The following is a 72089-nucleotide window of genomic DNA, read 5'->3' as shown; positions in this document are numbered from 1 at the left end:
CTACTTAAGTAGTACTTTCAATTATTTTTTACATCACTTCCTCTTAGCAAACCTTCCGCATAGCCATGTCAGAAACTATACCCGACTTCACTGCTCTACACCCATCATCACTCCTCACACTGATTGAGTAGTTTAAGTGTAATGTTGAGCTCTCTCTCTTTCTGGTGTTTTACCTGTGAATACCTGTTAACAAGAGTTCTGTCCGTGGTGCTGAATGCACAGTGTACTTTTTCCCTCAGTGCAGTTTCATTGTGTGTTTAACGATGAAAATACCTACCAAAAGGAGAACATGGATGTGGTTTATTTCTGTGCATGTTAAAAAAAAATGAAATAAGTAGCATATCAGGATGTGATTTACAGTAGATATATCTGTCAACACAGTGATACACATGATGTATAAACCTGTAATATGAGTCTGGCCCGCGATGGCAAAAATATATTCTAATGTGCCCCTCCACGGAAAATAATTGCCCAGGCCTGAGATAGACAGACAGATATATACAGGACCAGTCAATGTTTTGGACACACTTACTTCATTCAAGGGTTTTTCTTTATTTGTACTATTTTCTACATTGTAGAATAACTTTGAAATAACACGTATGGAATCATGTAGTAACCAAAAAAGTGTTAAACAAATCAAAATATATTTTTATACTTGAGATTCTTCAAAGTAGCCACCCTTTGTCTTGACAACAGCTTTGCACACTCTTGGCATTCTATCAACCAGCTTCATGAGGTAGTCACCTGGAATGCATTTCAATTAACAGGTGTGCATTGTTAAAAGATAAATAGTGGAATTTCTTTCCTTTTTAATGTGTTTGAGCCAATCAGTTGTGTTGTGATAAGGTAGGGGTGGTATACAGAAGATAACCCTACTTGGGAAAAGACCAAGTCCATATTAATGGCAAGAACAGCTCAAATAAGCAAAGAGAAACAACAGTCCATCATTACTTTTTAGACATGATCATTCAATGCAGAAAATTCTAATATGCTGAAAATGGCTCTCATGAGGAGCGCCACAGGAAAGGAAGACCCAGAGTTACCTCTGATGCAGAGGATAAGTTCATTAGAGGTAACTGCACCTCATTATTGCAGCCCAAATAAATGCTTCACAGAGTTCAATGAACAGACACATCTCAACATCAGCTGTTCAGCAGAGACTGCGTGAAATCAGTCCTTCATGGTCAAATTGCTGCAAAGAAACCACAACTAAAAGGACACCAATAAGAAGAAGAGACTTGCTTGGGCCAAGAAACACGAGCAACGGACATTGATCTGATGAGTCCAAATTTGAGATTTTTGGTTCCAACCGCCATGCCTTTGTGAGACACAAAGTAGGTGAACAGATGATCTCCGCAGGTGTGGTTCCCACCGTGAAGCACGGAGGAGGTGGTGTGAGGGTGTGCTGATGTTTGCTGGTTTGCTGGTGACATTGTCAGTGATTTATTTAGAATTCAAGGCACACATAACCATCATGGCTACCACAGCATTCTGCAGTGACACGCCATCCCATCTGGTTTGCGCTTAGTGGGACTATCATTTGTTTTTCAACAGGACAATTACCCAAAACACATCTCCAGACTATGTAAGGGTTATTTGACCAATAAGGAGAGTGATGGAGTGCTGCATCAGATGACCTGACCTCCACAATCACCCGACCTCAACCCAATTGAGATGGTTTGGGATGAGTTGGACCGCAGAGTGAAGGAAAAGCAGCCAACAAGTGCTCAGCATATATGGGAACTCTTTCAAGATGGTTGGAAAAGCATTCCAGGTGAACCTGGTTGAGAGAATGCCAAGAGTGTTCAAAGCTGTCATCAAGGCAAATGGCGGCTACTTTGAATCTAAAATATATTGAATTGTTTAATACTTATTTTGTTACTACATGGTTCCATGTGTTATTTCATAGTTGAAGTGTTCACCAATATTCTAGAATGTAGAAAATAGTCAAAATAAAGAAAAACCCTTAGAGTAGGTGTATCCAAACTTTTGACTGTTATGTATATACACACATATATATATATACATGTATATACATGTATATACCTGTATTTGGCTCCATCCATCTTCCCATCAATTTTAACCATCTTCCCTGTCCCTGCTGAAGAAAAGCAGGCCCAAACCATGATGCTGCCACCACCATGTTTGACAGTGGGGATGGTGTGTTCAGGGTGATGAGCTGTGTTGCTTTTACGCCAAACATAACGTTTTGCATTGTTGCCAAAAAGTTCAATTTTGGTTTCATCTGACCAGAGCACCTTCTTCCACATGTTTGGTGTGTCTCCCAGGTGGCTTGTGGCAAACTTTAAACAACACTTTTTATGGATATCTTTAAGAAATGGATTTCTTCTTGCCACTCTTCCATAAAGGCCAGATTTGTGCAATATACGACTGATTGTTGTCCTATGGACAGAGTCTCCCACCTCAGCTGTAGATCTCTGCAGTTCATCCAGAGTGATCATGGGCCTCTTGGCTGCATCTCTGATCAGTCTTCTCCTTGTATGAGCTGAAAGTTTCGAGGGTCGGCCAGGTCTTGGTAGATTTGCAGTGGTCTGATACTCCTTCCATTTCAATATTATCGCTTGCACAGTGCTCCTTGGGATGTTTAAAGCTTGGGAAATCTTTTTGTATCCAAATCCGGCTTTAAACTTCTTCACAACAGTATCTCAGACCTGCCTGGTGTGTTCCTTGTTCTTCATGATGCTCTCTGCGCTTTTGACGGACCTCTGAGACTATCACAGTGCAGGTGCATTTATACGGAGACTTGATTACACACAGGTGGATTGTATTTATCATCATTAGTCATTTAGGTCAACATTGGATCATTCAGAGATCCTCACTGAACTTCTGGAGAGAGTTTGCTGCACTGAAAGTAAAGGGGCTGAATAATTTTGCACGCCCAATTTTTCAGTTTTTGATTTGTTAAAAAAGTTTAAAATATCCAATAAATGTCCTTCCACTTCATGATTGTGTCCCACTTGTTGTTGATTCTTCACAAAAAAATAGTTTTATATCTTTATGTTTGAAGCCTGAAATGTGGCAAAAGGTCGCAAAGTTCAAGGGGGCCGAAAACTTTCGCAAGGCACTGTATATATATATATATATATACATACACACACCATAATTTGCAAATACATTTTTTTTCTAATTTTGTCTGTCATAGTTAAGGTGTACCTATGATGAAAATTACAGGCCTCTCTCATCTTTAAGTGAGAGAACTTGCACAATTGGTGGCTGACTAAATACTTTTTTGCCCCACTGTGTGTGTATATATATATTACACACACACACACACACACACACACACACACACACACATTAGAAAGAGACCTAAATGGCCTGAAACCTCTCAGAGGACAAGCCACCAACTATCTCAGGACTGAGCTTGTTTATCTCGTAGCCGTGGCTGCCATGGAAGTGAGTTGGCTTTGATGTAATATTGTGATATTTCATTCTATTATCCTGTTTGACTGTGCAAGGTCATCTATCCTGGCTTATGTCTCTCTATATCCGTCAGGAACATTTTTGCTTTATTGGCTCGCCAGCCAACACGCTGGAATATCAATGGATGTTTGATGGCATTATGCAGCATTTGTATGCTAGGCCCTTTACTTGGGGAAAACTCGGGTAGGGCACAGAGGGAATATGTAAGTCAGATGTCAATGGATGGGGGGGGGGGGGGATTTCTCAAAATGCTGGTGTTAAGCTGGAGTGGCATGTCAAATTTCCACATTGAGGCTTTTTAGGATTTCGGCAATATTGCTGCAAAGACAACTAACTGTGTGTCTGCAAGTGTATCTGAGGTGTGTTAGTTTTGCACACTTCCAAACCAGCCACTGTTTGCAAACCAACCACTATTTGCAAACTATCCACTGTTTGCAAACCAACCACTGTTTGCAAACCATCCACTGTTTGCAAACCAACCACTGTTTGCAAACCAACCACTGTTTGCAAACCAACCACTGTTTGCAAACCAACCACTGTTTGCAAACCAACCACTGTTTGCAAACCAACCACTGTTTGCAAACCAACCACTGTTTGCAAACCATCCACTGTTTGCAAACCAACCACTGTTTGCAAACCAACCACTGTTTGCAAACCAACCACTGTTTGCAAACCAACCACTGTTTGCAAACCAACCACTGTTTGCAAACCAACCACTGTTTGCAAACCAACCACTGTTTGCAAACCAACCACTGTTTGCAAACCAACCACTGTTTGCAAACCAACCACTGTTTGCAAACCATCCACTGTTTGCAAACCAACCACTGTTTGCAAACCAACCACTGTTTGCAAACCAACCACTGTTTGCAAACCAACCACTGTTTGCAAACCAACCACTGTTTGCAAACCATCCACTGTTTGCAAACCATCCACTGTTTGCAAACCAACCACTGTTTGCAAACCAACCACTGTTTGCAAACCAACCACTGTTTGCAAACCAACCACTGTTTGCAAACCAACCACTGTTTGCAAACCAACCACTGTTTGCAAACCATCCTAAGTAGGACTATTTCAACTCTTCTCCTTTCTTGGTTCATCAAAAAGTAGTAAATTAGCAACCATGCTATTTTGATAGATGTATTCCCATAATTGTATAATTCAAATGTCAGCCAAATTAACCAATATATTCCTTTTCTTTTTCATGTCATTCAACATTGATTTATAATCGATGACATAGCCTTCAGAGCAGGAACCTGTAAAAACTAGTAATCATGAGTATTAAGGATTTCAACAGCAATTTACTCCATTAAAAATAAGGGCAACTTCATTTAAAAAAAAATTGTAAAAGGATGCCTGGTAATAACATATCTCCTTTGCTTTGGTAAAATATTTGCAGCCTCAACTTGATGAAAATGAAATGTGCACGATGAATCATTGCTCGGGGAAATCAATTTATTTAGTCACTCAGAGGTGCTAAGTTATTTATTGCTTGTCAGCATGTGCTGTTGCTTCAATTTAATTCCAAGCAAGAACAAAAAAAGGGAAAAGAAGCCACGTAGAGGAGTAGACTGGAATAAACATAATGTTGATGTACACAAAGAACTGGGCACTCATATAGAAGTGTCTCCTTATTTGAATATACAGTGTCTTTCTTCAGACGGCGTCGGAGATATGAACACCCGATTATACCTGTATAGATTCGACATCAGCAAAGTGGACCTCGGCATACAAAATGGCTGGAAAGAGGTATTTTTTTTTACAAGAATGGATTAAGCTATTTAAACATATTATGCAATAACAAATACACACGGTAGACTAGAATCCTGCGCTGTAGACTAGAATCCTGCACTGTAGACTAGAGTCCTGTCCCCTGTGGAGAATCTTGAGTAACTTTTTTTTTCTCTCTCTTTCACTTCAGAACTTTTTTTTTGATTGATGGATCACAATGGGCAGGCCGCCATTTTGGATGTTGAGTTGAGAGATTGATGTGACATTTGACTCGTTCACATATTGAGGGGGAGAAGAGAAGAAAAGAAAAAAATCGCTGGCATCAAAGTATAAACACTTAGGAAGAAATATAGGACCCGACTGCCATTTAACCAATTTTAATTTTAATCAAATGTCTTACTTAGTTAGATAGAACATTTTGTTTGGTGATTGAGACTTTATGATGGGATCCAGGCAGAGAAATGTGAAAAGAAGGTAAGTTGCATTTTGACACTTAATATACAATATATATATATATATATACAGTGTATATATATATATATATATATATATATATATAAATAAATAAACTGGGAGTTTCGAGCCTGAATGCTGATTGGCTGACAGCCGTGGTATATCAGACCGTACACCACAGGTATGACAAAACATTCATTTTTACTGCTCTAATTATGTTGGTAACCAGTTTATACTAGCAATAAGGCACCTAGGGGGTTTGTCATATATGGTCAATATACCACGGCTAAGGGCTGTATTCAGCCCTTAGCGGTGGTATATTGGCCATATATATATATATTTATATATACACACACACACACACATACGTGTATGTATGTATGTATGTATGTGTGTACATATATACACATACACGCATACATATATATATACATATATATATATATATATATATATATTATACATATACATACACAGCCTACATGTTAAATGGATTCCCAACATGTCTAATGTCATGAGACAATACAGAACCACCGCTTTACATGAAACATGTTTACGTGAGATGTAACCACAACTCTGATGTGTGCGAATTGATCTGGACCACAGAGTCCAGTTATTTACCAGTCACAGTTGATGTATCCGTCTAGCTGTCATCCCTATGGCAGGCTATAGGGGGCAAACTATTCAAATACTTTGTTTTTATTTAAAAAAAAATAACTTTGCAACATCCTGTTACAGGGTCCAGTCCAACAGTACCTGGCATCCTCCCATCCATACCTCTTGACTAGCACCTGTCTATTTCCCTTCATGAGTAAAAAAAACAAAACAAAAATGATCTTAGTAAGAAAGCCCCCCTACCTTCATGACATGTATGACAGTAGTAAGAAAGCCCCCCTACCCTCATGACATGTATGACTGTAGTAAGAAAGCCCCCCTACCCTCATGACATGTATGACTGTAGTAAGAAAGCCCCCCCTACCCTCATGACATGTATGACTGTAGTAAGAAAGCCCCCCCTACCCTCATGACATGTATGACTGTAGTAAGAAAGCCCCCCCTACCCTCATGACATGTATGACTGTAGTAAGAAAGCCCCCCCTACCCTCATGACATGTATGACTGTAGTGTGTAAGCCCCCCCTACCCTCATGACATGTATGACAGTAGTAAGAAAGCCCCCCCTACGCTCATGACATGTATGACTGTAGTAAGAAAGCCCCCCCTACCCTCATGACATGTATGACTGTAGTAAGAAAGCCCTCCCCCACCCTCATGACATGTATGACTGTAGTAAGAAAGCCCTCCCCCACCCTCATGACATGTATGACTGTAGTAAGAAAGCCCCCCCTACCCTCATGACATGTATGACTGTAGTAAGAAAGCCCTCCCCTACCCTCATGACATGTATGACTGTAGTGTGTAAGCCCCCCCTACCCTCATGACATGTATGACTGTAGTAAGAAAGCCCTCCCCCACCCTCATGACATGTATGACTGTAGTAAGAAAGCCCTCCCCCACCCTCATGACATGTATGACTGTAGTAAGAAAGCCCCCCCTACCCTCATGACATGTATGACTGTAGTAAGAAAGCCCTCCCCTACCCTCATGACATGTATGACTGTAGTAAGAAAGCCCCCCCTACCCTCATGACATGTATGACTGTAGTAAGAAAGCCCCCCCTACCCTCATGACATGTATGACTGTAGTAAGAAAGCCACCCCTACCCTCATGACATGTATGACTGTAGTAAGAAAGCCCCCCTACCCTCATGACATGTATGACTGTAGTAAGAAAGCCCTCCCCTACCCTCATGACATGTATGACTGTAGTAAGAAAGCCCCCCCTACCCTCATGACATGTATGACTGTAGTAAGAAAGCCCCCCCTACCCTCATGACATGTATGACTGTAGTAAGAAAGCCCCCCCTACCCTCATGACATGTATGACTGTAGTAAGAAAGCCCCCCCCTACCCTCATGACATGTATGACTGTAGTAAGAAAGCCCCCCTACCCTCATGACATGTATGACTGTAGTAAGAAAGCCCTCCCCTACCCTCACAACATGTATGACTGTAGTAAGAAAGCCCCCCTACCCTCATGACATGTATGACTGTAGTAAGAAAGCCCCCCTACCCTCATGACATGTATGACTGTAGTAAGAAAGCCCCCCTACCCTCATGACATGTATGACTGTAGTAAGAAAGCCCCCCCTACCCTCATGACATGTATGACTGTAGTAAGAAAGCCCCCCCTACCCTCATGACATGTATGACTGTAGTGTGTAAGCCCCCCCTACCCTCATGACATGTATGACTGTAGTAAGAAAGCCCCCCCTACCCTCATGACATGTATGACTGTAGTAAGAAAGCCCCCCTACCCTCATGACATGTATGACTGTAGTGTGTAAGCCCCCCCTACCCTCATGACATGTATGACTGTAGTAAGAAAGCCCCCCTACCCTCATGACATGTATGACTGTAGTAAGAAAGCCCCCCTACCCTCATGACATGTATGACTGTAGTAAGAAAGCCCCACCCTACCCTCATGACATGTATGACTATAGTAAGAAAGCCCCCCCCTACCCTCATGACATGTATGACTGTAGTAAGAAAGCCCCCCCTACCCTCATGACATGTATGACTGTAGTAAGAAAGCCCTGCCCTACCCTCATGACATGTATGACTGTAGTAAGAAAGCCCCCCCTACCCTCATGACATGTATGACTGTAGTAAGAAAGCCCCCCCTACCCTCATGACATGTATGACTGTAGTAAGAAAGCGCCCCCTACCCTCATGACATGTATGACTGTAGTAAGAAAGCCCTCCCCTACCCTCATGACATGTATGACTGTAGTAAGAAAGCCCTCCCCTACCCTCATGACATGTATGACTGTAGTAAGAAAGCCCCCCCTACCCTCATGACATGTATGACTGTAGTAAGAAAGCCCCCCCCTACCCTTCTGTGCATCCCAAATGGCACCGTATTTTCAAAAGTAGTGCACTATATTAGACAATACCAGGGTGCCATTTCAGACGCTGCTGTGATGTACACTCCACCTTGGCTGGAGTCAATAGCAAAACGATCACAGCTATCCACTATTTCTAGGTCTACACGGTGATAGTCAGAGCAGTTTATGAGCTCATCCCAGATAATAATTCACATCCTAACGCAGTTAAAAATGACACCGGTTTTAAAATAAAACAGTAATCAATCATAGACACTATGAACACTTCAGTCTTTATAATTTTTTAAAGCGGACATTTCCCCCTTGAAATCAGAAATTAATTACGAGGGATACCCGTTGATAAACGTTGGTGTGGAGAATAGCTTTCTGCTTTTAGAAATTAAAAAAAGATTTTAAATGCAAATACCCAAGAGGCACTTCAACACTTATTCTGCATTTCATTTGTTCCTGTGGGGAGGGGGGGGGGGGGGTGGGGGCTGTTTGGTTCTGAATCTGCATATAATTGCGCCCCCTAACCTTACAGTTTACCAGAACAAAGCGGCTTCAGACTAAATCACAGCAAAACGCAAAAACACGTAAGGTGAGAGCATGCTATGTACTCTAATTCCCCGTTGAAGAGGGAAAAAGCAGTAGAAATTAATTCAAAAGCTGTTTTAATTGATCAAATCGGTGCCTACTTTACTTGATTTATATCATTAATAAAACCATGGCCAATTATCTGATTTAAAGTCCATTGTGGGTGGGGTTTTTTCTTCATCTTTGCATATGGGTGTGCAGGCCAAGTTCAACAACAGTGCAGACTTTTACTCATGGTTAACACATATGCAGGGTGACTTATAGGTGCTCCTAGGGTTACTGTGAATACAAAAATCAACAGATAAACCCCTGTCTTCACACGGATTGCCGTTATTAAAAGGTTTTGACTTACTCCTCCTGTACATGGAGGTAGGACCTGAAGATAGATAGCCCAGTGTATCGTGCTTTATAGAGCTGGACACTGGACAGCAGCATCTACCTACAAGTCCAATACACGACATGACCAATGGTATCATCCCAACATCTCATTTCAAAATCGTGGGTATTAGTATGAAGTTTGTCCCCCCTTTGTTGCTATAACTTCTGGGAAGGGTTTCCCCTAGATGTTGGAGCATTGCTGCGGGTATTGTCATGCTGAAACATGAAAGGTCCTTCCCCAAACTTTTGCCGCAAATTTGGAAGCACAGAATCGTCTTGAATGTCACTGGATGCTGTAGAATTAAGATTTCCGTTCACTGGAACTAAGGGGCGTAGCCCCGAACCATGAAACATTATTCTTCCTCCACCAAACTTTACAGTTGCCATTATGCACTGGGGTAGGTAGCCTTCTCCTGGGATCCACTAAAACCAGATTCGTGTGTCGGACTGTCAGATGGTGAAGCGTGATTCCTTACTCCAGAGAACGCATTTCCACTGCTCCAAAGTCCAATGGCGGCGAGCTTTACACCACTCCAGCTGACACTTGGCATTGCGCATGGTGATCTTAGGCTTGTGTGCTGCTGCTCGGCCACGGAATCCCACTTCATGAAGCTGCCGACGAACAGTTCTTGTGCGGATGTTGCTTCCAGAGGCAGTTTGGAACTCGGTAGGGAGTGTTGCAACCGAGGAAAGACAATTTTTACACGCTTCAGTGTAACGGATGTTAAACGGCTAGCTTAGTTAGCGGTGGTGCGTGCTAAATAGCGTTTCAATCTGTGACGTCACTTGCTCTGAGACCTTGAAGTAGTGGTTCCCCTTGCTCTGCAAGGGCCGTGGCTTTTGTGGAGCGATGGGTAACGATGCTTCGTGGGTGACTGTTGTTGATGTGTGCAGAAGGTCCCTGGTTTTCGCCCGGGTATGGGCGAGGGGACGGTCTAAAGTTATACTGTTACATCAGCACTCGGCGGTCCTGTTCTGTGAGCTTTTGTGGCCTACCACTTCGCGGCTGAGACGTTGTTGTTCCTAGACGTTTCCACTTCACAATAACAGCACTTACAATTGACCGGGGCAGCTCAAGCAAGGCAAGAATTTTGACGAACTGACTTGACGTTGCCAAGTTGAAAGTCCCTGAGCTCTTCAGTAAGGCCACTCTACTGCCAATGTTCATCTATGGAGATTACATGGCTGTGTGCTCGATTTGTATACACCTGTCAGCAACTGATGTGGCTGAAATAGCTGAATCCACTCATTTGAAGGGATGTCCACATACACAAAAGTATCCATCTTCTAGTCCACTACACTAATGTTGAGAGTTGGCGTCATAAGAAGAATGGCCAATCGTTAATATGTAGTCCTATAAGCCCCGTTTTCCCTGTAGTATCTGCTGGTTCCAATTCGCCCCCCTACCCCCCCCCCTTAGTCCTAATCCTTCCATGCTTGCCAATTTGAAGGGGTCTGGATAGGTATAAGCAGCGTAGGGGCTGAGCTTTCACCTTGCAGATCTGAAAACAACAAGAGGGTTAAGGTATCAAACGCAGCTTAAAAAAGGCGACGTAATGGCATCAATTTCACCATGAGTCACTTGGCCTATGCACAATTGCTTCTCCACAGGCGGTTGTTTCAGTGGCACAATATTCAAATCGTCTCTTTTCCCTTTCTTACCGTACCTGAATCAGACTGGATAGGTACAAGTAGTGTGGTGGATACTATATAGATCGGATAGTGCATCAGTCTCGGCCATGCTACTTTAATGGATAGTTGACAGAAATCGGTGGTCACGTGAATAGGGTAATTTAACAGACTGACACAGCATTAACTTTCTTTCTCCACTAGTCTTTCCTCGATTCATTTCTTCTCGACTTCCTCCTCATAATTCATTTGAGGAGAAGATCTGGTGGTACCACCTCGTCCTTCTCCTCCAAAAACGTTTTCAAGGAATCAAGTAGAGAGGACACAAGGAATTAAGGAGAGACTGCAAAATCAAAATCAACGTTTCTGTTCACACATTGCATACTAATAGTTCTCTGTGAACTAGTGTAATTGTGCCACCTACAGCTCTGGTCATGAATTGCTTATTGAACTGGGAACGTTATGTTTTGAACCATTTCATTTAACTTAACCAGGCAAGTCAGTTAAGAACAAATTCTTATCTACAATGACGGCTTACACCGGCCAAACCCAGAAGATGCTGGGTCATTTGCACCGCCCAATGAGACTCCCAATCACGGCCGGTTGTGATACAGCCTGGAACCGAACCAGGGTCTGTAGTGACGCCTCAAGCACTGATATGCAGTGCCTTAGACCGCTGTGCCACTCGTGAGCCCTAATACGATCCCTATTGTATTAAAACAGCCTCGTTTCCCTCTTTATCAATTACCTTTGATGTGCTCAATTCACTTATATTGACATAGTTGGCAACTTAAAACGTGATCGCTGAATATATACAAGTTTGTATTCATGATAAATAAATGGTATTTTAAAGTAAATGCTGCTGGCTTGGCTCTATAATCTGTCTGGACAATGTGCCAGTGTTGAGACCGTCTAATACTGAAACCTGTGATGACACCTTGACCTCCCTCTGAATAATAATTTTGTTGACAAGGTTATGTACGTGACAGAAATAGGTTTGAAACCTGGCTTTCACCAACCCAATAACATTCTCAAGGCTAAAGAAGGGTAGGAAGTAAGGAAGTTTTACACATTTGAACAGGAGTGGCTATTTCTTATTTAAGTCAAAAAATATACACACACACACACACACACACACACACCATCGCATCCTGTCCTTCACTGCACTGAGACGATAGAACTGACCATGGGGAAGCAAACATGATCATGAGAACTGACCAGGAGAAAGCCAGCCTGACAATGAGAACTGACCAGGGGAAAGCCAGCCTGACAATGAGAACTGACCAGGGGAAAGCCAGCCTGACAATGAGAACTGACCAGGAGAAAGCCAGCCTGACAATGAGAACTGACCAGGGGAAAGCCAGCCTGACAATGAGAACTGACCAGGGGAAAGCCAGCCTGACAATGAGAACTGACCAGGAGAAAGACAGCCTGACAATGAGAACTGACCAGGGGAAAGCCAGCCTGACAATGAGAACTGACCAGGGGAAAGCCAGCCTGACAATGAGAACTGACCAGGAGAAAGCCAGCCTGGCAATGAGAACTGACCAGGAGAAAGCCAGCCTGACAATGAGCCTTTTAACATATCAAGTATTGTCCAATCAGTGCAGATAACGGGTAGGAGGACAGATAACAGCAACTGAGATAGGCTGCATGGTGGCTCTAAGGAAATGACCACGTATGATAGAGTAAGTATACCATCTAGTGTTATAAAAGGGAAACACATGGAGAATTGTCAACAACAACAAAAACACAACTAAAATATTCAACTTTCATAGTAAACCTCTCCTTTGTGCAGCTGTACCCATCACAAATGTAAATGTCTTAATTCTCTATTTGGAAACCTTCTGTACCCTCTCAAAATAAACATCTTCTACCCCAGTCTCTACGGCAGTGTCATATCTGAGCACAGAATATATAATAAAATGTTAGATTTATCTTCAAGTTTGGTGCGAAAAGTGCAAATCAATCCCAGAACAGCAGCAAAGGACCGTGTGAAGATGCTGGAGGAAACAGGTACAAACGCATCTATATCAATATCCACAGTAAAAGGAGAAATATCCTCTGGTCTGATTAAACAAAAATAGACCTGTTTGGCCATAATGACCATCTTTGTGTTTGGAGGAAAAATGGGGAGGCTTGCAAGCCAAAGAACACCATCCCAACCGTGAAGCATGGGGGTGGTTGCATCATGTTGTGGGGGTGCTTTACTGCAGGAGGGACTGGTGCACTTCACAAAATAGATGGCATCATGAGTGAGGAAAATATGTGGATATATTGAAGCAACATCTCAAGACATCAGTCAGGAAGTTAAAGCTTGGTCGCAAATGGGTCTTCCAAATGGACAATGACCCCAAGCATAATTCCAAAGTTGTGGCAAAATGGCTTAAAGACAACAAAGTCAAGGTATTGGAGTGGCCAGCACAAAGCCTTGACCTCAATCCTATAGAAAATGTGTGGGCAGAATTGAAAAAGCGTGTGCAAGCAAGGAGGCCTACGAACCTGACTCAGTTAATCACCCAACTTATTGTGGGAAGCTTGTGGAAGGCTACCCAAAACATTAGACCCAAGATAAACAATTTAAAGGCAATGCTACCGAACACTAATTGAGTGTATGTAAACTTCTGACCCACTGGGAATGTGATGAAAGAAATAAAAGCTGAAATAAATCACTCTACTATTATTCTGACATTTCACATTCTTAAAATAAAGTGGTGATCCTAACTGATCTAAGACAGGGAATTTTTACTAGGACTAAATGTCAGGAATTGTGAAAAACTGAGTTTACATGTATTTGGTTAAGGTGTAAGTAAACTTTTGACTTCAACTGTATGTAGTTCTGTATTTATGTAGATCTTGAGGGAGATTTTTCACATTAAAGGCAGCAAAATGTGACAACTGTGCAAGAGGTGTGAAGAGTTTCACTAGACACTGTATTTCTGTCTCCCGAGTGGCACAGCGGTCTAAGGCAATTTGTTCTTAACTGACTTGCCTAGTTAAATAAATCAATCAAATCTTCTGTAGGAGGTGGCACTCCTGTGGGGCGGATCTAATGATTTCTCCCACTTAAAAATATGAGAGAGGCCTGTAATTTTCATCATAGGTACACTTCAACAATGACAGACAAAATGAGAAGAAAAAAATCCAGAAATCACATTGTAGGATTTTTTTATGAATTTGTTTGCAAATTATGGTGGAAAATAAGTATTTGGTCAATAACAAAAGTTTCTCAATACTTTGTCATTGCCAACAAAGGGTATATAACAGAGGTCAAACGTTTTCTGTAAGTCTTTGCAAGGTTTTCACACACTGTTGCTGGTATTTTGGCCCATTTCTCCATGCAGATCTCCTCTAGAGAAGTGATGTTTTGGGGCTGTTGCTGGGCAACACGGACTTTCAACTCCCTCCAAAGATTTTCTATGGGGTTGATATCTGGAGACTGGCTAGGCCACTCCAGGACCTTGAAATGCTTCTTACGAAGCCACTCCTTCGTTGCCCGGGCGGTGTGTTTGGGATCATTGTCATGCTGAAAGACCCAGCCACATTTCATCTTCAATGCCCTTGCTGATGGACGGAGGTTTTCACTCAAAATCTCACGATACATGGCCCCATTCATTCTTTCCTTTACACAGATCAGTCGTCCTGGTCCCTTTGCAGAAAAACAGCCCCAAACCATGATGTTTCCACCCCCATGCTTCACAGTAGGTATGGTGTTCTTTGGATGCAACTCAGCATTATTTGTCCTCCAAACACAATGAGTTGAGTTTTTACCAAAAAGTTATATTTTGGGTTCATCTGACCATATTACATTCTCCCAATCTTCTTCTGGATCATCCAAATGCTCTGTAGCAAACTTCAGACAGGCCTGGACATGTACTGGCTTAAGCAGGGGGACACATCTGGCACTGCAGGATTTGAGTCCCTGGCGGCGTAGTGTGTTACTGATGGTAGGCTTTGTTACTTTGGTCCCAGCTCTCTGCAGGTCATTCACTAGGTCCCCCCGTGTGGTTCTGGGATTTTTGCTCACCATTCTTGTGATCATTTTGACCCCACGGGGTGAGATCTTGCGTGGAGCCCCAGATCGAGGGAGATTATCAGTGGTCTTGTATGTCTTCCATTTCCTAATAATTGCTCCCACAGTTGATTTCTTCAAACCAAGCTGCTTACCTATTGCAGATTCAGTCTTCCCAGCCTGGTGCAGGTCTACAATTTTGTTTCTGGTGTCCTTTGACAGCTCTTTGGTCTTGGCCATAGTGGAGTTTGGAGTGTGACTGTTTGAGGTTGTGGACAGGTGTCTTTTATACTGATAACAAGTTCAAACAGGTGCCATTAATACAGGTAACGAGTGGAGGACAGAGGAGCCTCTTAAAGAAGAAGTTACACGTCTGTGAGAGCCAGAAATCTTGCTTGTTTGTAGGTGACCAAATACTTATTTTCCACCATAATTTGTAAAAAAAAAAAAAATTAAAAATCTACAATGTGATTTTCTGGAATTTCTCATTTTGTCTGTCATAGTTGAAATGTACCTATGATGAAAATTACAAGCCTCTCATGTTTTTAAGTGGGAGAACTTGTACAATTGGTGGCGGACTAAATACTTTTTTGCCCCACTGTACATTGAACAAAAATATATGTTTTAAACGCAACCTGTAGCATTGGTCCCATGCTTCATGAGCTGAAATTAAAGAAATTAAAAACATCACAAAAAAGTTAATTTGAGTGTTTTTATCCCATCTCCACTGTATTAGCACAATGGACTGCCCCCACCCCCCATTGACACTAAAGCAAGGTCTCCTACTCCAGACGTAATATAATACATAGAAATCCAGGACACTGAAATTAGTATGAGATGTAACGGTTGGCATGGTTACATAAAACAGATGGTTGCTTTAAGGCAAAAACAAAAGGGTTGTTGGTTTCGGTGGGTGAATAACGTGAACGTCCAACAACTCAAAGGGTTGTTAGTTCAAAACTCATCACTGACAACTTTAGTATTTTAGCTGATGAGCTATTTTTCAACTACTCACTACTTTTTACGCTACTTTGTAACTACTTAGCATTTTAGCTAACCCTAACCTAACTCCTACATGTAACCCTAACCCCAAATGTAAGACAGCTAGCTAACATTAGCCATGTAGCTACAATTCGTAACAATTTTATACGTTTCTCTACTTCGTAACATATCATACAAAATGGGTGATGGACATCCACAAATGAATACGTAACATAAGAAACGTAACACATTCTAAAGTTATTTACAGATTTACGTACAGAATAATACGGAATGCTCCAAAACTAGGTTGATGACATAGACCCCACATACTCAACTCAGGACAGATAAAACATTTAGTATTTTGCTCTATGCAATCCAATCATGAGCGCAGTTTTTTTAATTTATTATTATTATTTTTTTAACGGTGGAACAGACTGTTGTAGGTTACGTCTGAAAACTAATTTTGAGTAAACAATATTGCATTTATACACGATCCATCTTTTTTTCATAAACATTGAACACACTTCACTTTTTCTGGCCATGATGGGTTCATGTTCCCGAAATAGTCATAGCCCTAAAATTACCATGTGCATTTCTAATTTAATTGGGTGTATTAGATACGCTATTAGCGCAGGTATTTTGCTCTATGTCAGAAAGGAAAACGGTCTGTAGCTTACAGTAGAATGTAACAGGTGAACAGACAGTTGGTGTTTAGCATTGAAGTCTGTCTACTTACAGTGGAAGGCGAACAATGTTTCAGAATGTAAGCAGTGCAGCAGCATAGGTTAAAGGAAAAATCCATGCAAAACATAATCCCCTATTAAAATCTAACGGTCGGTTTACAGGTGCACAGTAATTTGCAGTCGTCGTTCATAAAAACGTTGTCCGTCAGCCTAGGCCTACAGCAAATGTCACTGCATTCTGCCATAACCAACAAAGACACTTGATCAAGTTTGCTTACTGCTCTTCACTTTAGAAGAACTGCCTCGGCCTAATGCAAAATACTTCCAAAGTATATAGCACATACGGGCGATATTCTCACACTAAATAGACTTCATCTTTTTTTTCAGGCGGAGTTTTAATGCTCGCTCACGCGTGTTTCAGGACCGAGTCTGATTTATAAACAGAAACATGGGTATGTACGGCATGAGCCAAGATGATAACGCTCAATATTTTTGTAAGTGTGCAGTCTTTTCAGAAAATGGCCCAAGCAGATATTTAGTGACACGTAAAGCAATGGTAAGAAATGACTCCCCAGGTGAAAGCTATGATCCCTTATTGATGTCAGTTGTTAAATCAGTTTAGATGAAGGGGAGGAGACAGGTTCATTTAGGATTTGTAAGCCTTGAGACATGGATTGTGTATGTGTGCCATTCAGAGGGTGACTGGGGCAGACAAAATATTTAAGTGTCTTGAACGGGGTTTGGTAGTAAGTGCCAGGCGCACCAGTTGTCGTCAAGAATTGCAACGCTGCTGGGTTTTTCCCACAATCAACAGTTTCCCGTGTGTATCAAGAATGGTCCACCACCCAAAAGACATCCAGCCAACTTGACAACTGTGGGAAACATTGGAGTCAACATGAGCCAGCATCCCTGTGGAACGCTTTCGACACCTTGTAGAGTCCATGCCCCGACGAATTGAGGCTGTTCTGAGGGCAAAAGGGGGTGCAACTCAATTTTAGGAACGTGTCCTTAATGTTTTGTACAGTCAGTGTACATTTGCACTCCTATTTTGAAAGTGTGGGTGCAGCTGCTCCATATGCTCACGGCTCGGGCCCCCGCTCACGGCTCGGGCCCCCGCTCACGGCTCGGGCCCGTAGGTTCCCGTGATAGAGAATCCACTGAACACATTCTCTCAAATAAATATGTACAAAGCATGTTAAGTAGAAGGGAAAAAAAAACTTTACTCGATTACAATCCTTAAAATTCAAAAGAACAACAAGTGACTCATTTGACTCCTTTTCTGAGAATGAAATTATTTTTAGAAACATCTTAAAAAAAACGACAAGTCTTTGAGAGCCTCAGCCTGCGTTGTTTACGTCCGTTTCTTCACATCGTTGGCTTTCATTAGGGCCTTAATGGCCCTAGCTCTCATCTCTAACTCCAGGAGCTCCAGCTGCTGGGCTGAGGGCTGGCTTGGCGCTGGAGCTAAGCCAGGGACGGGTGCACTCTGAGCGGGTAGCCTCGTAACCAACAAGGGGGCGTCTGGAGCAGCGGCTAGTGGTGGCGCCACCGTTTTTTTTTCGTCTTCCTGGTCAGGTGGCGATGCTAAAGCTAAGATCTCGCTAACGCTTTTGTCTATGTCCTTCTGGAGTTCTTTCTTCGGTTCGGGGGGTTTGTCCACTAAGGGTTTCCTGTCGGCAGGGGCAAAGGTCGCGGAGGGGCCGGGGTTAGATGTTACTCCAGCAACTACTTCCGGTGTCCTGGCGGCTTCCTCGGTTTTTTCAGACGGCTCGTCTTTGTGTCCCTCGATGTCACTGTCGTAGGTGTCGGCGTTGATGCTAAGGACGTCGCTCTCCTCCGAGCCACCACCTTCTGCAGATAAAGTGACAGGAATCAGTTTGGGTCAAAAGGATTCTGTTCAGTCACACTCATCAACCATCCCAGCAGACATGACAGAAAACGTTACCGATGTCAACTAGATTGAAGCATTCAATCTGTCATTTATGACATTCAGGTAGACAGAGGATAATTTAGTCTTGTAGGGCAACATACCACAGAAGAGAAGCTGCATATATCTAATTATAGACAAGTTGACTTACAAATAGCTTACCAAAATCCTGGAAATTCTAAGCAGAAACATATCTAAATTAGGCAACAAAAAAATATATATCCTTCACCCCCATAAAAATAAATCGTTCCACCATCTGACTGTAGCCTACAGCACATTTTATATATTTGCGGGTTTAGGGTCGGACCTCAAATTTTCATACAATAGGATGAACAAACAGCTGAACCCCGTGCAGCTCTACTGCAGACAGCAGGGCCCACAAAACTCAGTAATGTTTTTATGACGATTGACTTAAACTAATACTACACCACAAAAGTAACTTTTAAATAGTTTGTGCTTTAAAATCCACTGTTTTACACTCGTATACAGGCTGGAAATGGCAGGTTTGGACACTGATAAGCGCCTACATTGGAACACAGTGGCTGTACAGTAAGATGCTCAACAAGCCGTCAGACTTCAGGGTCTCTGCTCCACAGCTCTGTATGGGGGTTTTGATTGACAGCGGTTCTGAACTTGAGCACCATGTGACAGGAAGTCATCACCCCCCCCCCCCCCACTGCTAATTGGGCAACTTACTGAAATGTTTTGTCAGAGAGAAATGCTGTAAATTAAAGAGGATTCCATGTGTTTTTAAAAGAGGAGTCCTTGATTATAGCGAAATACTGCTTTGATTGTCATACAAGCAAGCCAAAACACCCTTGAGTCCAAACATGCACTTCACATTTACGAATTATAAAAATCATGTCACCGTGTCCACATTTATGAAAACGATGTTTGATGTACAGTTACAAGATGACGCGGCGTTATACCCTGGGTTGTTCTAAACAGAATGAGCCGGTTTGGTTTATTGTGAAGAAAATTTGCTGTGGCACATGCACCTGAATGTACTCATGACCTCTTTCTATGCTCACCAAAATTAAAATCAGTTTCCCCGAATTGTCTTGTGAAAGCCTAACACTATTAAGATTGTATTTTATAACTTTGGTCGTCACGTTGGCAATAGAACAAGATTTCAAATCATGACCACCTAAATCTAGATTGTGCTTTATAAAAATTGACATTTTTGGGGGATTGCGCAAACAGTAATTGTGTGACGTCGGGGATCCAGGGCTTTGTTTTAAATTAAACTACCAGTGTGTTTGCACTAGTTCCTCAGACACAGACAGGAGAACAACAAAAAAAGTACCTTATAGACTCAGTCATAAAAATAAAATCCAAAAAAAGTGCATTGAAATTGCTTAAGAACTGTGCACACTTTGGAGAGATGTGTGGCCACATGGAGACACCAGTTAGACCTCTCACACAAACACTTGTCATTTTGTTGTTGTTGTGTCTTATGTTGCACCCATGTACCAGGAACGGTCTTATCATGTTACTGAATGAATCCAGAGTATTTTTTTTTTTAGATTTCCTCATCAGTAAATGCAGCGAGAACAGTAATTGTAAAACGCACATACAATCAACGGCGTGCCGTCAGGATTCAGTCTTGTCAGGTGACCTGTGGTGTCCTCACCTTTTGGTTTAATCATGTTGAAATAAAATCGCCAAACTGTTTCCTTTTTAATTGCTACCATGGTTATGCGCTTGCTTTCCATATTTCTTCTGTAAGAAACATTTTCATACAGGCCAATTCCCATGTGTGTAAATGGTTCATGTTATCTCCCAAAATGAAGCATATCAGTGGTCAACAAAAAGTACTTTATACGATGAGCAACAACAACAAAAATCCTTGATGCATCCATCGTAACGCACTTTCCTTACATCTGACACGAGAGCAGAGTGTGGCCAATATGCCGTAAAAATCTAGACCGGCTATTTCCCAAAATGTGATTCACATTTTCAAACAGTCCATTAAAACCGTCACTCTTGCGCAGACATGTAGAAATGAAAACATGTCCGTTTGACAAAATCAAATCAAATGTATTTATATAGCCCTTCGTACATCAGCTGATATCTCAAAGTGCTGTACAGAAACCCAGCCTAAAACCCCCAAACAGCAAGCAATGCAGGTGTAGAAGCACGGTGGCTAGGAAAAACTCCCTAGAAAGGCCGAAACCTAGAGAGGAACCAGGCTATGAGGGGTGGCCAGTCCTCTTCTGGCTGTGCCGGGTGGAGATCATAACAGAACATGGCCAAGATGTTCAAATGTTCATAAATGACCAGCATGGTCAGACATGTATAAAGGAAACAGGTACCATTAATAAGGTGGTGCTAGAAGCGTCTTATATGGTGAGCTACCAAGTGGCTAGGACAGACAAGCCCCAAACTATTGTGGAGGACTTCATTCTCCCTGCTGCTGCGGATATGGCTGGAACAATGCTGAGGGAAAAGGCCCAAAAAACTATACAGACAATGCCTTCATCAAACAACCCTGTTTCACAAAGCATCAGAGACATGGAAAGAGATGTTCTGAAACAATTACTGCTTTGCATACAAGCCATTGAATTCTATGCAGCATCCACCGAGAGGCTTTGTTAAAGCAAGACCCCTGAACTCCTGTATTTTCTGCACCGATACGGGCAGCGACCATGTAACGCTTTTACAACATACAGAAGTGAGCTGGTTATCAAGGGGGAAAGTATTGACACTTTTTTTTTTTTTTCATTGAGAGACGAGTTTAAAGTTTTCTTTACTGACCATAGTTTTCACTTGTCTGACCGCTTGTATGATGACTGGCCTATCTGGGTGATGTTTTTCCTCACCTGAATGATCTGAATCTAGGATTACAGGGACTCTCCGCAACTATATTCAATGTGCGGGACAAAATTGAGGCTACGATTAAGAAGTTGGAGCTCTTTTCTGTCCGCATTAACAAGGACAACAGGTATTTCCATCATTGTATGATTTTTTTTATGTGCAAATTAACATGCTTACGGACAATGTCAAATGCGATATAGCGAGGCACCTGAGTGAGCTGGGTGCGCAATTACTTTCCCAAAATGGAAGACACAAACAACTGGATTCGTTATCCCTTTCATGCCCTGCCTCCAGTCCACTTAGCGATATCTGAACAAGAGAGCCTCATTGAAATTGCCACAAGCGGTACTGTAAAAATTGAATTTAATCAGAAGCCACTGCCAGATTTCTGGATTGGGCTGCGGTCAGAGTATCCTGCCTTGGAAAATTGTGCTGTTAAGACACTGATGCCCTTTGCAACCACGTACCTATGGGAGAGTAGATTCTCGGCCCTCACTAGCATGATTTAATACTGAGACTCCAATACAACCCAACATTGCAGAGTTATGTACATCCTTTCAAGCACACCCTTCTCATTAACCTGTGGTATGTTATTTACAATTTGATGAACAAATAAGGTTTTATATGTAAGATGGTTAAATAAAGAGCTAAATTTGTGCCCTGGTCCTATAAGAGCTCGGTCACTTCCCACGAGCCGGATTGTGACAAAAACTCACTCATTCTTATGTTTAATAAATATATTGTATAGTGTGTGTGTGTGTGGCAGGCTTACAATGATGGCAAAAAAACAACATTTGAGAGTGTGCTGACCCTGGTGCTAGAGGGGGTACAGCTGACCCTGGTGCTAGAGGGGGTACGCAGCTGGAGGTTGAATGTTTGAAGAGGTACGGGACTATAGAAAGTTTGGGAACAACTTGTCTAGACCAATATCAGCTACCAGTACCTTGTTTGATCTCCACTTCAACACTCTCTTTCAGGGACGACGTAGAATCCACATTATTATCCTGCCTTTACAGAAAGAATGAAAAAAAAACAACACTTTGTTGAATCACTTCCAGACTAACATTGACCAATCAGATACAATGAATAAAAAATTATATATATTTTTTTTTTTAATCAGGATACGATTATGACAAATGTTTGCATTTCTACCTGCAACTCGCACCAACATTTCAACTAGCCTACAGACCAGTAATAGCAAAGCAATAGAAATCTATAAGAGTAAAACATTCTTTGTAGAACGCAAAATTACCTTTTACAGCAAATAAGCAGTTTGGCCTATTGTGTGTACACAAAGCCATGTCTTACAATTGGTTCTCGCTACACAGGTTGAACACAACAGCAAAAACATCAGCGATAACATGACCTTTTCAGGTCACCGCAACAGATTATGATAAGGGAAGAAGCAGCATTATGCTCCAATTAAATGCAGTTCTACTCACTGGCTATCGGTGGCGCCATTTTCCCTATCCCCTTCAGATGAACCAGTCAGCTCTTCACCTTTTGAGAACATCAACCAAACACACCATCGGATTAATGAGGCGAAAATGGGTCGTGTTCAGAATGACACAACGTACAATTTTTAATTGTAGAGTTCTTGTTGGGAAAAGTTCAGGTAATAGCCTACTTCCCCATTTTGTGTCTTCTGAACACCACCCAGTTTATAACAGACCAAGAGAACCGACAAGACAGCAGGGTTAACAGTAGACCACCACCTTGTGATGCTGAATGGACCCATGGGCTTACCCTCCAGTATCTGAAGGAGGTGGCTTTGAGACAGCTGCTCCAGCTGCTCCCTGCACAATGTCTTGATTTCATCCAGACTACAGCTCTGTAAAAACAAAACAACAAGATGTAATCCAGACTACAGCTCTGTAAAAACAAAACAACAAGATGTAATCCAGACTACAGCTCTGTAAAAACAAAACAACAAGATGTAATCCAGACTACAACTCTGTAAAAACAAAACGAGAACAAATATTGAAACAAGAGAGAGGGGAGGAGGGAGAGAAGATACCATAACAGTCTCTACTTTCAACCTATCAATGTTTTACAAATTAATAAAAAAACTGGCAAATGCCCACAGCACCAAATCAAATTTAAAACAGAGAAATTACTAAAATGTGACTAATGGTACCGTCTGACTATAGTCTTCACCGATTGTCCACAATACATCAAACACACATCCAATCTTTACATTAAGTAGCATAGAACAGATGTGCTGACCAAACACACAAATGGGTTAGGAGTTAGAAATTAGGTGAGGCCTAGCCACTTTGCACAGCCAACACCCCTGACGCAGGGACCCCCCCTGGTTCCAGTCCTTTACATGCTACCCCCTGAATTTCACTACCCAATCACCTTGAGTTCATCAGGCAGCATCTTCTGCAGCTTATTCTCCCCCAGCACGTGAAAGCACTGATCGAGCATCTCATGTCTGTCTGCGACATAGGCACTGATGGGTTTAAATGGCACACTCAGGTCCAGTCCTCCCTCCTCGACGTCGCTGCCAGGCTCAATCAGCTCCAGATCTGCCTGCTCCTCCTTGGAGTCCTGTTTCAAGGAGTCATATAGCAGTAGGTTTTTTTTTCTCACCAGGAGTAACCGAGTCAATGAGGGCCAACATTGTGTCAAAAGGTAGAATGCAAGTAACCACTGAAGTGAAAAATGCAGTGTTCCTAAAAACTCTTTACACCCCGAACAGACCGACCACGTTGAAAACAAACTTTGTTTCCAGTGGATTAAAATAGTCAGATTTTGCATGAAAATTCTACGAAGAAGCAGCAAAACGAAAAGGACCATATGAATTTCAGGTAAAATAACCCATCTCTAGTTCATCTCGAGACAAACTAGCCATCTAACGTTAAATACACATGAATGTTTCATACGTGTGTTGACCTTCCCCCAAACTAATACAATTGATTCAGTTAGTTTTGATATTTAACTTGTGTGTAAGGGCTGAGCAATATAGCCTACAAATCCTATCTATATTTTTTTCAAACTTATGGGAAATTCAAGAGATATATATATAAATATATATATAAAAGTGGGAAGTTTACATACACTTAGGTTGGTGTCATTAAAACTCGTTTTTCAACCACTACACACATTTATTGTTAACATCCTATAGTTCTGGCAAGACAGTTAGGAGATCTACTTTGTGCATGACAAGTCATTTTCCAAACAATTGTTTACAGATTATTTCACTGTATCACAATTCCAGTGCTTCAGAAGTTTACATACATTAAAGTTGACTGTGCCATTAAACAGCTTGAAAATGTTCAGAAAATGATGTCATGCTTTAGAAGCTTCTGATAGGCTAATTGACATCATTTGAGTCAATTGGAGGTGTACCTGTGGATGTATTTCAAGGCCTACCTTCAAACTCAGTGCCTCTTTGCTTGACATCATGGGAAAAATCAAAAGAAATCAGCCAAGACCTCAGAAAAATAATTGTAGACCTCCACAAGTCTGGTTCATCCTTGGGAGCAATTTCCAAACGCCTGCTATCGACATAACCTGAAAGGACACTCGGCAAGGAAGAAGCCCCTGCTCCAAAACCGCCATAAAAAAAGCCAGGCTACAGTTTGCAACTGCACATGGGGACAAAGATCGTACTATTTGGAGAAATGTCCTCTGGTCTGATGAAACAAAAATAGAACTGCTTGGCCATAATGACCATCTTTATGTTTGGAGTGAAAAGGGGGAGGCTTGCAAGCCAAAGAACACCATTCCAACCGTGAAGCACGGGGGTGGCTGCATCATGTTGTGGGTGTGCTTTGCTGCAGGAGGGTCTGGTGCACTTCACAAAATAGATGGCATCATGAGGCAGGAAAATTATGCAGATATATTGAAGCAACATCTCAAGACATCAGTCAAGAAGTTAAAGCTTGGTCACAAATGGGTCTTCCAAATAGACAATGACCCCAAGCATATTTCCAAAGTTGTGGCAAAAGGGCTTAATGAGAATAAAGTCAAGGTATTGGAGTGGCCATCACAAACCCTGACCTCAATCCTATAGAAGATTTGTGGGCCGAACTGAAAAAGCGTGTGCGAGCAAGGAGGCCTACAAACCTGACTCAGTTACACCAGCTCTGTCAGCAGGAATGGGCCAAAATTCACCCAACTTATTGTGAGAAGCTTGTGGAAGGCTACCCGAAACGTGTGACCCAAGTTACACAATTTAAAAGGCAATGCTACCAAATACTAATTGAGTGTATGTAAACTTCTGACCCACTGGGAATGTGATGAAAGAAATAAAAGCTGAAATAAATCACTCTACTATTATTCGGACATTTAACATTCTTAAAATAAAGTGGTAACTGACCTAAGACAGGGAATTTTTACTCAGATTAAATGTCAGGAATTGTGAAAACTGAGTTTAATGTATTTGGCTAAGGTGCATGTAAACTTACGACTTCGACTGTACCTACTCATTCAAGGGTTTCTTTATTTTTTAGTATTTTCTACATTCTAGAAGTGAAGACATCAACACTATGAAATAACACATAACACAACCTAATCATGTAGTAACCAAAAAAATATATAAAACACAGCCAATAACACAACCTAATCATATAGTAACAGAAAAAAAAAAAGTTCAACCAGCTTCATGGGGTAGTCACTTGGAACGCATGTCAATTAACAGGTGTTCATTGAAATGTGGAATTTCTTTCCTTCTTAATGCGTTTGAGCCAATCCGTTGTGTTGTGACAAGGTAGGGGTGGTGTAATGTTTTTTTTTGTCTTTTGGTCTTTACCAAATAGGGCTATGAGAAATGACAGTCCATCATTACTTTAAAAACATGAAGGTCAGTCAATACGGAAAATGTCAAGAATTTGGAATGATTCTTCATGTGCAGTCGCAAAAACCATTAAGTGCTATGATGAAACTGGCTCTCATGAGGACCGCCACAGGAAAGGAAGACTGAGTTCTCTCTGCTGCAGAGGATCAGTTCATTAAACCTCAGAAAATTGCAGCCCAAAATAAATACTTCAGAGTTCAAGTAACAGACATCTCAACATCAACTGTTCAGAGGAGACTGCGTGAATCAGGCCTTCATGGTCAAATTCCTGCAAAGAAACCACTACTAAAGGACTCCAAGAAGAAGAAGAGACATACTTGGGCCAAGAAACACGAGCAATGATTTATTTAGAATTCAAAGCATACTTAACCATCATGGCTACCAAAGCATTCTGCAGTGATACACAATCGCATACGGTTTGCGCTTAGTGGGACTATCATTTGTTTTTCAACAGGACAATGACCCAACACACCGCCAGGCTGTGCAAGGGCTATTTGACCATAAAGGAGAGTGATGGAGTGCTGCATCAGATGACCTGGCCTCCACAATCACCTGACCTCAACCTGTTTGGGATGAGTTGGACCGCAGAGTAAAGGAAAAGTAACCAAGCGCTCAGCTGTCAGAACAGCTCACAGATCACCGCACCTGTACATAGCCCACCTGTAAATAGCCCATCCAACTACCTCATCCCCATACTTTATTTATTTATCTTGCTCCTTTGCACCACAGTAGCTAAACTTGTACATTCATTTTCTGCACATCTACCATTCCAGTGTTTAATTGCTATATTGTAATTACTTCGCCACCCTGGCCTATTTATTGCCTTACCTCCCTTATCTTACCTCATTTGCACACACTGTATATATACTTTTTATACTGTATGTTTGTTTATTCCATGTGTAACTCTGTTGTTGTATGTGTCGAACTGCTTTGCTTTATCCTGGCCAGGTCGCAGTTGTAAATGAAAACTTGTTCTCAACTAGCCTAACTGGTTAAATAAAGGTGAAATAAAAAAATAAAAACTCCTTCAAGACTGATGGAAAAACATTCCAGGTGAAACTGGTTGAGAGAGTGCCAAGAGTGTGCAAAGTTATCAAGGCGAAGGGGTGGTTAATTTGAAGAATCTCAAATATATTCTGATCTGTTTAACAATGTTTTGGTTGCTACACGATTCCATGTGTAATTTCATTGTCGTGATGTCTTCACTATTATTCTACAATGAAGAAAATACATAGAAAGGGTATCATTAGAAAAGTTAACCTGTCAAATACAGTAAATAAAATGTCTCAATATTTCTGTGGATTCCGGGGTGGCAGGGTAGCCTAGTGGTCAGAGCGTTGGGCCAGAACCGAAAGGTTGATCGAATCCCCGAGCTGACAAGGTAAAAATCTGTCATTCTGCCCCTGAACAAGGCAGTTAACCCACTGTTCCTAGACCAGTTAACCCACTGTTCCTAGACCAGTTAACCCACTGTTCCTAGACCAGTTAACCCACTGTTCCTAGACCAGTTAACCCACTGTTCCTAGACCAGTTAACCCACTGTTCCTAGACCAGTTAACCCACTGTTCCTAGACCAGTTAACCCACTGTTCCTAGACCAGTTAACCCACTGTTCCTAGACCAGTTAACCCACTGTTCCTAGACCAGTTAACCCACTGTTCCTAGACCAGTTAACCCACTGTTCCTAGACCAGTTAACCCACTAGACCGTCATTGAAAATAAGAAGTTCTTCTTAACTGACTTGCATAGTTAAAAAAAAGTAAAATATATTCTGATCAAGGTAAAGTTGGTTTTATATTCACATTCAGACATTCACCAAAAGCCATTTAAAATTGTAAAAACTAATTCACTGTTTGTCACAGAAACATCAAACTAGAAATTATTTATTCTATAAATGTCTAGAATACTTTTACAACCTTTTTTTTGTGGGGGGGGGGGGGGGGGAATCCAGTTTTGACTTGCTAGAAATACATCAATAACATCTATCAAATGCCATTTAAAACTGTATAAATCGGGGCATGTAGTCTATGCAATTTTCATTTCTATCAAATCCTTACTGGAATTTCTCCTCAAACCAAAGATGGTAGAAGTATACTAGACATTTATAGAATAGATCATATCTAGTTTGATGATTGTGACAAAACAGTGAATTAGTCAATTAGTTATTGGTTTTTACTTTTTTTAAATGGCTTTTGGAGAATGTCTGTTGAACGTCAATGTGTGAATATAAAACCAACTTTACCTTGGTCCGATTCTGCTGGACAGAGGAAGTGATCTCAACTTTGTTGTTGTGAGTGACAGGGGGGGAGGGGGGTGTAATGGGAAGGTGCACACAGAACAGACGGAGCGAAGGTGAGAAGACCAAAAAGACAACACGAATAAAACAAACTAATTAAGTGATTGCGATACAGACACTTGGAATATTCGATTTTTTTGTATAAATGAGCAAAGCAGCCAACGTAGCTAGCAATGTTCTCTCACCTCCACACTAGACTCTGTACACCTTCGTCTTCTGTCGACATGCTGCTCTTCCGTATGTGAACTTTTCCTTTTCTTTTCTCTGCTAGTGGATTTTTTCCTTAGCATTTTTTTGTTTTACTGGTTACAATTACGAGCAAACAATATAGCTAAGTGTTCTTCCACAACTAGCTACTGCTACTCTTGTAAACGGGATGACTGCTGCTCACTGTCTCGACGGCAACCGACACAAAAGCTTTTCCGGGTCACGGAATTTTATACATTTTTCTAAATAAAAGCCTCACCATAATAGTAGAAAAGTGTCAATAACCTGTATTTAATCATGATATTACACCATCATTGTCAAAACATTCACAGTGATTCATATCTGTTTATATTTAAGTGCCATTTGCAACTTCCAAGGTCAAATACATAACACACATTAGCGTCATATATCATGAATAAATACAGGTTATTGAAACGTTTCTTCTATTACATGGAGGACTTTTACTTTAGAAATCTTCAAAAAATCCGTGACCCGGACGTGACTCGTTAATGTTGTTTGTACATACAGCCGAGAGGAAGCGGTGAAGTGAGATGGTCGACTCCGGCTAAAATCTGTCTTGGCGAAAAGCGTTAAGCAGAGGGCGGAGTTTTTGTACGGGCGGCAATGAGAGAGCGGCGAATATGGTAAGTACTATTTTGATATGAGAAGCTTATCGTTTAATCAAATATAAGTTTCATACTGATTAGGTTGCTACGAGTGTACTGATGTAGCCTAAGTGTAATGCACGTAACATTCCGGCAACTTTGTGAAAAACATTTTTATATGGGAGTTGTTGTTCACAGGCGTATCTGCCCTCTCATTGGCTAGAATGTTCCCACCTGATCGCGCATCCTCCCGCCTGCTTTTAGCCTTTGCGGACATGTATTTCCATCGTTAGAGCGGTCAGTCAACCATCTTGTCAATATAATTGATCCTCTTTGCCTTACATTCATTGTTTGTAAGACGCTGGGGAAGAAGAGCGCGATACACATTTCATAGCGCAAATGTAAAACATTCGCCAATAGACATTTAGAAGGTTTTCTATAATAGATCATGTCCAGCTGATATATCCAGATGCTGGGTAAGCGAGGAAGATTCAGACGGAGTTACTCTCTTCCTGCTATATTGTAGCCAATCACATTGCAACATAGTAGCCAGTAATATTATAATCAGACTAGCAGTAAGGTTATTGTAGCAACATGAAGCCTCAGTCAAAAACTAACACAGGGATCAAAAGGGAGACTTCAATGTCAGCCCAAGCTCGCCCCTCGAAAACCGCTGGAGAGGGTGAGGTATCGCTCTCTTTCCAGGACGAACTGGCGGCGACGATCCACGGTGCGTTCGAAGTGGCTGTGGAAATTGCCGTATTAGAAGTCACTAAACTGGTAGGTCAAGCGCTTGGGGATGTCCGCGATCAGATGCACGAAACCCTACGGGAAAACAAGTCTCTTAAACAACGCTTGCAAACAACCGAGCAAGAGTTGAATGCTGCGCGTCAATGTGTGGAAACAACGAGAGGTGTAAGTCCGCAGGGACAGTTCTCGACAAGTCCTCTCCACAACAACAACTTAGCAAAGACTCAAAAGCAGTCAAAGGACAACGAATTAAATATAAAGTCCTCATATTCATTGGACGAATATGGATATGAAATTGTGGAGGCAGAGATCAGTAGTGAACGACAGAAAGACCATGGGTCTTTCAGTGAAATCAGCGAGGATGGTCGGGTGTGTTCCCAAGACCTACACCCAGCTACAAGAGGACAGTCTATCCCTCATCATGACCTGCTTAAAGGTAGGCCTATTTATCAATCCAAATGATATGTCATACATACAATGTTAGAGAAATTCAGTTTGTGATTGACTAGCTAGATAAGAACAAGAAATAGCGTCTAAGCCTGACAATTGTTCTGAATGTCTTTTTCTTTTCAGAAGTCGGGGAAGAGGCCTCCAGTTTGTGTATGGACCACAAGGCAAGTGTAGAAAGCATCAGTCATAGTGGTCTAGAAACAACATTTGGAGATAATGACCCATCACCACTTCACGTAGTGGTCCAGAGCCTTGAGACGGAGCAGGTTAGAGTGAAGGAGGAGAACGGTTCTGGTTCCGGCTCTGGTTCTGGTTCTAGTTTTGACTCTGTGGTAAAAGAAGACTTTGGTCCTGATAGTCTGTCTCTGGTTCAGTCCAAGATGTTAGAGGAGTGGAAACCGGACCCTTTGGACTTACAGATCTCTGACTCTCTGCTTCCTGGAACCAGCCATAGTCTGTGTAAGTACCAGATAATAGCAGAGAGCTTCCAAATAGCCACTGACTATACCACCCACAAGATGCCACCAGACTTCATAAGATTGACCACTTACTGAGTAACACTAACCATTATGTGTCAGTATCTCTCAAAATGATTTTATTAGAATGAGTAACACCTTTGCCTGCATGTAGGATGTATGCATATGGAACCTGTGTAATAAAACATTAAATATATATTTTTAATGTATTCTCTCTCTCCACAGCTCACCCTCATATGGTCAACACAGATGTTCCACAACTGACTGCCCCAACAGCCAGTGGCCTTCCAGCCTTCTCCTCCCAGTTCCCCAACAACCTCTTCCAACCAAGAGAGGCAGCAGCTCCCATCATCCCTGTTGCCCCACCTCAGATCTATGGAGTCCAGATCAGAACCAACCCTAATCCCACCATCCCCCACCCCAACCCTAATCCCACCATCCCCCACCCCAGCCACATCTGCAAACTCTGTGGCCAGGGCTTCCACCAGCCCAGCGAGCTCCGTAGACACCACACCCAGGCCCACCCCAAGCGTCAGGTCTTCCCCCCTGGCCAGAGCCCTTACCACTGCAGCGAGTGTGACCGGGATTTCAACCGTCTGGAGAACCTGAAGACTCACCTGAGAATCCACACTGGAGAGAGACCTTATACCTGCTCGGTGTGCTCCATGCGCTTTCGCCACTCGGGGGCGCTCACCAGGCATTTCCGCATACACACTGGGGAGAAGCCGTACGTCTGCGGTCAGTGCGGAAAGACATTCCGGAACTGTGGGGGACTCCGGTTCCACCAGCGCTCCCATAGTAGACAGGGACAGTGCTAGTGTAGCGATTTAAGGGGGGGGGGGCAGCTATGTGGATACAGCAGGGCAAGCTCAGTCACTACCTCCTTTGCCATAATGGTCCAGAACCCTTGGCACAGGCTGAAAGTCTTTACCAAACCCTCCCAGATTTCAAGATTAAAACATATTAAACTTGGCCAGGCCATAAAGGGGAAATCTGCAGTCACTACTAATGTTTATTGATTTGTCCGTTAATAAGGATATGTACCCATTGATTCTTGAAGAATATAACTTTTTGAACATAGTTACCATTTTCGTACACCTCAAAATATGATCTTGTTTTACTCCGATGTTTGTAAACAAAGTTAATGTAAACAAACCGTGACTACCATGGAAACATGGTTAAACCTTTAGTTTTGATATCATGGACCACCTGCATCCACAGCTCTATGAATTTGAGAGTGGTTTCTTTTCTCCAGCCCCGTCCCTCAGCTCTTAACGAACAGTGGCGGGGAGTTTGCTTTGTTATTGTTTTAACTGCTGAATGCTGCTTTAACACCAACCAGGTCTGTCCTTTCTTTTCCCCCCTCTGTTGTTTTCTACAAATGTCTCACACAATGTGTGACTCATTTTGTGACTAAATTGCTCACTGTCATGGCTTCCTAAAACCCACTTCATGGAAGAACCTCATCGCAGTAAGGCAGCCACAGTGGTCCGGTAAATGGTGTCTGGCTCTATAGGTTCTCCCTGCTGGGCTGGGGAACACACACACACACACACACACACATAGATGTTAACTTACTTACGATACACTACCTGATATAATCCCAGTGTTTCTGTTATATGAATGGGGTTGAAGAAACCCCCTGCACAGATATGCACTTACAGCCAGCCCCTCATTGGGTGGTCACTACACCACATGCCATGCTGAAATAGAAAGACCTGATGCTGGTGTAAATATTTCCAATTGAATTGCCATGATCTCAGTGGTTCCTGATGATATACTAGTGTATTGCCTTAGTTAAACGCTATCAACTTAAAAACAAAAAGAGTAGTTCCTTATCTCTATCACAACTACCCTTCTCAGTTGTAATGGCTCCTTTTGTGGCATCGTTTCTCTAGATAACCTCCCTGTATGTCTTTTTGCAGTATCTTTTCCATGTTGCCTAATTGGGAGTTCTCGTTTCCTATTTGGTAGTGTCCCCAACACCCGCCCCTCCATCACTGCCGATTGACACATATCCGTCACCACCTGTCCCCTCCCTCCTCGTCTCATTAAAACTCCTCTCCTCCCTCCTCGTCCCATTGGTCTTATTAAAACCCTTCTCCTCCCTCCTCGTCCCATTGGTCTTATTAAAACCCTTCTCCTCCCTCCTCGTCCCATTGGTCTTATTAAAACCCTTCTCCTCCCTCCTCGTCCCATTGGTCTTATTAAAACTCCTCTCCTCCCTTCTCTGGATCACTTTCTTCCACCTGATCCCTCGTTCCAAAGACCTAAGGATGGACTGGAGCGCTTACGGTATTTCCCTCCCATTTTGTCATTCACCATAATCCTGTGTTTTATTCTTTTCACTACTTTATTTACAACTTTATACTGTCATTTATGGTGTCCTCTTTTTAGTAGTCGGTTAATTTGTGTGTGCTCAAACTCTGCTATTGAGCTCTCAGCTCTTGTCTGTTTTTCCTCCCCGATTCGTTATTGTCTCTGGGATGACTCCGTGACCTGTCTCCGGTGTAGAGGTAGATCCACTGGATGTCCCTCCTCTCACCCCCACCAGTAAGGAGGTCCTGAGCCAGGCGATAAGGGCCACCTTCGCTGGCTTCGCCCAGGAGAGCAGCCGTATGCACTTCCCACAAGGTACCATGTGGCGTATACATACAATGACATCTGGTATTATATAACTTGTAGTTTTGTTGTATAGCCTACCTGTAATTGGTCTCTCTGTTTCAGCCTAACCTGCACAGTGTGTATGGAAATAAAGATGTAAAGAGCAATACAAATTGTGTTTTGACTAATATCCTATTTCCTCTTTTGTGTCCAGACCCTAAACTGTGGTCAGAGTGGGAGGTGAACCACTGGTTAGACTGGTGCCAGGCTGAGTTCGGGCTCCAAAGCCTGGGCTCGGATTGGAGAGGGCTGCCTGGGAGTGAGCTCTGTACCCTGGACAGAGAGGCCTTCCTGGACCTGAGCTCTGACTACACAGCAGGAGAGATCCTCTGGGAACATCTGGAAACTATGCGCAGAGGTAAAATGGGGGAGTGATGCTGTATCATACCAATGTATTTATTCATTCATTGAACTGTGATAGTAGTAGAGATTTCTATTGCATGTGTGTATCTATGTGTGTTTCAGATTGTGAATATGATCGTGGTTCCTCTCTAGTCCTTTGCACGTTGAATTCTCTCTGCCAGTCGCAAATGAACCAAGGTATTAAAAACGCATCCCTTCAGAGGTGTATATAGTCTGTATGTCTCATATCAGTATACATATAATCTATATCAGCTATGCTCTGTCTTCCTCAGACAGTTACGTGGACCATGTGCAGCTCATGGACAAGCAGAATCACCATGGTCAGTTCTCCCATCTCCCAATAGAACCCCCACAGCTTCTGACCCTTGACCCTGTGACTGTGAGATATCAGGACTACCACCGGGTCAAACAGGAAGGACCTTACAGAAACCACCTGTCCTCTATCCCTCTGCTCCGAGACCTTGACAGGACAGGTAGGAAACCATGGAGACCTTGGTAGGACAGGTAGGAAACCAATGGGACCTTGGTAGGACAGGTATGAAACCATAGAGACCTTGGTAGGAAACCATAGAGACCTTGGTAGGACAGGTAGGAAACCATAGAGACCTTGGTAGGAAACCAATCAGACCTTGGTAGGACAGGTAGGAAATCATAGAGTCCTTGGTAGGACAGGTAGGACATCATAGAAACCTTGGTAGGACAGGTATGAAACCATAGAGACCTTGGTAGGAAACCATAGAGACCTTGGTAGGAAACCAATCAGACCTTGGTAGGACAGGTAGGAAACCATAGAGACCTTGGTAGGAAACCATAGAGACCTTGGTAGGACAGGTAGGAAACCATAGAGACCTTGGTAGGTAAGGTAGGAAACCATAGAGACCTTGGTAGGAAACCATAGATACCTTGGTAGGACAGGTAGGAAACCATAGAGACCTTGGTAGGACACCATAGAGACCTTGGTAGGACAGGTAGAAAACCAATGACACCTTGGTAGGACAGGTAGGAAACCAATGAGACCTTGGTAGGAAACCATATAGACCTTGGTAGGAAACCATAGAGACCTTGGTAGGACAGGTAGGAAACCATAGAGACCTTGGTAGGAAACCATAGAGACCTTGGTAGGAAACCAATGAGACCTTGGTAGGAAACCAATCGGACCTTGGTAGGACAGGTAGGAAATCATAGAGACCTTGGTAGGACAGGTAGGACATCATAGAAACCTTGGTAGGACAGGTATGAAACCATAGAGACCTTGGTAGGAAACCAATCAGACCTTGGTAGGACAGGTAGGAAACCATAGAGACCTTGGTAGGAAACCATAGAGACCTTGGTAGGACAGGTAGGAAACCATAGAGACCTTGGTAGGTAAGGTAGGAAACCATAGAGACCTTGGTAGGAAACCATAGAGACCTTGGTAGGACAGGTAGGAAACCATAGAGACCTTGGTAGGACACCATAGGGACCTTGGTAGGAAACCATAGAGACCTTGGTAGGAAACCATAGAGACCTTGGTAGGAAACCATAGAGACCTTGGTAGGACAGGTAGGAAACCATAGAGACCTTGGTAGGACAGGTAGGAAACCATAGAGACCTTGGTAGGAAACCATAGAGACCTTGGTAGGACAGGTAGGAAACCATAGAGACCTTGGTAGGAAACCAATGAGACCTTGGTAGGATACCATACAGACCTTGGTAGGACAAGTAGGAAACCATAGAGACCTTGGTAGGAAACCATAGAGACCTTGGTAGGAAACCATATAGACCTTGGTAGGAAACCATAGAGACCTTGGTAGGAAACCATAGAGACCTTGGTAGGAAACCATAGAGACCTTGGTAGGAAACCATAGAGACCTTGGTAGGACAGGTAGGAAACCATAGAGACCTTGGTAGGAAACCAATGAGACCTTGGTAGGATACCATACAGACCTTGGTAGGACAAGTAGGAAACCATAGAGACCTTGGTAGGAAACCATATAGACCTTGGTAGGAAACCATATAGACCTTGGTAGGAAACCATAGAGACCTTGGTAGGAAACCATAGAGACCTTGGTAGGAAACCATAGAGACCTTGGTAGGAAACCATAGGTACCTTGGCAGGAAACCATAGAGACCTAGGTAGGAAACCATAGAGACCTTGGTAGGAAACCATAGGGACCTTGGCAGGAAACCATAGATACCTTGGCAGGAAACCATATAGATATGCTTTGTGTTCTTCATACCACTATGTGTGTTCTATTTAATTATGTGAGGAAACTCTTCTCCATTTGTATTGGATTAATATTTGATTGAAGGGAAAGGGGTTAACATTCAGAATGTATTTCTAATTGATAAGCCTTTGGAAATGTATTATTGCTTTAGACCAGGGGCTTTGGAGGTGTCTCTCCTTCTGTTAAGAGAGATTCATGGAATAGTTTCCTATCATCAACCAATTTTCTCAATCTCTTGACTTCAGATTGTGACGTTGGGTTTGGGACCCTGCATTATGAGGACATGGACATCACCGCTTCTCTGTCCTTGACTAGACCAACGCAGGGTGTGGAAGAGTCCATTCCTGAGGACCCCTTCAATTTGCCACCCCCACACAGGAGCTTCAAAGAGTTTATCGGGGACAAGACTGATCTGGGTAGAGCTGTGGTTCCGGCAGGCATTCTGTCTGCTTATACTGGTGAGTGATGTTCTTTATGTATAAAATGACCACTCTCTCTTTGATTACCCATTGATCTACAATCTAGGTTCTGCTTTAGCGAACTCCTTTTCCTGGATCTTGATCTCCTTAGTCTTGGGGCTCCTGAGTGGTGCAGCGGTCCAAGGCACTGCATCTCAGTGCTAGAGGTGTCACTACAGACCCTGGTTCGATTGCAGGCTGTATCACAACCAGCCGTGATTGGGAGTCCCATAGGGCGATGCACACAATTGGCCCAGCGTCGTTAGGGTTTGTTCGGGGTTGGCCGTCATTGTAAATAAGAATGTGTTCTTAACTGACTTGCTTAACAGTTTAATCCCTCCCTATATGTCTCAACAGGCAGTGGTCCCATTCAGCTGTGGCAGTTTCTATTGGAGCTCCTCATTGACCGCAGCTGTCAATCATTTATAATTTGGACAGGGGATGGATGGGAGTTTAAACTGACAGATCCTGACGAGGCAAGAGGTGTAGCCTATTATATGCAAACATGTTGTTACAGTGTTCTTATTCTGAAGTAAGGTCAATTAGCCAACTTTAGATAGGCCTATATACTGTATAATATGTTGATGATAATACTAGTTTAATTGTTTGTTATCCCAGGTGGCCCAGCTATGGGGCCGGAGGAAGAACAAGCCTAAGATGAACTACGAGAAGTTGAGTCGAGGCCTGCGCTACTACTACGACAAGAACATCATCCACAAGAACGCTGGCAAGCGCTACGTCTACCGTTTCGTCTGTGACCTGCAAGGCCTGCTGGGATACGAACCCCGGGAACTGCACGCCATGTTGGATATCACGGCCAAAGGCGGCCATGAGTGAAAGCGGGGAAATGGGCGTTTCCTTTATTCCTCGACCGCTTCTAAACACGCATTGGAGGAGAAGATCCGAGGGGAGGAGCCGTAGAGCGGAAGGGGAGGAACCTCAGATCTTCTCCTCCAATGAGTTTTGAGAAGGAGGTTGAAGAACCAAGGAAAGACTTTTTGAGATTCACCCAGACGTTGGTGCAGACGGCGACGGGTCAAGAGACTGTGTTTACAAAAACTCAACCTCCTTATCATTTGGCAATCATTTCTTTGATCATGGTCAACTGTAAGCTGTGGGGCTTGTATGTTTTTATATGTGATATGTATATATTCAATACAATTATTGAAGATGTGACCAGAGAAACAGTTTTGTTTAAATTGTTGTTTATACAGGGCCTTCAGAAAGTATTCACCCTCTTGACTCTTCCCACGTTTTGTTGGGTTAAAAGGTCGATTAAAAACATTTTGGTCAATGGTCTACACTAAGTACTCTGTGATGTCAAAGTAGAAGAAATGTTCTAACATTTGTACAACAAAAACAAAAAATAAAACGCATATCTTAATGACTTATTAAGTATTCAACCATTTAAGTCAATACATGTTAGAAATCACCTTTGGCAGCGATTACAGCTGTGAGTCTTTCTGGGTAAGTCTCTAAGAACTTTACACACCTGGATTGTACAATATTTGCACATTATTCTTTACAAAATTCTTCATGTTCTGTCAAGTTGGTTGTTGATCATCGCTAGACAATACAGCCGATTTCAAGTATTGCCATAGATTTAAGACAATTTAAGTCAAAACTGTAACTAGGCCACTCAACAACATTCAATGTCCTCTTGGTAAAAAACTCCAGTGTATATTTAGCCTTGTGTTTTAGGTTATTGTCCTGCTGAAAGTTGAATTTGTCTCCCAGTGTCTGTTGGAAAGCAGACTGAACCAGGTTTCCCTCCAGGATTTTGCCTGTGCTTAACTCTATTCCATTTATTTTTATCCTAAAAAAAACTCCCTTGCCGATGACAAGCATACCCATACCATGATGCAGCCACCATCATGCTTGAAAATATGAAGAGTGGTACTCCGATATGTGGTGGATTTGCTCCAACATAACGCTTTGTATTCAGGACATAAAGTTCACTAATTTGCCAAATCTTTTGCAATTTTACTCAAGTGCCTTGTTGCAAACAGGATGCATGTTTTGGAATATGTTTATTCTGTACAGGCTCCTTTGTTTCACTCTGTCATTTAGATTAGTATTGTGGAGTAACTACAATGTTGTTAATCCATCCCCAGTTTTCTCTTATCACAGCCATTAAACTATATAACTGTTTTAAAGTCACCATTGGCCTCATGTTGAAATCCCTGAGTGGTTTCCTTCCTCTCCAGCAACTGAGTTAGGAAGGACGCCTGTATCTTTGTAGTGACTGGGTGTATTGATACACCATCCAAAGTGTAATTAATAGCTTCACCAGGCTCAAAGGGATATTCAATGTCTGCTTTTTTACTTGTACCCATCTACCAATAGGTGCCCTTTGCGAGTCTTTGGGGTTGAATCTGTGTTTGAAATTCACAGCTCGACCGCTTACAGATACTTGTATGTGTGGGGGTACAGAGATAAGGTAGGCATTCAAAAAGCATGTTAAACACAATTATTGCACACAGAGTAAGTTCATTCAATTTATTATGTGACTTAAGTAGATTTTTACTCCCAAACTAATTAAGGCTTTGTCATAACAAAGGGGTTGACATTTCAGCTTTTCATTTTTTAATTTTTTTAATTAATTTGTAAAAAATTACAACCACAAAAACATTTCCACTTTTGACATTGTGTTATTGTGTGTAGACCAGTTACAAGAAAAAAATCATAATTGGATCCATTTTAAGTTCTGGTTGTAACATAAAACGTGAAGAAAGTCAAGGGGAGCGAAACCTTTCTGAAGACATACAGGTGCTGTGTATCTCCGAGATGTCTTTTATCGACCATCTTCAGCTTGTCAGTTTTACAGGTTTTAGCAAATAAAAAGTGGTTAAAAATAATGTCTGTCTGTTTATAAAATAGTCTATGCTGTGTTTTGAGATATGATTGAAGGGGGGGGGGGGGGGGGGGGGTTGACACAGACACAAGTTGCACTAATGGAACCTAAATGAGACGTGTCTTCTTGCTCACCAAATCAAGTCAAGGGTAGCAGGTGTGTGTGTGTGTGTGTGTGTGTGTGTGTGTGTGTATAAAAGCTGGACCCTGTGGAGATATGACTCAAGCAGTGTTAATAACACTGGCCCTCTCTCTGTTCTATTTTCATCTCTAATGCTTCACCTCCTTATTGATTGGCTGCCTGAGCCCACTTCCAGCCGGAGTTCTTATTTCCAGTTCTTTTGTCCAAATAGTATCTGCTTATTTTAGCCTACTTCATTTTCTGACTGAATTGCACATATTATACCTGGGTGACAGTGTGAGTGGACTCTTCTCCTATTGGTGTAAATCAAATCAAATCAAATTTTATTTGTCACATACACATGGTTAGCAGATGTTAATGCGAGTGTAGCAAAATGCTGGTGCTTCTAGTTCCGACAATGCAGTAATAACCAACAAGTAATCTAGCTAACAATTCCAAAACTACTACCTTATTCACACAAGTGTAAAGGAATGAAGAATATGTACATAAAGATGTATGAATGAGTGATGGTACAGAGCAGCATAGGCAAGATACAGTAGATGGTATTGAGTGCAGTATATACATATGAGATGAGTATGTAAACAAAGTGGCATAGTTAAAGTGGCTAGTGATACATGTATTACATAAAGATGCAGTAGATGATATAGAGTACAGTATATACGTACACATATGAGATTAATAATGTAGGGTATGTAAACATTATATTAGGTAGCATTGTTTAAAGTGGCTAGTGATATATTTTACATAATTTCCCATCAATTCCCATTATTAAAGTGGCTGGAGTTGAGTCAGTGTGTTGGCAGCAGCCACTCAATGTTAGTGGTGGCTGTTTAACAGTCTGATGGCCTTGACATAGAAGCTGTTTTTCAGTCTCTCGGTCCCAGCTTTGATGCACCTGTACTGACCTCGCCTTCTGGATGATAGCGGGGTGAACAGGCAGTGGCTCGGGTGGTTGTTGTCCTTGATGATCTTTATGGCCTTACTGTGACATCGGGTGGTGTAGGTGTCCTGGAGGGCAGGTAGTTTGCCCCCGGTGATGCGTTGTGCAGACCTCACTACCCTCTGGAGAGCATTACGGTTGTGGGCGGAGCAGTTTCCATACCAGGCGGTGATACAGCCCGACAGGATGCTCTCGATTGTGCATCTGTAGAAGTTTGTGAGTGCTTTTGGTGACAAGCTGAATTTCTTCAGCCTCCTGAGGTTGAAGAGGCGCTGCTGCGCCTTCTTCACGATGCTATCTGTGTGGGTGGACCAATTCAGTTTGTCTGTGATGTGTACGCCGAGGAACTTAAAACTTACTACCCTCTCCACTACTGTTCCATCGATGTGGATAGGGGGGTGTTCCCTCTGCTGTTTCCTGAAGTCCACAATCATCTCCTTAGTTTTGTTGACGTTGAGTGTGAGGTTATTTTCCTGACACCACACTCCGAGGGCCCTCACCTCCTCCCTGTAGGCCGTCTCGTTGTTGTTGGTAATCAAGCCTACCACTGTTGTGTCGTCCACAACTTGATAATTGAGTTGGAGGCGTGCGTGGCCACGCATGGGTGGGTGAACAGGGAGTACAGGAGAGGGCTCAGAACGCACCCTTGTGGGGCCCCAGTGTTGAGGATCAGCGGGGTGGAGATGTTGTTGCCTAGCCTCACCACCTGGGGGCGGCCCGTCAGGAAGTCCAGTACCCAGTTGCACAGGGCGGGGTCGAGACCCAGGGTCTCGAGCTTGATGACAAGCTTGGAGGGCACTATGGTGTTAAATGCTGAGCTGTAGTCGATGAACAGCATTCTCACATAGGTATTCCTCTTGTCCAGATGAGTTAGGGCAGTGTGCAGTGTGGTTGAGATTGCATCGTCTGTGGGCCTATTTGGGCGGTAAGCAAATTGGAGTGGGTCTAGGGTTTCAGGTAGGGTGGAGGTGATATGGTCCTTGACTAGTCTCTCAAAGCACTTCATGATGACGGAAGTGAGTGCTATGGGGCGGTAGTCGTTTAGCTCAGTTACCTTAGCTTTCTTGGGAACAGGAACAACGGTGGCCCTCTTGAAGCATGTGGGAACAACAGACTGGGATAGGGATTGATTGAATATGTCCGTAAACACACCAGCCAGCTGGTCTGCGCATGCTCTGAGGGCGCGGCTGGGGATGTCGTCTGGGCCTGCAGCCTTGTGAGGGTTGACACGTTTAAATGTTTTCCTCACGTCGGCTGCAGTGAAGGAGAGTCCGCATGTTTTGGTTGCGGGCCGTGTCAGTGGCACTGTATTGTCCTCAAAGCGGGTCAAAAAAAGTTATTTAGTCTGCCTGGGAGCAAGACATCCTGGTCCGTGACGGGGCTGGTTTTCTTTTTGTAATCCGTGATTGACTGTAGACCCTGCCACATACCTCTTGTGTCTGAGCCGTTGAATTGAGATTCTACTTTGTCTCTATACTGACGCTTAGCTTGTTTGATTGCCTTGCGGAGGGAATAGTTACACTGTTTCTATTCGGTCATGTTTCCGGTCACCTTGCCCTAATTAAAAGCAGTGGTTTGCGCTTTCAGTTTCACGAGAATGCTGCCATCAATCCACGGTTTCTGGTTTGGGAATGTTTTAATCGTTGCTATGGGAACGACATCTTCAACGCACGTTCTAATGAACTCGCTCACCGAATCAGCGTATTCGTCAATGTTGTTGTCTGACGCAATACGAAACATATCCCAGTCCACGTGATGGAAGCAGTCTTGGAGTGTGGAATCAGATTGGTCGGACCAGCGTTGAACAGACCTCAGCGCGGGAGCTTCTTGTTTTAGTTTTTTCCAGCCCTGGTTGCGCAATCGATATGCTTATACAATTTAGGGAGTCTTGTTTTCAGATTAGCCTTGTTAAAATCCCCAGCTACAATGAATGCAGCCTCCGGATATATGGATTCCAGTTTGCAAAGAGTCAAATAAAGTTTGTTCAGAGCCATCGATGTGTCTGCTTGGGGGGGAATATATACGGCTGTGATTATAATCGAAGAGAATTCCCTTGGTAGATAATGCGGTCGACATTTTGATTGTGAGGAATTCTAAATCAGGTGAACAGAAGGACTTAAGTTCCTGTATGTTGTTGTGGCCACACCACGTCTCGTTAACCATGAAGCATACGCCCCCCCCCCCTCTTCTTACCAGAAAGATGTTTGTTTCTGTCGGCGCGATGCGTGGAGAAACCAGTTGGCTGCACCGACTCCGATAGCGTCTCTCCAGTGAGCCATGTTTCCGTGAAGCAAAGAACGTTACAGTCTCTGATGTCCCTCTGGAATGCTACCCCTGCTCGGATTTCATCAACCTTGTTGTCAAGAGACTGGACATTGGCGAGAAGAATGCTAGGGAGTGGTGCACGATGTGCCGGTCTCCGGAGTCTAACCAGAAGACCGCTTCGTTTCCCCCTTTTACGAAGTCGTTTTTTGGGGTCGCCGGCTGGGATCCATTCCGTTGTCCTGGGTGAAAGGCAGAACACAGGATCCGCTTTCACCAACACGGTGAAAGCAAAGATGTACGGAAGTTTATCTCTACTTATTGTTATGATGCGCCCCGAAAGCCTGACTTACTCAAAACAAACCAAACCCAGTGCAGCTAACCACTTGTGTTACATACCGTATAACCAAATGGGAAACAAGGCTTTTCAACTTGTCCACCTTCCACAATGAGTATCATGAGGGGTGGCAGGGTTGCCTAGTGGTTAGAGCGTTGGACTAGTAACCGGAAGGTTGCAAGTTCAAATCCCCGAGCTGACAAGGTACAAATCTGTCGTTCTGCCCCTGAACAGGCAGTTAACCCACTGTTCCTAGGCCGTCATTGAAAATAAGAATTTGTTCTTAACTGACTTGCCTAGTTAAATAAAGGTAAAAAAAAAATGAGCAGGGTTGACTTTTGTAAAAGATTAACGGTTAAGTGTAATCCATTAAATTACCAGATAAAATATTGTAATCAGATTCCAGATACTTTTGAAACGCTAGATGATTACTTCGAGGATTACTTTTAAATTCAGAAAGGCTGTTTGAAAGAAAAATTATCTTTGACCCTTCTCTGTTTTCACAATGACATTCAAATCAGCATTGAAAAAAAGGCGCACGTTTAAATTTGTTCCACCTGAGGGAGTCTGACCACAAATCAGAGACCACTATGATGACACACCAAATGATGACCACCGATCAGAGACCACTATGATGACACACCAAAAATGACCACAAATCTGAGACCACTATGATGACACACCAAATGATGACCACCAATCAGAGACCACGATGATGACACAACAAATGTGTTTGATGGATCGTGGGAAAAGAGCAGGAATAGGCTTTTGTAGGCTACTGTCCAAGCTATGTCTTCCAATGGTGCGACTGCTGTCGGCATCCAAAGATTATCCAACTTGAATAAACGCTTGGAGGTAAAGGTGACAGCAGTGGTGTAGTCTACAGTGATACGGATATCACTTATTATTGATATCTACATAGCGCATTGATGTGAATCACACTGCTGCTCTCTCATTTAGCTATTTGCGCCTTATGGATTGTGGTTGTTGTGGGTGGCTGTTCACAAATCTAAATGTGTATTTCAACCCAATAATGGTTGAATTCATAGAAGTTTAAGCTGCCTATCAATCATTGTTTTTGAAACCAATGGACAGCCAGTGAAAAATGCGCTCTTGCAACAGCTGCATAGTGCAGATCCCAGCCTATAGAATAACAGCTGCATAGTGTAGATCCCAGCCTATAGAATAACAGCTGCATAGTGCAGATCCCAGCCTATAGAACAACAGCTGCATAGTGCAGATCCCAGCCTATAGAATAACAGCTGCATAGTGCAGATCCCAGCCTATAGAACAACAGCTGCATAGTGCAGATCCCAGCCTATAGAACAACAGTTGCATAGTGCAGATCCCAGCCTATAGAACAACAGCTGCATAGTGTAGATCCCAGCCTATAGAATAACAGCTGCATAGTGCAGATCCCAGCCTATAGAACAACAGCTGCATAGTGCAGATCCCAGCCTATAGAATAACAGCTGCATAGTGCAGATCCCAGCCTATAGAACAACAGCTGCATAGTGCAGATCCCAGCCTATAGAATAACAGCTGCATAGTGCAGATCCCAGCCTATAGAATAACAGCTGCATAGTGCAGATCCCAGCCTATAGAATAACAGCTGCATAGTGCAGATGCCAGCCTATAGAACAACAGCTGCATAGTGCAGATCCCAGCCTATAGAACAACAGCTGCATAGTGCAGATCCCAGCCTATGGAACAACAGCTGCATAGTGCAGATCCCAGCCTATGGAACAACAGCTGCATAGTGCAGATCCCAGCCTATAGAACAACAGCTGCATAGTGCAGATCCCAGCCTATAGAACAACAGTTGCATAGTGCAGATCCCAGCCTATAGAACAACAGCTGCATAGTGTAGATCCCAGCCTATAGAATAACAGCTGCATAGTGCAGATCCCAGCCTATAGAACAACAGCTGCATAGTGCAGATACCAGCCTATAGAATAACAGCTGCATAGTGCAGATCCCAGCCTATAGAACAACAGCTGCATAGTGCAGATCCCAGCCTATAGAATAACAGCTGCATAGTGCAGATCCCAGCCTATAGAATAACAGCTGCATAGTGCAGATCCCAGCCTATAGAATAACAGCTGCATAGTGCAGATGCCAGCCTATAGAACAACAGCTGCATAGTGCAGATCCCAGCCTATAGAACAACAGCTGCATAGTGCAGATCCCAGCCTATGGAACAACAGCTGCATAGTGCAGATCCCAGCCTATGGAACAACAGCTGTATAGTGTAGATCCCAGCCTATGGAACAACAGCTGCATAGTGCAGATCCCAGCCTATGGAACAACAGCTGCATAGTGCAGATCCCAGCCTATAGAATAACAGCTGCATAGTGCAGATCCCAGCCTATGGAACAACAGCTGCACAGTGCAGATCCCAGCCTATAGAATAACAGCTGTATAGTGCAGATCCCAGCCTATGGAACAACAGCTGCACAGTGCAGATCCCAGCCTATGGAACAACAGCTACATAGTGCAGATCCCAGCCTATGGAACAACAGCTGCATAGTGCAGATCCCAGCCTATGGAACAACAGCTGCACAGTGCAGATCCCAGCCTATGGAACAACAGCTGCATAGTGTAGATCCCAGCCTATGGAACAACAGCTGCATAGTGCAGATCCCAGCCTATGGAACAACAGCTGCACAGTGTAGATCCCAGCCTATGGAACAACAGCTGTTTAGTGCAGATCCCAGCCTATGGAACAACAGCTGCATAGTGTAGATCCCAGCCTATGGAACAACAGCTGCATAGTGTAGATCCCAGCCTATGGAACAACAGCTGTATAGTGCAGATCCCAGCCTATGGAACAACAGCTGCATAGTGCAGATCCCAGCCTATGGAACAACAGCTGCACAGTGCAGATCCCAGCCTATGGAACAACAGCTGCATAGTGTAGATCCCAGCCTATGGAACAACAGCTGTATAGTGTAGATCCCAGCCTATGGAACAACAGCTGCACAGTGCAGATCCCAGCCTATGGAACAACAGCTGTATAGTGTAGATCCCAGCCTATGGAACAACAGCTGCACAGTGCAGATCCCAGCCTATGGAACAACAGCTGCATAGTGTAGATCCCAGCCTATGGAACAACAGCTGTATAGTGCAGATCCCAGCCTATGGAACAACAGCTGCACAGTGCAGATCCCAGCCTATGGAACAACAGCTGCACAGTGCAGATCCCAGCCTATGGAATAAAAGTGGGGCTTTTATTTCTCAATCTAATTCATGCTGATATAAAAAGAAAATCCACAGGCCTAATGGACACATGCTCAAACTTGCACACATTGTATAGACTTAAAGGGGAATTCTGTAGTTGCTACATACATTTTTGGACGTATAAATGATTTACTGTATATTAATGTAAATATATAATTTTATGTATTATTATTATATGTAGTAGAAAGCGACGGATTAGCAGAAGCCTACATAACCAACCCATAAAGTAAAATGTAACATCAATATATGGCCAGCTATGTAAACTTTAACATTGATTTATCCTGCAACAGATGTCGTTCAATTGGTCACATATTTTGTTGTCTTCTTCTAATGCCTCTTAAAGGGGAAAGTAATCTAAAAGTAACGGAATGTAATCAGATTACGTTACTGAGTTTGAGTAATCCAAATAAGAACTCCAGCTCAAGTTGCCAATCAATAAGGAGGTGAAGCATTAGAGATGAGTAATTCAAGTTACATTACTGATTACAATTTTGGACAGGTAACTGTACATTTATTTAACTAGGCAAGTCAGTTAAGAACAAATTCTTATTTTCAATGACGGCCTAGGAACAGTGGGTTAATTGCCTTGTTCAGGGGCAGAACAACAGATTTGTACCTTGTCAGCTCGGGGGTTTGAACGTGCAACCTTCCGGTTCCTAGTTCAACGCTCTAACCACTAGGCTACCCTGCCGCCCCGACATTTAGGAAGCAACCTACCCAAACCCTGATCATGAACATCATATTCCATTTTGGGCCATCTAGAGTAGGGGCTTAAAACATCTCAGCCCCCTGAGAAGAAGAAGAGTGGTAGTCAGTGAAATGGATACAACGTGAGCACCATTTCCCTCCTGTCTCCTCCCATCTCTCCTTCTCCCATGCTGTTCCTTCCGTTTTCCGCATGGGAGCCTGGGCATGAGGAGAAAAGTGGTGGAAGTAATCCTCACATCCTCAGAGACGGGGTCATGTCTTTGTCTCCGTCTGGTTTTGCTTTCTCCCACTCTGCACTCAGTCAGTGACTGTGCAGGTGAGTCACAATGCAAAGCAGGACGGCAGAATAAAGCTGTTCATTTAATCACAAGTTTTTTTTTTTTTAAATGCACATTTGGGAAACACAGGGGCTGCATTTACACATGGAGCCCAATTCTGATCTGTTTGTCCAATTATTAGCTAAAGATCTGATTTGTCAAAAGAGCAATAATTAGGCAAAATATTATAATTTGTCTGCATGTGTAAATGTAGCCAAGGGGCCTATAATTACTATGATTGAACCAAGATGCCCAGGGCGTGACTAATCTCACCGTCAGGGCAAACCTCAGCCTGTTAGACATCCTTGCTCCTTTACAGACCCCAGATACAGTATATACTACAGATGTTTACCCATTGGGCATTCCTCGCCTTTTCTCAAACAGACATACACTCTTAGGGGGGAAAAAGGGTTCCAAAGGGGTTCTTCAGCTGTCCCGATAGGTCACAGGACTGGGCAATTCCAGTCCTCAGGGAGCCTGATTGGTGTTCTAGATAGCGCCTTCGTTTCTAAGAATGTAGCAGAATTCATGATCGCAGGGTGGACACACAAGATGCTTAAAGAAAGGATACGTGCACCCTTCTGCTGTGCGTTTGATGAGACAGTGGCACTTGGAGCAGGCATGAAGACCTGGCAGCCCAGAACAGGGTCGGTCACTGTCCCACAGGTCAGCAGGGTGGCTACCAGCCCACAGGACCTGGTACTGGCCTCTGAGATTAACCAGGGGAAAAGGCAGGAACAGCACAAGTAGTGAGATCTGGGGGCCAAGTGGCTGGGCTGGCCAGCAGACGCCTAACAATGTGGGAGCAGGCTGGGCGCTAGAACAGGGGGGAGATGTTTACAAATAATATTTATTATTTTCTCTTTTGGCGAGTCTGACTCATGTTCCAGACCAGAACAATAAGTTGTTAATTCAGTGTGAAAAATCAATTGCTGCTCACTCACTACACACGAGGAGCCGGTGCACCTACACTCTTTGTTCAATAGAGGAGTCATATTATTAATATTCAAAGCTGTGCCAGTCCATTTTATTCAGTTACACTTGATCTCACACTTCTTGGAAAGCATTTTCATTTGGGCTTTCCAGTCTGAAAAGCAATTTTCCTTGAGTCTAATCATTCATTGTTACAATTTGATTTTTGTACCTGCTCACCTTCTTGTATTTTTCCAGGAAAAATCTTGAATTTATTTCACCTTTATTTAACTGGGCAAGTCAGTTAAGAACAAATTATTATATTAGATTTTAATCTGTCGTTCTGCCCCTGAACAGGCAGTTAACCCACTGTTCCTAGGCCGTCTTTGAAAATAAGAATTTGTTCTTAACTGACTTGCCTAGTTAAATAAAGGTATAAATAAATTTTAAAAACGTTGAAGCTGGCAGCACATCGGTTAGAGGATGTGTCTTCAACCTCCTGGGGGGGGGGGGGGGTGCATGTTTTTGCATGTTTTTGCTCCAGTCCTGCACTAAACACACGATTCAACTGAATTCTAGTGATTGTCTTATTTTTTTTCTTCTTCTCTCATATTTCCAGTTTTTCTTCTCTCATATTTCCAGTTTTTCTTCTTCGCTCATATTTCCAGGTTTTCTTCATCTCTATATTATTACCTGTATTGTGCATTGTCGGGAAAGTGCTCGCAAGATAAAGCATTTCACTGTACTGTTTTACACCTGCTGTATCCTGTGTATGTGACAAAACTTGAACTAATTTTCTGTTTGTAATTGTATTGACTGGACTCCCTAGTGCCCCGCTGGTGTTACACCACTAGGTGTCGCTAATAGACAACACTGATCATGAGCAATTGATTCGTAGATTCAGGCTACTGCTGGGATAAAAAGTGTGACACCAATCAAGGCCCTCAAGAATTGGTGTTGCCCACCCCTGAGTGTGCAAAAGCTTGAACACACACTAGCTCTCCAGGAGCAGTGTAAATGTTAAATACAAAATGGCCAATATAGATAACGTAGCCCACTAACGTTATGGGTTGCAGCATACGTGTGCGCATTCATTGGAGAATGGGGAAACATGACACATACCACATGTATCGCTCCGAACTCCTTGATTAGTTTGTCACGAATGTGATCTGTTGTTACATCCATACTTTTGGAAACAAGGCACCCACTGTTGTCCCTTTTATGATCCAAAACGTTACGGTGGGTTATTTTGTTCCACAGATAACGAAAGCGGGTCGACTACTGGTGAATGTATTGAGAGGCGGGATTAGATACTCAGGAAATATAAATGTATCCAATCACAACTATTGAATCAGACCATCTAACCAACCAGAAACTTGCTTTATATTATACTAGATTATATTATACTTTCTATTATACTAGATTAATATTTCCACACCAATGACCACTAGAATTTGCCAATCTCGGAGTTAACATCAAATGTGATACGTGGGGATGGTTCTTCTGTTACATTTTTTGCCTGAACAAAATATATTAAAACATGTATGTATCCCGTCACATGACCTAGATACAAAATTGGGCGATTTTAGATATTTATCGCAAATGCACATTTTGAAAAGTTAAATGTTATTTGTGCTTTGCAGTGTGTATTAATTAGGCACTAGGTTAAACACCTATTAATTTGAAACACACGAAACGTTTAGTTTACAAAAAATAAATTCTCATGTAGGGTTTCCACCACTTCCGAACTCTTCAGACGAAGGCCCGCCCCCATTCATTTTCAACGGAAGGACGCGGAACAATGCGCAAGGGATTGTGAGAAGGTGATCTGCTAGGGGAGTAGTTGAAAACATTCAGCTTCGCTCTACTTTATTTTTATTTATTTTTTATTTATTTATTTTTTCCTTTTTTTTATTTTATTTATTTTATTTTTTTATTTGTTATTTTTTTTATTAATTTCAAATCAATACATAAATCACATGAGGGAACACAATCATACATAGATTACAAACAATAGACAATCGAGCTAGGGGGTACAATATCACATTACAATTACACAAGGACCTTAAGGGACATGCATATACTTACAATTCTAACAGCTTTTTTGTTAGTAGAGCATTTAACTGTCTTAAAATACAGTTAAATTTATTTTTGTAGGGTACGAAAATGTGGTTTTCTGTTTGTAAATTTACATTTGTGTATATGAAATTTGGCCAAAAGAATAATGAAATTAATTACATAAAACTTATTCCGCTTATTTCTATTGTATGTAAAGAATCCAAACAGTACATCTCTCCACAATACTGTAAAATCTTCATAAATGTGTTCAATTATAAACCTACTGATGTCTTACCACAGTTTTCTTACATGCATACAATGCCAAAAAAGATGCACAACTGTTTCTGGGTGGTCATTACAAAAGGAGCAATTTGAGTTTATGTTTTCCTTAAACTTCTTCATATAGTGGTTGGCAGGATAATATTTATGAATAATTTTAAAGGAAACTTCCTTAATTTTGTTAACAAGTAGGTGTGTGTGTGGCAACATCCAAACTTTTTTCCAACAGATATTATCAATAAATCCATTCCAATAAGGCATGACATAAGGTATAGATAGATACAACATCCTGCTGAAACAAGGATCGTATCGCTCTGTTGTTGAATGGACCAAAAGAGAAATAAATCTTTCCTACTGATGAGTCAACAGGGTCAACAGAAGGTAGGCTCTGAGGGTCAGGTCTTGACACGTTCCTGAATAACATAGCAACACCTGAGGGAATGGCATCTAAAACAATTGCAAAATCTTTAGGTGTTACAGGGACCTTGTAAAGTGATAAGAATTCTTTATAACTGAGTAAAAGACCCTCTGCATTTACCAGTTGGCTCACCAATAGGATATTATTTCGGAACCAATATTCTAAAAACAGAGAGGTATTTTTATACAATATATCCCGATTATTCCATATATAATATCTGTGTGGAGAAAAATTGTGTTTATAAATTAAGGACCATGACAAGAAAACCTGCCGATGAAAAGCAGAAAGTTTCACTGGAACTTTGTCAATATTATAATTGCAAACCAACATGAAGTTAAGGCCTCCAAAAGTAGAGAAGACATGATGAGGAATACAATTCCAGATAGAAGTGGGTCTTCTTAGAAATTGTTTTATCCAATTGATCTTAAAAGTATTATTTAAAGTAGTAAAATCCAGAAAATTCAGTCCACCATTCTCATAAGTGTTCATTACAACAGTTTTCCTAATGTAATGGGTACGGTTTAGCGCACCATATGTTAGTCTAGAGATACCTTCAGCCTTGGTTATTAGGACTCTACCTTTTAAAGATAAGTCCCTCTGTAGCCATTGATTTAGTTTCTTCTGGGTTTTTTTAATAAGAGGGTTAACATTTAGAAAGCCTCTAGACTTCTGATCCTTTGTAATGGTTATGCCTAAATATGTAAGTTCTTATTTTACTGGAATACCATAATATGAAGGTGTCACACAATCTTTGACAGCCATGAGTTCACATTTCACTCTACTTTATGCAAATTGCATGCGGTCATCGGTGACGAGCAGATGTTTGTTTAAAAATCTTCCGTTCATGAAACATAGTTCTGCTTGTCGGTTCCGGGCAAGCACATCCGCCCAGAAATGGAGGAAAGCAAATTATCACTATCTGGTGTTCAATTCGATATGATTTTGCATTGCTAGAATACAGAGATAAAATCATAAGTTCAAAGGCATGGAGGAGGATTGCGGAGATTTTTGGTGTTGTTGGTGGGTGAAGAAAAATGTGCACTACAATGTTTTTGCATTTCGCTACACTCAATAACATCTGCTAACCATGTGTATGTGACGAATACAATTTTATTTGATGCTAGTAGCTATGAACATCAAGCAACCTAAACCTCAAAACTCCTCAAAGCCACCATTTGTGAATGTGTTGAGTAAATTTAAATTGTGAAATTTGCCCGCCAAAGTATAGAAATCACCAGTAACATGCATTATAATATTCTAAGTGATACAGCAAGCATGCATTTCGCATGTAATATGCTACCAATTGGATAATGGTATTTCAACGTTATGATTATCATATTATAGTATATGTCTCTTTCATTATACTGGTGTCATGGCATTGGTGAATAGCTCACTTCCTGTAAAATACATAGGTCTACATACACATGGATGGTACTTTGGGCAAAGGAAATTGTGGCTTTGACTTGCAAACATTGTCGTGCAAATCTGTCTTTACCCACCACCAACACCAACATCTCTGCAATCCTCCATACCATTGACCTTCTGAGTTTGTCTCTGTATTCTAAAATCATTCTCGGCAAATACGCGATGTAGAATTACGACGCTCCCCATGGCACATTATTTACAATTTAACATGTTTAATTAGCCTACAAATTGCCAGAACCTTATTTTCATGTACAGTACAAGGGTTGGATTTGAACCAAACAATTTCACGTCAGAAAAATAATGTAGAAAATGTGATTTCTGATTAACAGAGAGGAAGAGAAAGCGAGAGACCCAACTTGGCGGAAACTCTGTATCTCTCCAGCAGGTGGCGATGTTTCGCCCACCAAGCATGGAGTTTTTGGGGTCAATGAGAGTGTCGAATTTGGTCGACAAAAAAAATGAATGGCATGTTTGCTACGTGAGGTTTATTTGATCGAATGGAAGTTTCTTTTAATGCTTAAGTTGTTACGAGTGTACGCATATAAGTAGGACACATCCCGGCAACGGAGAAAAACTACTTTGTATCGAGTTGTCACGAGATGGCTATGGATATTCATGTAATTTTGTATTTATATTTACTCTTCCTGGGGTCCGGCAGAATTAAGGCGGTTATACAATTTTAAAAACATTACAATACATTAATTACAGAATTCACATCACACTAATTGTGTGCCCTCGGGCCCATATTCCATTACCACATATCTACAACACAAAATCCATCTGTACGTGTGTGTATGTATAGTGCATATGTTATCATGTGTGTGTATGCATGTGTCTGTGCCTATGTTTGCAGTGGTGTAAAGTAGTATTTTTTAAAGTAGTTTATTGGAGTATCTGTACTTTACTATTTATATTTTTGACTACTTCCTAAATAAAATGATGTACTTTTTACTCCATACATTTTCCATGACACCCAAAAGTACTAGTTACATTATGAATGCTTAGCAGGACAGGAAAAATGTCCAATTCACACACTTATCAAGAGAACATCCCTGGTCATCCCTACTGTCTCTGATCTGGTGGACTCACTAAACAGAGAACATCCCTGATCATCCCTACTGCCTCTGATCTGGTGGACTCACTAAACAGAGAACATCCCTGGTCATCCCTACTGCCTCTGATCTGGTGGACTCACTAAACAGAGAACATCCCTGGTCATCCCTACTGCCTCTGATCTGCTGGACTCACTAAACAGAGAACATCCCTGGTCATCCCTACTGCCTCTGATCTGGAGGACTCACTAAACAGAGAACATCCCTGGTCATCCCTACTGCCTCTGATCTGGTGGACTCACTAAACAGAGAACATCCCTGGTCATCCCTACTGCCTCCGATCTGGTGGACTCACTAAACAGAGAACATCCCTGGTCATCCCTACTGTCTCTGATCTGGTGGACTCACTAAACAGAGAACATCCCTGGTCATCCCTACTGCCTCTGATCTGGTGGACTCACTAAACAGAGAACATCCCTGGTCAACCCTACTGCCTCTGATCTGGAGGACTCACTAAACAGAGAACATCCCTGGTCATCCCTACTGCCTCTGATCTGGTGGACTCACTAAACACAAATGCTTATTTTTCTAAATTGCGTTGGAGTTGCCCCTGGCTGTCTAAATTGCATTGGAGTTGCCCCTGGCTGTCTAAATTGCGTTGGAGTTGCCCCTGGCTGTCTAAATTGCATTGGAGTTGCCCCTGGCTGTCTAAATTGAGCTGGAGTTGCCCCTGGCTGTCTAAATTGCGTTGGAGTTGCCCCTGGCTGTCTAAATTGCGTTGGAGTTGCCCCTGGCTGTCTAAATTGCGTTGGAGTTGCCCCTGGCTGTCTAAATTGCGTTGGAGTTGCCCCTGGCTGTCTAAATTGCGTTGGAGTTGCCCCTGGCTGTCTAAATTGCGTTGGAGTTGCCCCTGGCTGTCTAAATTGCGTTGGAGTTGCCCCTGGCTGTCTAAATTGCGTTGGAGTTGCCCCTGGCTGTCAAAAAAAGTACTAAAAAAGGAAATGGTGCCATCTGGTTTTTGATGTGTTGTATAAAGAATTTGGTGTGTAGTATTTACTTTTACTCAAGTATGGCAATTGAGTACTTTTTCCACCACTGTACTTAAGTACATTTTTACTACTCAAGTAGTATTTTACTGGGTTACTTTCACTTGAGTCATTTTATATTTTTATTTTTACTCAAGTATGACATTTTAATACTTTTTCCACCTCTGTATGTTTGTGTTACTAGTTAATACATTTTTTAAAAATCTAACCTTTATTTAACTAGACAAGTCAGTTAAGAACAAAATATTATTTACAATGATGGCCTATCGTGGCCAAACCCGTATGACGCTGGGCCAATTGTGCCCTGCCCTATGGGACTCCCAATCACAGCCAGATGTGATGCAGCCTGGATTCAAACCAGGGACTGCGGTGACTGACACCTCTTGCACTGAGATGCAGTGCCGAGTTGGGTCTCTCTCTCTTATTAATGAGGCTAGTCGCAAAGATTTTTCTAACTAATCAAAGATAGACCACAACCTGTTGTTTCCATTGGGAACAAATTATTCATGGTGGGCAGCAGGGAAGCAACTTCGGTTTTAGAAATGGGTGGGACATAATATTCTAATTTGTTTTATCCAATTGGGTAAACGCTACAAACAGCCTACCCGACTGCACAGAGACGTCTGCAGGGTCCTAAAGCACCCCAAGTGCCTCGTTTTTGTATCACATTCCAACGATAAAACTGTGTGGGACACACAAAAAATGCAATTTCCCGAATGTGGGAGGGGGACATGTCCCTCCAGTACCTGTGAAAGTTGCACCCTAGTGGGCAGAACTAGCCAGGAGGGGGGCAGAGCCAAGTACGAGTAAGCAAGATCCTATTGGCGCGTTCTAGCATGTATTTGCATATTTCCCATTAGGGAACGCCTACTATGTGATGTGTGTGATAACTCTATTCGCCCTTTGCACTCCTTCTAATCTACTCAAGGATTAAATTAACCAAGGTCCTGATGAACAGCCAATTAGGTAAATAAGATGTTTTCATGCAGGTTTGAAACGAAACCCCGCATCTTAATTCCATTTTTTTTTTTGCCCTGTAGCTATTCAGGCCCAGGGTTGGTAGCAATTGCTGTACAGCTTTACTATAAACCGACATTAGATTTAAGAGGCATCTATCTGTCCCCCTCCTCCTCCACTTCCTTCTGATTCTGTTTCTTGGCCCTAGACGCTGCCAAAGTCTACAGGAACGTACAGTGGCGACTGAAGGCCTTGCTTAACAATCCATATTGTACTCCTGCTTCAGCCAGCGGGCGGTGTGGGGGAGGTGGCTACACGGCGCCACCCGCAGCATGTTGCACACCACATGCCAGTGAACTGGATGCGCCACCCAGAGCATGTTGCACACCACATGACAGTGAAGTGGAGGCTGGCCACCCAGGGCATGTTGCACACCACATGACAGTGAACTGGAGGCTGGCCACCCAGAGCATGTTGCATACCACAAGACAGTAAACTGGAGGTGCCACCCAGAGCATGTTGCACACACCACATGACAGTGAACTGGAGGCTGGCCACCCAGAGCATGTTGCACACCACATGACAGTGAACTGGAGGCTGGCCACCGGGAAGGAGTGGGCATGCTGGGAATGTCACTCGTTCCGTGTTGTTACAGAAGACACAGCAAGGCAAAACTAGAACAAATCTTAGCAATCTTTGCTTTTTCAATAACCTCATGAATTTATTTACCATAGTAATAAAACTAAGAGTTGTTTTTATTTCCAGGTCAAGGATATGTATATTAGGGTAGCCAACTCACAGACAGGGAGCCTATGGCCCTGCTGGTTATTTCTTCATTTCCCTTGTCCAATCGGTTGTCGACACTGACTTAAACAGAGTTGAGTACAAACACTCCCAGGGTGATCTGAGTGATATGTTGAGAGGAAATATCCACAAGGTCAGGATTCCTATAGGATAGATGCAGAACATTTGAATGGTTCCTTTTAAACTTGATTAAATCAAGTCAGTTTATTCATTTAGAACAATCTATTAACTGAATCGGTCATTTATTAATATAACCGTGGCTTATTCTGTAGGGACTTTATGTAGATTAAGTTAGGTTTCTTGTGGGTTGAGGTGATTAATTAGCCTTTTAAAATGATAAAGTTGGATTAGCTCTACACAATGTGCCATTGGAACACAGGAGTAATGGTTGCTGATAATGGGCCTCTGTACGCCTATGTAGATATTCCATTAAAAGTCAGCCGTTTCCAGCTACAATAGTCATTTATAACATTAACAATGTCTACACTGTATTTCTGATCAATTTGATGTTATTTTAATGGACCAAAAATGTGCTTTTCTTTCAAAAACAAGGAAACTTCTAAGTGACCCCAAACTTTTGAACGGTAGAGTGAAAACAGGCCAGTCAACTCATCTAACACACCATACAGGGTGATAACAGGCCAGTCAACTCACCTAACACACCATACAGAGTGAAAACAGGCCAGTCAACTCATCTAGACTCACCATACAGGGTGAAAACAGGCCAGTCAACTCATCTAGACACACCATACAGGGTGAAGGAGAGGAGAGGAGAGGAGAGGAGAGGAGAGGAGAGGAGAGGAGAGGAGAGGAGAGGAGAGGAGAGGAGGAAGAGGGGAGGGGAGAGGGGAAGAGAGGAGAGGAGGGGGGAGAGGAGAGGGAGAGGAGAGGAGAGGAAGAGGAGAGGAGAGGAGAGGAGGAAGAGGGGAGAGGAGAGGAGAGCAGAGGAGAGGAGAGGAGAGGAGGAAGAGGGGAGAGGAGAGCAGAGGAGAGGAGAGGAGAGGAGGAAGAGGGGAGAGGAGAGGAGAGGAGAGGAGAGGAGAGGAGAGGAGAGGAGAGGAGAGGAGAGGAGAGGAGAGGAGAGGAGGAAGAGGGGAGAGGAGAGCAGAGGAGAGGAGAGGAGAGGGAGAGGAGAGGAAGAGGAGAGGAGGAAGAGGGGAGAGGAGAGGAGAGCAGAGGAGAGCAGAGGAGAGGAGAGGAGAGGAGAGGAGAGGAGAGGAGAGGAGAGGAGAGGAGAGGAGAGGAGAGGAGAGGAGAGGAGAGGAGAGGAGGAGAGGATATGTGGCAACTCCCACTCTATCCTGATTCTGATTTGGAAAACATTGAGAGCAATCTGAGTTATCAGATGAGGAGGGGAACATATAGATAGTATAATCCATTATGTAAGATAACATTTAATGATTTTATCAAATAGACCGACACTTTTCTCAGGATTTCTTCCATATGCACAACTGGTACTAGTCCTAGGCCACATAATGTACAAATTCTTGATTTAAGTTATGCTGTGTATTGATTAATGAACTCTTGGCGTACACCCAACGCCAAGAGTTCAGACTCCAGAAACATATGTTTATGGTGAGGGTTCCTCTGAAACGTCACTGCGACAAGGGAACCTTCTGGCCTGTGTGCGGCCAGATGGATCTGCCCCTGTCTCCAGGGTTACCTTCTTCCTCTGAAAATAGCATTTGAAGTTAAAGGGACAATCTGCAGTTGCTACATCAATTTTTTGACTTTTAAATAAATTATATATACCCATATATTCTTGAAAAACATAACTTATTATATACAGTATAACTGCCAAAGTGCTGAATTGTGGGACATGTACTTGTGTAAATCAAACCATATGAATATGAGAGTAAATACAGCCAAATATGTTGATAAAATCCACATTGTCCTAGAGAGATTTACATGGTTAACCAAAACGGCAAGCCAGGGTAAGTCTACACGAAACACAGCCCTTATTTTAAGTGTTTCTAAAATCCCCTTTGGGAAAATTGAATTGTGTAAAAACGATTGGAACCATTTCCATGTTTAACAGCTAGGTTTTATGGGTATTATGACACCTCCACTGTGGACTCTATACATTAAGGACTTCTCTGACAGACTGCATAAGAAGAGAGCTGGAGCTGCTCCCTGCTTATGACGGAGGTTAGGGCACGGGGTGAATACGCTGTCATCAGCTACGATCGACTTGTTGTGAGGCCCAGGAATGATGAGGAATCACGGAGATTCGGAGAGATCATGAGTCCATCTCAACAGTGATCATTAAAAACATGACTCTGTTTTCTGACGGGCTATCTTACATTCTCAGTGAATGTATCAGTCACTTCGTTTCGTCATGACCGATGTCCACAGCATGAACTACTTATCTCGTCTGACAAATCGCTGCCTATCTCTTCCCAGTAATGATATGATCGATCGTTCATTTTATACAATCTGTATGTGTATTGAGCCCTTATCCATTTAATCATCTCAGTGATGAAGAGCTTGGCACAGCACTGTCTGAAACATCTAGCTGGACTATCATTTTGTTAGTCAATACCCAATACTACACATTGCATTTACCAAATTCGAGAGTGGTTATGATAAGAGAAAAAAATGTGATCCTGACATAAATGGCTTTTTCTGGTATAAAACTAAATATTTTGTCTAACCGTACGTATTATCTTGAGAAAGATTTAAAATACATTTAGACATGCTGCTTTATCTGTCTTGCATGTACATGTTTAATCATCTTATCCTTGGATTATCTGGAATGAATTAAAAATATATATATATATTCTTGGAGTTGCAGACACATGGTTGCGTAAAGATAATGTAGAGAGCTCTACCATATTGAAAACTATAATCATGTTTGCAGGAAGGCCGAACCGATGGAGGTCTCTTTGATGACGACATGGAATACTCTCAAACGAATGATATAGAAGATTGTTTTTGTTGTTGTTGTTGTTGTTGTCTGGAGAATCCAGTGGAAACCATTGACAACCAAAATCATTGGGTGAATTTTACAGACCTAACTATAACAGAAAACAATTCAATCTCCGCTTGGCAGACACACTTGCTATAGGAACTAGGTGGGGAAAGAACTGTTATATCATGGGAGACTTCAATATTAATATCATAAACTCTGCCCATCATAATATTACTAATATGTTTTTGGATACCATGTATTCACATTGTTTTTAATCCTGTAATTTTCAAACCAACTAGAATGACAGAAAACTCAGCAACTGTGATTGAAATAACATATTTACACATTTTCCATAAGGACTTATTTTTTGGTATGCTTTGCATCAATATTTCTGCTCTTCTTCCCATATTCCCAATGACATTGATGTCAGAGAGGAGACAGTTTAATGACTGTTACAGGTTCAGATTTTTTGCTTTATATTTTGAGGTTGGACGTTAGCACGCTAGCACGTTGGCCTGCACTGATTGGCGTCACCTCGTTAAGTCAGAATGTGTAACACCTGGGCTGGTTTGTCATCTCGTCAGTCGGAAGGCGTTTCACCTGTGTTGGCTCAGGTAATATTTAAGTGTGGCTGGCCCAGTGCTCCAGTTAGCTTGAGAGATGTGGAGGGTTATAACACCTTAAATTGGCCCTCCCTATTTGCTAAAAAAAAATCAAATCAAATAAAAAAGCTGTCCTTTATCTGATCTTCCCTGTTTTTGTTTTGTTCCACCTTTTGGGTTGCTTCCTGTCTACGTTTGGTGTGGGGTTTTCTATAGTTTGCCTCTTCTTGGGCAAATTTAGTGGGCGGCTCATGATGGGTGTCTTTCAGGTTCCAGTTGTTGTTGCTAGGCAACTTTCAGTGGACATCCCCCCCCCCCTCCTGTGTCTTTTAGAACCCCTCATAGAACCCCTCCTGTCTCATTTTGGTTGTTGTTGCTAGGCAACTTTCAGTGGACACCCCCCCCCCCCCATGAGTGTCTTTTAGAACCCCTCATAGAACCCCTCCTGTCTCGTTTTGGTTGTTGTTAGTGACTCTTTGTCACTTCCCCCTTCTGTTTAAAGTGACATTTTTGGTTTTCTTGCTGGGGAATATAACAATGACATCAGTCAACACAGTTAAAGGATAGTCAATCAGCATACAATCAATCACTTTTAGAATTTGCAATGATACTTCAGCAGTGGTGTAGAGTACTTAAGTAAAAATACTTTCAAGTACTACTTATGTAGTTTTTTTGGTATCTGTACTTTACTATTTTTGACAACTTTTACTTTTACTTTCCCACATTCATTCCTAAAGAAAATAGTGTACTTTTTACTCCGTACATTCTCCCTGACACCCAAAAGTACTCGTTACATTTTAAATGCTTAGCAGGACAGGATAATGGTCCAATTCACACGCTTATCAAGAGAACATCTCTGGTCATCCCTACTGCCTTTGATCTGGCGGACTCACTATACCCAAATGCTATTGTTTGTAAATGATGTCTGACTGTTGGAGTGTGACCCCTGGCTATGCATACATACATGAACACAGAAACATGGTGCCTTGTTTTTCTTAATATAAGGAATTTGAAATGATGTATACTTTTACTTTTGATACTTAAGTATATTTAAAACCAAATACTTTTAGACTTTTACTCAAGTGGTATTTTACTGGGTGACTATCACTTTTACTTGAGTCATTTTCTATTCAGGTATCTTTACTTTTACTCAAGTATGACAATTGGGTACTTATTCCACCACTGTACTTTAGATCGGAGATGAAAAACTGTCTGTCCGTGGGCCTGCCCCCCCCCCCCCCCCCCCCAAAAGTTGTGGTCTCAACTTACTTAGTTAGAATAGTAGAATACAAAGGATGCAGTTTCGAAATGTGGCTGTGCATCAGCAATTTTTCTATTGTGATGTCAGTCACTGACCGTCACGCAATTAGCCCATGTCATCAAAACATTTTTAGATTGCTAAGTTAGTTTAGCGGCCAGCTATCTAAACGTGTTATCATGGTCGAATTACCGGCTGGGTGGCCCCCATTGATTTTGTTAGTCAGTCTCACTCAGGTATCATATTAAAACTGCAAACATTTCTTTTTCCCTATGGCAAAAAGGTGTAGAATTTCAGGAAATGAGCTATAAAACAGCTAATTTACCTCTCCGCCCGTTTAAAATGCCCCATGTTGTTTAAAATTAATTATCTAATATCTGAAAACATAATCTAGACGAGGTTAATCATGGGCCTTTTTTTTTACGTATTCCACTCAGTTAATCAGAGGGAATGTTTCAGGTTTTAAATGTTAAGTTTTGTCCAAAAGGGAGGCATACTTTTGAATGTAAATCTCACAATTTGTGTTTTCAATTTCTTGTCTATTTGTCTCAATTCTTTCGTGTAACCTATAGTTGATGTTACACACCGTTGATACGACTCCAGGATGCTGGCCTTCTAGGCAGTGTTCCTCTGCCCAGTGTCTGTGTTCTTTTGCACATCTAAATAAAAAAAATTATTGGCCAGTCTGAGATATGGCTTTTTCTTTGCAACTCTGCCTAGAAGGCCAACATCCCGGAGTCTCCTCTTCACTGTTGACGTTGAGGCAGTTTTGCGGGTACTATTTAATGAAGCTGCCACTTGAGGACTTGTGAGGCATCTGTTTCTCAGTTTCTCAGTTTCTTCAGTTTCTTGGCAATTTCTCACATGGATTAGACGTAATTTCTCAGAAAAATAATAGACTGACGAGTTTCAGAAGAAAGTTCATTTCTGGCCATTTTGAGCCTGTAATCAAACCCACAAATGCTGATGCTCCAGATACTCAACTAGTCTGAAGAAGGCCAGTTTTATTGCTTCTTTAATCAGAACAACAGTGTTCAGCTGTGCTAACATAATTGCAAAAGGGTTTTATTGTGATCAATTAGCCTTTTAAAATGATAACCTTGGATTAGATAACACAATGTGCCATTGGAACACAGGAGTGATGGTTGCTGATAATGTGCCTCTGTACGCCTATGTAGATATTCCATTAAAAATCTGCCGTTTCCAGCTACAATAGTCATTTACAACATTAACAATGTCTACACTGTATTTCTGATCAATTCGATGTTATTTTAATGGACAAAAGAAAGTGTGTTTTTCTTTCAAAAACAAGGACATTTCTAAGTTACCCCAAACTTTTGAACGGTAGTGTAGAATCAGGTGACCTCAACCGGCCAATCATAAGGAGGAAAAAAGGAATACAAGTATATGACTCTGGGGCAAATTGCATTGTAAGGGATTACATTTGAGATCAGAAAGCACATTGAACAAGTTCTGACTCATCTAAACGTAGGGAATATTACTGTTCTATGTTGCCATAGTTACAGGTTCCTAATGTTGATCAGGGGCCTCAATTACTATTCTTTTAGTTTAATTTAGGAAACATTTATTTTGATTTGTTTACATGTTATTATGTGCCATGTATCATCTTGGGAAAAAAAGGTTGAGAAATGAAAACATCCCAAATAAACTTGTATTAATGTGTAAATGTGTTTTTGGAGTTTATTTGCAGTATTGAATCTGTCAAACCACTAAAGATCAAAGTTGGGGAGTAGCGGATTACATGTAAAATACACAAACAACGGGACCTGAAATCCGTTAAATTACCAGATAAAATATTGTAATCAGATTACAGATACTTTTGAAACGCTAGATGATTACTTCGAGGATTACTTTTAAATTCAGAAAGGATGTTTGAAAGAAAAATGATCTTTGACCCTTCTCTGTTTTCACAATGACATTCAAATCAGCATTGAAATAAAAGGCGCACGTTTAAATTTGTTCCACCTGAGGGAGTCTGACCACAAATCAGAGACCACTATGACGACACACCAAATGATGACCACCAATCAGAGACCACTATGATGACACACCAAATGATGACCACCAATCAGAGACCACTATGATGACCACCAATCAGAGACCACTATGATGACCACCAATCAGAGACCACTATGATGACACACCAAATAATGACCACCAATCAGAGACCACTATGATGACACACCAAATGATGACCACCAATCAGAGACCACTATGATGACACACCAAATGATGACCACCAATCAGAGACCACTATGATGACACACCAAATAATGACCACCAATCAGAGACCACTATGATGACACACCAAATGATGACCACCAATCAGAGACCACTATGATGACACACCAAATAATGACCACCAATCAGAGACCACTATGATGACACAACAAATGATGACCACCAATCAGAGACCACTATGATGACACACCAAATGATGACCACCAATCAGAGACCACTATGATGACACACCAAATGATGACCACCAATCAGAGACCACTATGATGACCACCAATCAGAGACCACTATGATGACACACCAAATAATGACCACCAATCAGAGACCACTATGATGACACACCAAATAATGACCACCAATCAGAGACCACTATGATGACACACCAAATGATGACCACCAATCAGAGACCACTATGATGACACACCAAATAATGACCACCAATCAGAGACCACTATGATGACACACCAAATGATGACCACCAATCAGAGACCACTATGATGACACACCAAATAATGACCACCAATCAGAGACCACTATGATGACACACCAAATAATGACCACCAATCAGAGACCACTATGATGACACAACAAATGATGACCACCAATCAGAGACCACTATGATGACACACCAAATGATGACCACCAATCAGAGACCACTATGATGACACAACAAATGATGACCACCAAAAAATGTTAGCTGACATGGGCTAATTGACAATCAGTGATTAACATAACAAGAGAAAAACTGCTGATGCACAACCAAATTTCAAAATGGCGTCTTTTGTATTCTACTATTCAAACTCAAAACAATAGGTTGAGACCCTTGCAGAGTTCGTTAAAAAAAAAATGAAATTGAAGGTCCTCGGATGAATTTCCACCTTTTTTTTAACGAACTCTGCAAGGGTCTCAACTTGTTGTTTTGAGTTTGAATAGTAGAATACAAAAGACGCCATTTTGAAATTCGGTTGTGCATCAGCAGTTTTTCTCTGGTTATGTTAATCACTGATTGTCAATTAGCCCATGTCAGCTAACATTTTTTAGATTTGCAAAGTTAGTTTAGCGGCCAGCTATCTAAACTTGTTATCAACAGCGGCCCCTCAAGATGAGTTCAGATTTGTTTTTGCCCATCCCACCATGTAGCCTATGACACAACACACAGATCAATATCATAGGGGAACCTGGTCTCAGCGAAAAAACATATTATATTTTTTACAATAAATCCATAACACTCCATTTGGTATTTTTTACCTTTATTTTACTAGGCAAGTCATTTAAAAACAAATTCTTATTTTCAATGACAGTCTTGGAACAGTGGGTTAACTGCCTGTTCAGGGGCAGAATGACAGAATGGTAACTTGTCAGCTTGGGGATTTAAACTTGCAACCTTTCGGTTACTAGTACAACACTCTAACCACTAGGCTACCCTGCCGCCCCATGTATAATATGTTACTTTATGTTATGGTTACATTATATTGGCCTACTGCACAGACAGTGCGTTCCAGATGTCAATCCTCTGACGAAAAGGGAACGGATCAGGAATGAAAAGTAACGGGGAACAAAAAGTTTAAGGGCGTCCAGTGGTTTCGCAATGAATGTCCGTAAAATAAGTCAAACGTTGGCATTTGTAAAGATTACACCGAAGTTTTCAGCGATCCTAAGGGTGCAATCCGCAGTTCAAACCATGACAAAGAGGTCAGTACACCACTGATTTGGTAAAGAGCTTAAGGGTGGGGCTGGAGGACTGTAACCTAATCACTCTCAAACTCATGGACAGCATGATGAATAGAAGAACTGACCCACCATGATATCAAAATGTTTTGAGGCTATACAGTATAGTTTGTTTAGCCTATATTGTTTTCGAGTTTATATTTTGGGGGTTCTGATGGGGTATGACATAATTTTCAAGAATGTAAATGTAATTAATTAAAAAGTTTTAAAAAATTGATGTAGCAACTGCAAGATTGCCCCCAGATGAGGAGGTCGGCAGCCCTGGAGACAAGGACAGATCCATCCACGAGCGCCACACCCGGGCCAGAAGGTCCCCTTGTCGCAGTGACATTTCAGAGGAAAGCTTACCATAAAAATATGTTTCTGGAGTCTGAACCGATGGCATTAGGGGTACACACGGCTAATCAATAATTTATTCACCCTTACACAGCATAACATAAATCAGGATTTTGGACATTAACATTATGTACATTATGTACCGGCAGCATACTACCCTGCTGGCTTGCTTCTGAAGCTAAGCAGGGTTGGTCCTGGTCAGTTCCCGGATGGAAGACCAGATGCTGCTGGAAGTGGTGTTGGAGGGCCAGTAGGAGGCACTCTTTCCTCTGGTCTAAAAAAATATCCCAATGTCCCAGGGCAGTGATTGGGGACACTGCCCTGTGTAGGGTGCCGTCTTTCGGATGGGACATTAAACGGGTGTCCTGACTCTCTGAGGTCATTAAAGATCCCATGGCACTTATCGTAAGAGTAGGGGTGTTAACCCTGGTGTCCTGGCTAAATTCCCAATCTGGCCCTCAAACCATCACGGTCACCTAATAATCACCCAGTTTACAATTGGCTCATTCATCCCCCTCCTCTCCCCTGTAACTATTCCTCAGGCCGTTGCTGCAAATGAGAACGTGTTCTCAGTCAACTTACCTGGTAAACCTCAAGGCATCTCTTACTTAAATACTTCTATTAGGTTAAACTCAAAGTAAATGACAAGTAATTATTACTTAAAATGTTTATGTGGTACATGACTCAAAACTAAATGAGAAGTCACGTCAACAAATTCTCTTTTTTTCCCAGCATGCTCTACGGCAGGTTGATTTTTGGGAATTGTTCTTAATATCTGTGTTTTTCCATGTATATTGATTGAGTGGTTAATTTATTAATCTTATGCTACACAAAGATAAATAACATACATTTCTCTCAACTAATCCAATAATTTAGTTAGATGTTTCACACCTGTTGCTGAAATGGTTGCTCCAACCTAAATGCCTTAGGTAGTTTACTCAGAGTGTTCCTAGTCATGGCAGTCGTCATGAATGCAGGTTACAAGGGAATAAACATGTAAACTGTTGGATATCCTAACGCTGGCTGGATTCCAATAGGAATTACAAATCAAATCTTATTGGTCACGTACACATATTTGTTATTGTGGGTGTAGTGAAATGCTTGTGTTCCTAGCTCCAACAGTGCAGTAGTATCTAACTAAATGCTTGTGTTCCTAGCTCCAACAGTGCAGTAGTATCTAACAAATATACACATCACTTTTCAGATACATTTCCCAGGAAGGGGGATGTCCACACTGGTGATGTTGACAGAGTGCTGAGAACGTTCTACTACATGTTCCATGACATTTTTAGGGATTTTAAATTAAAAAATAAAATACACAATGTCATGATCGTTGTCAACAAGATTTAACTGTGCACTTCTTTGCTGAGTTACTCTCGTCTCTGTCCCGCTGGCTGCCTCCTGCTGCAAGGTGGTCAACAGCTGCTCCCCGGCTGCCACAATGGTCAGTGTCAACATAGAAATATAACATAAAGAATAGACATTAGCCTTGCTGGAAAAGATACGTTTGGTTGGAGTTTAAAAAACAGGCTTGACCAGGTCCCGGTTTCAGTTTTGTCTGAGGGGTATAGTTAGTTAGTTGATATGTGAGTTGTATAGTTAGTTAGTTGATGTGTGAGGGGTATAGTTAGTTAGTTGATGTGTGAGGGGTAACTAACTGTACCCCTCACACCTCAACTAATTAACTATACCCCTCACAATCAACTAACTAACTATACCCCTCACACATCAACTAACTAACTATACCCCTCACAATCAACTAACTGTACCCCTCACACATCAACTGACTAACTAACTATACCTCTCACAGATCAACTAACTAACTGTACCCCTCACACATCAACTAACTAACTAACTAACTATACCCCTCACACATCAACTAACTAACTATACCCCTCACACATCAACTAACTAACTAACTAACTAACTAACTAACTAACTAACTAACTAACTAACTATACCCCTCACACATGTTCTGATGCTGTTCCTGTCTCGTTCTTTGTGTGTTCCCTATTAAATGTTTGACTGTGTACCTGCTTCACCTCTCCAGCCTCACTTCTTTCACTGTACCAATTGAGATATGTGGTAGGGGAATGGTCAGGGTATATACTGTACATATTGAGATATGTGGTAGGGGAATGGTAAGGGTATATATATACTGTAATATGGGGAGGGAATGGTCAGGGTATCTACTGTATATATTGAGATATGTGGTAGGGGAATGGTAAGGGTATATATATACTGTAATATGGGGGAGGGGAATGGTCAGGGTACAGTGCCTTGCGAAAGTATTCGGCCCCCTTGAACTTTGCGACCTTTTGCCACATTTCAGGCTTCAAACATAAAGATATAAAACTGTATTTTTTGTGAAGAATCAACAACAAGTGGGACACAATCATGAAGTGGAACGACATTTATTGGATATTTCAAACTTTTTTAACAAATCAAAAACTGAAAAATTGGGCGTGCAAAATTATTCAGCCCCCTTAAGTTAATACTTTGTAGCGCCACCTTTTGCTGCGATTACAGCTGTAAGTCGCTTGGGGTATGTCTCTATCAGTTTTGCACATCGAGAGACTGAAATTTTTTCCCATTCCTCCATGCAAAACAGCTCGAGCTCAGTGAGGTTGGATGGAGAGCATTTGTGAACAGCAGTTTTCAGTTCTTTCCACAGATTCTCGATTGGATTCAGGTCTGGACTTTGACTTGGCCATTTTAACACCTGGATATGTTTATTTTTGAACCATTCCATTGTAGATTTTGCTTTATGTTTTGGATCATTGTCTTGTTAGAAGACAAATCTCCGTCCCAGTCTCAGGTCTTTTGCAGAGTCCATCAGGTTTTCTTCCAGAATGGTCCTGTATTTGGCTCCATCCATCTTCCCATCCCATTTTAACCATCTTCCCTGTCCCTGCTGAAGAAAAGCAGGCCCAAACCATGATGCTGCCACCACCATGTTTGACAGTGGGGATGGTGTGTTCAGGGTGATGAGCTGTGTTGCTTTTACGCCAAACATAACGTCTTGTTGCCAAAAAGTTCAATTTTGGTTTCATCTGACCAGAGCACCTTCTTCCACATGTTTGGTGTGTCTCCCAGGTGGCTTGTGGCAAACTTTAAACTACACTTTTTATGGATATCTTTAAGAAATGGCTTTCTTGCCACTCTTCCATAAAGGCCAGATTTGTGCAATATACGACTGATTGTTGTCCTATGGACAGAGTCTCCCACCTCAGCTGTAGATCTCTGCAGTTCATCCAGAGTGATCATGGGCCTCTTGGCTGCATCTCTGATCAGTCTTCTCCTTGTATGAGCTGAAAGTTTAGAGGGACGGCCAGGTCTTGGGAGATTTGCAGTGGTCTGATACTCCTTCCATTTCAATATTATCGCTTGCACAGTGCTCCTTGGGATGTTTAAAGCTTGGGAAATCTTTTTGTATCCAAATCCGGCTTTAAACTTCTTCACAACAGTATCTCGGACCTGCCTGGTGTGTTCCTTGTTCTTCATGATGCTCTCTGCGCTTTTAACGGACCTCTGAGACTATCACAGTGCAGGTGCATTTATATGGAGACTTGGTTACACACAGGTGGATTGTATTTATCATCATTAGTCATTTAGGTCAACATTGGATCATTCAGAGATCCTCACTGAACTTCTGGAGAGAGTTTGCTGCACTGAAAGTAAAGGGGCTGAATAATTTTGCACGCCCAATTTTTCAGTTTTTGATTTGTTAAAAAAGTTTGAAATATACAATAAATGTTGTTCCACTTCATGATTGTGTCCCACTTTTTGTTGATTCTTCACAAAAAAATACTGTTTTATATCTTTATGTTTGAATCCTGAAATGTGGCAAAAGGTCGCAAAGTTCAAGGGGGCCGAATACTTTCGCAAGGCACTGTATATACTGTAATATGGGGAGGGAATGGTCAGGGTATATACTGTAATATGGGGAGGGAATGGTAAGGGTATATACTGTAATATGGGGGAGGGGAATGGTCAGGGTATCTACTGTACATATTGAGATATGTGGTAGGGGAATGGTAAGGGTATATATATACTGTAATATGGGGGAGGGGAATGGTCAGGGTATATACTGTAATATGGGGAGGGAATGGTCAGGGTATATACTGTAATATGGGGAGGGAATGGTAAGGGTATATACGGTACATATGGGGAGGGGAATGGTAAGGGTATTTACTGTAATATGGGGAGGGAATGGTAAGGGTATTTACTGTAATATGGGGGAGGGGAATGGTCAGGGTATATACTGTACATATGGTGAGGGGAATGGTCAGGGTATATACTGTAATATGTGGTAGGGGAATGGTAAGGGTATATACTGTAATATGGGGGAGGGGAGTGGTCAGGGTATATACTGTAATTTGGGGAGGGGAATGGTCAGGGTATATACTGTAATATGGGGAGGGGAATGGTCAGGGTATATACTGTAATATGGGGGAGGGGAATGGTCAGGGTATATACTGTAATATGGGGAGGGGAATGGTCAGGGTATATACTGTAATATGGGGGAGGGGAATGGTCAGGGTATTTACTCCCGAGTGGCACAGCGCTCTAAGGCACTGCATCTCAGTGTAAGAGGCATCACTACAGTCCCTGGTTTGAATCCAGGCTGTATCACATCTGGCCGTGATTGGGAGTCCCGTAGGGCGGCACACAATTGTTCCAGGGTCGTCCGGGGTTGGCCGTCATTGTAAATAAGAATTTGTTCTTATCTGACTTGCCAAGTTAAATAAAGGTTCAATAAATACAAAAACAGTATACAAATTGAATTCTGTGGTATTTCCTATACTTATAAAAAACTGTATTGATTTTGCAGACTTTACTACAGTGTTGCTTTTTTTCTCCAGATAATACTGTAAAACTAAAGGCAGGCTACTGTGTGTATGTGTGACTGGGACCGAAGTGAGATAACGTGTATTCTATTCCTATCATCACTATGTCGTCACCCACCAATGATCTGAGGAGGACTATGTTACCTTACGAGAAACCCTTGACCAACAAAATACTTTCTATGAAGAAATGCTAAACATACAATAGGCCAACTTCCGATCTTTCTGCAAACAACGGGATTGATTCGCCAGTTGTGGAAATACTTAAAGACCAGTTTGCACAGCATGGTCTCAGAGAAAAACGTATTATATTTGACTCAAATCCACGCCACTCAAATTAGTATGATATGTTACGTTTAGGATGGTCACATGAGACAATAGGTTACTTAACATCAAAATGAAAGCAGGGTGGTTGGTTGGGTTGCATGGCTGGGCGAATCACACGAATCTCATCACTGACAACTTTAGCATTTTATCTAATTTAGCAACTTCACAAACTACTTATTAACTCGAACATCTAACAACCCAAAAGTTGCGTGCCAGGGGGAAAGTAGAATGGATTTATTCCCGGAACGGGACCGATGTATGCAAGTGCTTGCTAAAGAATCGCTTCAAAGGGCTCCTTTACTAGGCTACCCGCACACTTTCATCCCCTCACAACCCGTTTCCAGCCTCACAACAGTCGTGAATGGAAAGAGACGTCCGTTAAATGGCAAAAATCGAATGAAATTTGTTGATTGTCATTAGGCCAGAATACATGCGTCCACTGGTTGTCCCCGCTCGTCTCGGCTACACATTTTGGCAAAATCCGATCCTGCAGACATGAACCTTAACCCTTATGTAATGTAACCTAACCTAATGTAGCATATCATACTAAAGCAGTTGAAAGTAATGTATCATACTAAATGGATTAAACCAAACTGGTGGGATTAAGACATATTGAAAACAAATGTTTAACCTTTATTTAACTAGGCAAGTCAGTTAAGAACTAATTCTGATTTACAATGACGGCCTAAGGGGAACAGTGGGTTAACTGCCTTCAGGGGCAGAAATATAGATTTTTACCTTGTCAGCTTGGGGATTCAATCTAGCAACCTTTCGGTTACTGGCCCAACACTCTAACCATTAAGCTTCCTGTCGTCCCAGAGGATAATAGGATAATATATGTCCTACAATTAGTTTCATATTGTGTAACTGCTATTATATTGTTAGGCCAATGTAATGTAACCTAACTTAAAGTAACATATCAAACCAAATGGAGTGTTATGGATTTGTTTTTAAATATAATACGTTTTTCGCTGAGACCAGGTTCCCCTATGATATTGATCTGTGTGTTGTGTCATAGGCTACATAGTGGGATGGGCAACAACAAATCTGAACTCATCACGAGGGGCCGCTGTTGATAACAAGTTTAGATAGCTGGCCGCTAAACTAACTTTGCAAATCTAAAAAATGTTAGCTGACATGGGCTAATTGACAATCAGTGATTAACATAACAAGAGAAAAACTGCTGATGCACAACCGAAT

General features: G+C 42.0%; 4 protein-coding genes across 10 annotated transcripts; 2 read left to right on the top strand and 2 right to left on the bottom strand.

Annotated features, from left to right (window-relative positions):
- Nucleotides 1-18048: 18048 nt before the first annotated feature.
- On the bottom strand, nt 18049-29487 carry caap1 (caspase activity and apoptosis inhibitor 1). Its single transcript, XM_090214905.1, has 6 exons — nt 28877-29487; nt 23954-24145; nt 23339-23423; nt 23035-23092; nt 22536-22600; nt 18049-18699 (listed from the first exon to the last, which is right to left on the bottom strand). The coding sequence occupies exons 1-6, from the start codon at nt 28979-28981 to the stop codon at nt 18200-18202; spliced, it is 1005 nt and encodes a 334-aa protein (XP_090071031.1). The 5' UTR covers nt 28982-29487; the 3' UTR covers nt 18049-18199.
- LOC110500779 (protein C-ets-1) lies at nt 29428-39031 on the top strand. Of its 3 annotated transcripts, none has more exons than XM_090214904.1 (8): nt 29428-29542; nt 33694-33813; nt 33998-34201; nt 34309-34383; nt 34479-34679; nt 36659-36871; nt 37229-37347; nt 37490-39031. In XM_090214904.1, the coding sequence occupies exons 2-8, from the start codon at nt 33798-33800 to the stop codon at nt 37706-37708; spliced, it is 1047 nt and encodes a 348-aa protein (XP_090071030.1). In that variant the 5' UTR covers nt 29428-29542; nt 33694-33797; the 3' UTR covers nt 37709-39031. The 3 variants fall into 3 exon arrangements, with proteins under 3 accessions (XP_090071030.1, XP_021433987.3, XP_021433988.3); XM_021578312.3 differs by lacking the exon at nt 29428-29542 and adding an exon at nt 33361-33474; XM_021578313.3 differs by lacking the exon at nt 29428-29542 and adding an exon at nt 33361-33474 and having other exon boundaries at nt 37229-37354.
- LOC110500778 (uncharacterized) lies at nt 29795-33249 on the top strand. Of its 4 annotated transcripts, none has more exons than XM_090214902.1 (4): nt 29804-30689; nt 30827-30867; nt 31078-31162; nt 31405-33249. In XM_090214902.1, the coding sequence occupies exons 1-4, from the start codon at nt 30098-30100 to the stop codon at nt 31995-31997; spliced, it is 1311 nt and encodes a 436-aa protein (XP_090071028.1). In that variant the 5' UTR covers nt 29804-30097; the 3' UTR covers nt 31998-33249. The 4 variants fall into 4 exon arrangements, with proteins under 4 accessions (XP_021433985.1, XP_090071028.1, XP_021433986.1 ...); XM_090214903.1 differs by having other exon boundaries at nt 30098-30689; nt 30830-30867; XM_021578310.3 differs by having other exon boundaries at nt 29795-30689; nt 30827-31162.
- A 403-nt stretch (nt 39032-39434) lies between the features above and the next one.
- LOC149973269 (uncharacterized) lies at nt 39435-49868 on the bottom strand. 2 transcript variants are annotated; one of them, XM_090214906.1, is made up of 4 exons: nt 49705-49868; nt 48823-49081; nt 47363-48379; nt 39435-43310 (listed from the first exon to the last, which is right to left on the bottom strand). In XM_090214906.1, exon 4 carries the CDS (start codon nt 41406-41408, stop codon nt 40683-40685), a length of 726 nt encoding a protein of 241 aa, XP_090071032.1. In that variant the 5' UTR covers nt 41409-43310; nt 47363-48379; nt 48823-49081; nt 49705-49868; the 3' UTR covers nt 39435-40682. The 2 variants fall into 2 exon arrangements, with proteins under 2 accessions (XP_090071032.1, XP_090071033.1); XM_090214907.1 differs by lacking the exons at nt 47363-48379; nt 48823-49081 and having other exon boundaries at nt 49705-49865.
- Between the last annotated feature and the right edge of the window lie 22221 nt (nt 49869-72089).

The sequence above is a fragment of the Oncorhynchus mykiss genome, chromosome 21 (assembly GCF_057628025.1).
Source record: "Oncorhynchus mykiss isolate SJ-2025 chromosome 21, ASM5762802v1, whole genome shotgun sequence".
In the NCBI taxonomy this organism is placed as follows: Eukaryota; Metazoa; Chordata; class Actinopteri; order Salmoniformes; family Salmonidae; genus Oncorhynchus; species Oncorhynchus mykiss.
This window is presented reverse-complemented; position numbering and strand designations above follow the sequence as displayed.

Excerpts from the sequence above, each read along its gene's own strand:
- caap1 (XM_090214905.1), bottom strand. The coding sequence starts at position 28,981 with ATGCTAAGGAAAAAATCCACTAGCAGAGAAAAGAAAAGGAAAAGTTCA. Across the intron at positions 23,093-23,338 it reads CCTCCTTCAGATACTGGAGG|GTGAAGAGCTGACTGGTTCA; the intron begins GTAAGCCCATGG and ends TGTTCTCAAAAG. Across the intron at positions 22,601-23,034 it reads AATGGCGCCACCGATAGCCA|GCAGGATAATAATGTGGATT; the intron begins GTGAGTAGAACT and ends CTTTCTGTAAAG.
- LOC110500778 (XM_021578310.3), top strand. The coding sequence starts at position 30,098 with ATGAAGCCTCAGTCAAAAACTAACACAGGGATCAAAAGGGAGACTTCA. Across the intron at positions 30,690-30,826 it reads TCATCATGACCTGCTTAAAG|AAGTCGGGGAAGAGGCCTCC; the intron begins GTAGGCCTATTT and ends TTTTCTTTTCAG. Across the intron at positions 31,163-31,404 it reads TGGAACCAGCCATAGTCTGT|CTCACCCTCATATGGTCAAC; the intron begins GTAAGTACCAGA and ends CTCTCTCCACAG.
- LOC110500779 (XM_021578312.3), top strand. Across the intron at positions 34,384-34,478 it reads CCAGTCGCAAATGAACCAAG|ACAGTTACGTGGACCATGTG; the intron begins GTATTAAAAACG and ends TGTCTTCCTCAG. Across the intron at positions 36,872-37,228 it reads CATTCTGTCTGCTTATACTG|GCAGTGGTCCCATTCAGCTG; the intron begins GTGAGTGATGTT and ends ATGTCTCAACAG.
- LOC149973269 (XM_090214906.1), bottom strand. The coding sequence starts at position 41,408 with ATGCGTGGCCACGCACGCCTCCAACTCAATTATCAAGTTGTGGACGAC.